This window comes from Chenopodium album, chromosome 10 (assembly GCF_948465745.1).
Source record: "Chenopodium album chromosome 10, dcCheAlbu1.1, whole genome shotgun sequence".
NCBI classification, from domain to species: Eukaryota; Viridiplantae; Streptophyta; class Magnoliopsida; order Caryophyllales; family Amaranthaceae; genus Chenopodium; species Chenopodium album.
Window position 1 is genome coordinate 18,702,587 of NC_137843.1, and position 72,089 is coordinate 18,774,675.

General features: G+C 35.9%; 5 protein-coding genes across 5 annotated transcripts; 3 read left to right on the forward strand and 2 right to left on the reverse strand.

Annotated features, from left to right (window-relative positions):
• Positions 1-21,180: 21,180 nt before the first annotated feature.
• Positions 21,181-37,338, reverse strand: LOC145562324 (valine--tRNA ligase, mitochondrial 1-like). Its single transcript, XM_081622556.1, has 21 exons — positions 37,217-37,338; positions 36,754-36,881; positions 36,077-36,139; positions 35,197-35,366; positions 35,047-35,119; positions 34,242-34,307; positions 34,052-34,135; positions 32,245-32,322; positions 32,064-32,147; positions 31,854-31,933; positions 30,274-30,331; positions 29,897-30,199; positions 29,624-29,794; positions 29,051-29,250; positions 27,509-27,911; positions 26,854-27,105; positions 26,255-26,755; positions 25,955-26,061; positions 25,082-25,181; positions 21,799-21,944; positions 21,181-21,542 (listed from the first exon to the last, which is right to left on the reverse strand). Exons 2-21 carry the CDS (start codon positions 36,856-36,858, stop codon positions 21,362-21,364), a joined length of 3,225 nt encoding a protein of 1,074 aa, XP_081478682.1. The 5' UTR covers positions 36,859-36,881; positions 37,217-37,338; the 3' UTR covers positions 21,181-21,361.
• An 18,120-nt stretch (positions 37,339-55,458) lies between these two features.
• Positions 55,459-56,979, forward strand: LOC145564987 (uncharacterized). Its single transcript, XM_081625121.1, has 2 exons — positions 55,459-56,072; positions 56,148-56,979. The coding sequence occupies exons 1-2, from the start codon at positions 55,459-55,461 to the stop codon at positions 56,977-56,979; spliced, it is 1,446 nt and encodes a 481-aa protein (XP_081481247.1).
• Positions 56,980-58,721: 1,742 nt separating this feature from the next.
• On the forward strand, positions 58,722-59,216 carry LOC145564989 (uncharacterized). Its single transcript, XM_081625122.1, has one exon. The coding sequence runs from the start codon at positions 58,722-58,724 to the stop codon at positions 59,214-59,216; it is 495 nt and encodes a 164-aa protein (XP_081481248.1).
• A 6,807-nt stretch (positions 59,217-66,023) lies between these two features.
• LOC145564990 (protein FAR1-RELATED SEQUENCE 5-like) lies at positions 66,024-67,986 on the forward strand. The gene is made up of 2 exons (XM_081625123.1): positions 66,024-66,650; positions 66,787-67,986. The coding sequence occupies exons 1-2, from the start codon at positions 66,093-66,095 to the stop codon at positions 67,984-67,986; spliced, it is 1,758 nt and encodes a 585-aa protein (XP_081481249.1). The 5' UTR covers positions 66,024-66,092.
• Positions 67,987-69,191: 1,205 nt separating this feature from the next.
• On the reverse strand, positions 69,192-71,701 carry LOC145564991 (uncharacterized). Its single transcript, XM_081625124.1, has 4 exons — positions 70,458-71,701; positions 69,809-69,946; positions 69,498-69,686; positions 69,192-69,410 (listed from the first exon to the last, which is right to left on the reverse strand). Exons 1-4 carry the CDS (start codon positions 70,623-70,625, stop codon positions 69,192-69,194), a joined length of 714 nt encoding a protein of 237 aa, XP_081481250.1. The 5' UTR covers positions 70,626-71,701.
• Positions 71,702-72,089: the final 388 nt, after the last annotated feature.

The window sequence follows — 72,089 nt, forward strand, 5'->3', positions numbered from 1 at the left end:
TATAAAAAGGGGAAACCTGTTTCATACATAACCACAAATCATTACCAAATTTCCTAGGTTTGGGGTTGGGGCGGAGGGGAGGGAAATCAAATTCCATTGTTAAATTACAGACCAGAAATTAAAGTGTCATTGTATGCAAATTACAAAACCCATCTCTACCTGAAATTAGTCTTAATTCCTAATTGCTGAGTTAGTAACAGCATTAGTAGTTTGTACAGAATTAGGTTTCATTGAAAGCTCTAAAAAAAAAGCAAGTCAGCTCCACTTCATCACCTACCATCACATCTGGAGAGGAAAAAAAAAAGGACTCATGGAAGAGGAGTTTGATGAATTTTTCAACATCAACCAACTGCTCATGGAGCAGAACACAGAAATGGAAGAGGCTTCCAACAATTCACAGTCATTGTCAGACACAAATGAAGCAACTAATCAGTAAGATACTGAATCAACAGGCATAGGGGACTCAGAATCAGAGGCAGAAGTGGAAAATCATGAAGCAAACAATGCAAGGCAAAGCAGAGAACTGAACATCCAGGAAAAGAGGCAAATAGTTGATGATATCCTGCTTAATATGGAAGGGGACTCACTTCCAAGAGGTCATCTGTCCTCATTGGCAAGAAAGCATTGTGTACACAGATCTACTACATGCAGATGGTTCAAAGAAATTAAAAAACACATTTAATTGGGAGATGTTGTAGATGTCAGGAGCAAAAAATTAGGCAAGACAGGTCCCAAGCCCAAGGAATACTCTGATGAGTGGCTAAAAGGGGAGACTTAGGGCTGTCATAGCAACCAATCACCCATCATTAAGTGATAATCACAAAGTAGCAAGGCTAAAATGGGTGTTGCAGCATATTAACCCAGTTCCAAGTGAGGGAGACCTAATATTTTTGGATATGTAACATCAAATCCACGTTGATGAGAAGTGCTTCTATCTAAACCCAGAAACAAGGACCTTTTACCTAACACCAAATGAAGAGGTACCATACAGAGCACAACAATCAAAGAAGTTCAAGTTAAAGGCAATGTTTATGGGGATGATAGGCAAGCCTCTGTATGCTGAGGATGGGAATCTGCTTCACTCAGGGAAGTATGGACTTTTCCCTTTTGTGAAGTATGAAAGGACAAAGAAGAAAAGCAAGAACAGAGAGCCAAGAACAATGGAAACCAAAGCCATTCAAAGTGTGAACAGAGAAGCAATCAGAAACATGATTATGAACAAAATCATTCCAACTATACATGTAGAATGGCCACAACGGTTATCAAAGAACATAGTCATACAATGGGACAATGCAAGGCCCCATCAAGTACCTACTGATGATGATTTTTTGGCAGCCACACAAGCTAATGGTTTTAACATTTAGTTTGTACTCCAACCTGCCCAATCCCCATACCTCAATGTGTTGGACCTTGGTTTATTTTAGGTCATACAGTCCATCCAATATCAATCTTTCCCCAAGAATTTTGGATGAACTTGTTGAGAAAGTGGCAGAGGCTTTTGAGATTTTTGATCTCGCACTTAACGGGTATACATGGATCATTCTCCAATCATGCATGATAAAAATTCTGGAAAAAAAAAGGTGGGAATAACTTCAACCCACCACACATGGCAAAGGCAAGACAAGCCAGAGAGGAGACCTTGGAAGACATACTCAAGGTAAACAGGGAATTCATTACTGACACTATGAACTACCTCAACACACTGTTTGTTCCTACTACAGGCCCTCAACCAAAGACACAAGAGTTGGAAGTGGATGCAGACTGATGATAGTGCAATTACTAAAGTTTTTGAAGATGACAATGCAAGCATACAGCCTTTTGAAGATGAAGATGCAAGTAACACCGTTTTGGATATGAAGATTGAATGAAGAAGCTTTAGAAGATCATGGACTGCCACACATAACCATTAACACTAAAACTAGGTTTTTGTTTGTTTTTGTAATGGTTATGTGTATTTTGTTAAATAGCATAGGCATATTAGTTAGGTAGCTGATATGTCTACTTTACATGGTGTTTTACCCCCGTCCCTTGGTCGTAATTGGGCCAAGAATGGAGCCCAATCCAAATCCAGCATATAGCCGGGCCCGATCGGGCAAGCTTTAGCCCGATCGGGCGGATGCCCAGAATAAGAGGGAGAAGAGAAAAGGCGGGCACGATCGGCGGCCCTACGCCCGATTGGGCGCGTGTTTCAGGAGAGGCTTCTTCGACGATTATTTAGTTTCTAATTAGGAGTAATTTCGGGTTATGGTATAAATACAATTTTTAATGCTTTTGCTTAGGACTTTCCTCCATACTGCAGGAGCCATAATTGATGTTAAAAATGGTAAACTAACCATTTCTGTTGGAGATGATAATATCACTTTTAATTTAGGGAAGGTTTTGAAAGGACCTATGCTAGAGGAAAATTGTTGTTTAATTGATGTGATTGATATAATGGATGATATCTGTGAAGAAAGCTTACCACAGGTTCTTGCAAGGGATCCCTTGGAAGAAATACTTTGTGGAGATTTTTCTGCAGGTGATGCGAGTATTTGGAGCAAAGAGGTGGATGCCATTGAGAAAGCTCTTGCCATAGAAGAACTCGATCCTAAAGAGAGTAAGAAGGTAGTAAAATTGGTTCAGGAATCAAAACCTGCAAAGGTGAAGAAACCTGAACTAAAACCTCTCCCTTCTCATTTAAAATATGTTTTTCTTGATGAGCAGGAATTGTACCCTGTGATCATTAGTACTATACTTGATGACCCACAAAATTCCCAACTTCTAGAGGTTCTTAGAACCCATAAAAGGGCAATAGGGTACAGTATTGATGATCTCAAGGGTATTAGCCCTAATTTTTGTATCCATAGGATACATCTAGAGTACAATTATAAACCCTGCATTCAACCCCAGAGGAGGTTGAATCCTAATATGCAGGAAGTAGTTAAGAAAGAGGTGATGAAATTACTTGATGCAGGTATTATCTATCTTATTTCTGACTCTAAGTGGGTAAGTCCTGTACAAGTGGTTCCTAAAAAGGGTGGGATGGCTGTGATTAAAAATGAGAAAAATGAATTAATTCCCACTAGAACTGTTACAGGGTGGCGTATGTGCATTGATTATCGTAGACTAAATATCGCCACTGAAAAGGACCACTTCCCCCTTCCCTTTATTGATCAAATGCTTGAAAGGTTAGCTAATCATAAATTCTTTTGCTATTTGGATGGGTATTCGGGATTGTTCCAAATTCCGATTCACCCCGAAGATCAAGAAAAGACCATATTTACATGCCCTTATGGTACTTTTGCATATCGTAGGATGCCCTTTGGTTTATGTAATGCCCCCGCTACCTTTCAACGATGCATGATGAGCATTTTTTCTGATTTCATAGAGTTTATTATGGAAGTCTTTATGGATGATTTTAGTGTGTATGGTTCTTCATTTGATGCATGCTTAGCAAATCTCGCTAAAATTTTGAAAAGATGTGAAGAATGCAATTTAGTTTTAAATTGGGAGAAATGTCACTTTATGGTGACAGAGGGAGTAGTTCTTGGTCATATTGTATCTGATAAGGGTATACAGGTAGATAAAGCTAAGGTTTATGTGATTGAGCAATTACCTCCTCTATTTAATGTTAAGGGAGTTAGAAGTTTCTTAGGTCATGCGGGGTTTTATCATCGCTTTATCAAAGATTTTTCTAAAATTGCTAAACCACTAACTCAGCTCTTACTCAAGGATGCCCCTTTTGTTTTTACTGACGAGTGTATTGAGGCTTTTAACAGGATAAAGCAGGTTTTGATATCGGCACCCATCATATGTGCACCCGATTGGAATCTTCCTTTCGAGATTATGTGTGATGCAAGTGACTTTGCACTAGGATCCGTGCTCGGACAGAGAAAGAAAAAGGTTTTGCATGCTATTTATTATGCAAGTAAAACTTTGGACGAAGCCCAAGTTAAATATGCCACCACGGAGAAGGAGTTTCTTGCTGTGATTTATGCTTTAGAAAAATTTAGATCATATCTAGTTGGTTCTAAAGTTATTGTTTTTACTGACCATGCAGCTCTGAAGTATCTGATAGCCAAGGCAGAATCAAAGCCTAGGCTACTCCGTTGGGTTCTCTTACTCCAGAACTTTGATGTTGAAATAAAAGACAAAAAAGGTGCAGAGAACGTTGTGGCAGATCACTTGTCACGTATCAGGTATGATGAGGGTAAGAATTCTCTTCCTATAGATGACTCTTTCCCTGATGATCACTTGTATGCAGTTGTAGAGCAGCACTCATGGTATGCCGATTTTGCTAATTATTTAGTGGGTGGTACTCTACCTCCTGACGTATCCTACCAACAGTAAAAGAAATTCCTTTATGATGTTAAACATTATTTTTAGGATGATCCTTTTTTGTTTCGTAAGTGTGCAGATGGATTATTTCGCAGGTGTGTTCCCGAATGGGAAGTCCACGGCATTCTTACTAGCTGCCACACTTCACCTTATGGTGGACATCATGGCCCTACCAAAACGGTGGTCAAGATTAATGAGTCAAATTTCTATTGGCCCACCATGTTCAAGGATGCTAACACTTTTGTGCAGGCTTGTGACTCTTGCCAGAGGACTGGCAACATTTCGCGGCGGCATGAGATGCCTCAAACCGGGATTTTGGAAGTAAAAATTTTTGATGTTTGGGGTGTTGATTACATGGGACCGTTCCCTTCTTCAAATGGGAATCATTATATACTTGTCGCCGTCGACTATGTATCCAAGTGGATTGAGGCCATTGCCACTCCTACCAATGATGCCAAGGTGGTCCATAGACTTTTCAAGAAAACCATCTTTCCACGATTTGGAGTACCTAGAGCTATAATCAGTGATGGAGGATCTCACTTTTATGAGAGGAAGTTAGACACCCTTCTCAAGAAGTATGGTGTATACCATAGGACAGGTCTAGCCTATCATCCCCGAACTAGTGGCCAAGTTGAAGTTTCCAACAGGGAAATCAAGGTCATATTAGAGAAGGTGGTAGCCAAATCAAGGAAAGATTGGAGCAATAAGTTGGATGACACCCTTTGGACATACAGAATTGCATTTAAGACCCCAATAGGTACTACCCCCTATAGACTTGTGTGCGGTAAAGCATGTCATCTTCCGGTGGAATTAGAATACAAGGCATATTGGGCTATTAAGGAGCTCAATTTAGATGCTAAGCTAGCGGGAGAAAAGAGGTTACTTCAACTTAACCAACTCGATGAGTTTAGGTTGATGGCCTATGATAGTGCATGAGTCTACAAGGAGAAAACCAAGAGATGGCACGACAAGAAAATCATTCCAAGAGAGTTCAAAGAGGGTGACAAGGTGTTGTTGTTCAACTCTAGACTTAAACTTTTCACAGGAAAGTTTAAGTCAAGGTGGTCGGGTCCCTTTACTGTAAAAAGGGCTAATAAGTTTGGTTTTGTGGAATTGTTTGATGAGCAAGGTAACGAGTTCAAGGTTAATGGTCAAAGACTCAAGCTATACCGTGAAGGGGCTCCGATTGGTGCGGTTGAATTAGTTCACCTAACCGGTTCTGGTTCACCTTGAGTTACATTGTGGTAAGAGGGTCGTGCGCGACCTAGATAAACCAGCGCTTTGCGGGAGACAATCCGTATTTCTTGCTTTCTAAACTAACTTTTTTCCTTTTTTTAATTTTTTATTTTATTTTGAGAGGTGAGGAGAGTGCAATTTACCTTTTCAAAGTGTCTTTTTGCACAGGTTTTGAACAAGTAAAGAGTATTCAAGAGAAAAAGTTAAAGAAGATTGAGTATCCCGAATCGGGCAGGGGCCCGATCGGGCGGACCTCGCTCGATCGGGCGTGAGAGCAAGGTTCAGATCGAGCCTTATCCTCGCCCGATCTGAACCAGAACCAAAAATCGAGCGAAAAATCGCCCGATCGGGATACCCCTGCCCGATCGGGCGCGCAAGTGAAGGAGAAATCGAGTGAAATTTCGCCCGATCGGGCGGATGCGCCGATCGGGCGCGAAATCGGAGAAATCGAGTGCACAAAAAAGAAATCCCGGGCGAAGCTCGCCCGATCGGGCGAGGAAATCGAGCAAAGTTCGACCCCCCTTCTCGCGCTCGATCGGGCGGAGCTCGCCCGATCAGGCGCGCAAGCTGAGAAAAGGAATGCTGAAGATTCACCCGATCGGGCGCGTCTTTTACCCTGGTTATCAAACCCTCCTTTCCGCTTTTTTCTTTTCACTTTCCTCCTTATTTCTCCTCCTTCAAACACTCTTTCTCTCTCTAAACTCCATTAACAAACACTCCAAACTCATCTTCTCTTCAAAACCTCCTCAAATTCTTCCATCCAAACTCAAATATTTTTACATATTCTTAAACCTCTCACCTTCCTCTACATTCTCCATATACTTTCCACTACTTTCTCTCATAATTTTTGAAAACCCTAAGAGAGAGAAAGCTTCAAAGTTAGTCAATTCACCTTGAATGGCTCTCAAGCGATCAAGAAAACAAAGGGGTGAGAGTTCAAGGCAGCAACAACCACCTATGGTTGACCCGGAACTCCAAATTCCGGGGTAGAGCGAGGTGGTGGTCACTTCCGCCGAACAAAAGGCTAGGATGCTCAACCTTATTACGAGGCAGGTAATTTTTACTTGTTTTGTTCATCATCCCACTCTAGCTAGATTAGGAATTGATAAACCTGTGGAAAAATTGTTTAAGGGCATTGGCATGAGTGGTTTCTTTCAAATGCATTATGATACATATGATTATTTGACCGTGGAATTCATTTCTAGCTTTAATATGATTAAATCTAATGCTATTATTACTCATGTTTAATTCCGATTGCTTAACAATGATGAGAGAATGACTTTGAAGGAATTTGGTAAATTGTTTGAGTTAAAATCGGATAAACCCATTGAACCATCCCAAGACCATATTGTCGTGGTCTATCAAAAACTCACAGGGAAGGGTTTAACTAACCTCCAACATGCCAAGGGAACTTGGATTCAATATCCCGTGCCAAAATTTTGGCAACGGTTTGTTGGCCTCACCATCTTTGGGAGGCATGAACCGGCCAATGTAAGGAGGGATGAGCTAGAGTTGTTGGCCTCCTATGTGATCCCTAGAGGCGAGAAATTGAACATCCCGCATAGGATAGCCCAACACTTTCAACAGGCGGCCAATGCGGCCGAGGGCGGCAGGTGTAGGGCACCTATTTATTTTGGTGGGTTGGTTACCCACATTGCGGTCAAACACCTAGGTTTCACCCCTACCGACCATAGGAAAGTAGAAGACTCTACCCTTATGGACCTTTCTTACCTAGGAGGCCTTAATTGGATCCAACCCATGGATGGCGAGACGTGGTGGATAATCCACCGAGAGTCGGGTAGGAGGGACCAAGCCTTTAAGCTAGCTAACCCCACCTTGACTAAGTTTAAGAAGGGTAAGCCTTCCTATACATTCGAGTTAGATGGTCAAGGGGAGGCTCAAGCGGCTCACCATACACCACCCCACCCACAACCTCCATTCCAACCACCGCCCCAACCCTACACACATGACATCCCTACCTCTTCCGTTGATTATAACATTGATCTTAATGCCCCATATGACTTCTCGGCTTTTAGGAGCCAATTAGATAGGATTGAGAGGGGATAAGGAAGAGTAGAGGGTTTAGTGCGAAACCTTGACACTAGAGTAGGTACTCAAGATAGACGGGTTGGGCATGTGGAGCGAAACCTAGGGAGAGGTTTATACCCCATTGATGATGACTATGCCCGCCGAGGAGCTATTTCCCCCGAGGCTCTTGTTCTCGATTGGTTTCAATACCCCCAAGGAGGATATTCGACCCTTGGTGCCTATGGTAGTTATGTGAACTATTCTTCGGTCCATGGTTATGGGGTCGATGCTCTTTTTGATGGGCTTGGGGGGAATATGGACCCTAACTATTTTGCAGGTGGTTCGGGTTATGGAGGTGTTGGTTCGAGCCATGGAGGTGCCGGCTCTAGCCATGGCGAAGGCTACTCAAGGATGAACGAGGATGAGGATGAGGAGTAGCTACTCCTAGCTACACTCCCAAGTCAATGAGGGCATTGCTTGATTTGGCTTGGGGGAGATGATCTTGTACACATGGTAACTCTCTCTCTCTCCTTTCTCTATTTATTGCTTTCTAGTATAGATTAATTTGCTTTCTAGTGTAGTTTTTATTGCTTTCTTATATGAAAAATACAAAAAAAAATTAGAAAATTAAAAAAAATACAAAAATACATTCTAATGAATTATGAATCATGCTTCCCTGTGCCCCATACTTGAAAAATATTGTTTTGATTCTTGGTATATGATAATGAGCATTGTGTATTTGTTGATCATGATTTGAATTTTGATTGCTTGGATGCCTTAACATGCGTCAATTTTGTCCAACTACTTGTGAATATAGTGCTTGACTAGTTGATTTGGTTAGGAATGTGTGTTAGTTCCTGGTATGTCAATGAATTTGAGTATTGGTTTGCAACTATGAGTAGTGTTTCATGGCTCATTATTATGCACATGAGGAGGACGATGGCATTTGTTCTTTAGGTGGCCTTCAGATGATATTAGTTATATTTGTTCCCTTCTTGCTACCCATGTTGTTGCCTTGACTTTTTGTTGTTTATTAGCCACATTACAAGCCATATTTGCCCCATTGGTTACTAGTCTCAAGCTTGGCTTGGGGGAGCTATTAGTGAGTGAGGTGAGGGAGTTTGTAGTGTGCTTATTATTTGCACAATTTGGGTGGGTTTTGAGAAGTTATTTGTTCTTGATCGTATTTTATTTTTGATGAGTTTGGAAGTTGAATTGTCTTGAAAAAATAAAGTACGATGATATGAAAAAAAAAAAAAGAAGTTCGAAAAAAGAAAAAAAAATGTTTAATGTTCAAGTGTTCTAAGTGAAGGTTGATCAAAAGAAAAGAAAGAAAAAAAAATGAGTTTCAATGAAAAATTCATGTTTGATAGTTTAGACTTTATGATTCACTCGAGTTCTACATTATTATATTTTTATGAGTGAAATTGTAAGAGTTGGGATTGTTTGATATTTTTGGAGTTGTATTTGGTGGATTTTTGTTGGAGTTGGTTACGTTGGAGATGTTGATCATTATTTATTTTGATTATGGGTTTTATTAGGATTTGGCTCCCTTTAAGCATAGATTTTCTTTCACATATTCCCAAATATATCCTAGCCTTACATTACAAGCTTTAAAGACTTTCCGACCTTGTGCATAGAGTTGTGTAGATGTGAAAGTGTTGCTTATCAATGCAAGTTATGATTTGACATATTTCGAGTCGACTAGTAGGTTGAGTGTATGTCTTTTTAAACACACGAGAGTGTGAGTTGGGAGGGCATTGTTCACATTAAAGGGGTTGGGATGGAGAGCGATCGAGTACATCTTTTAATCGCCACATAAATGAGAGTTGAGTGTGTGAGCACTAGTTTTGAATTCTATATGCTCATGTGGTTTGCTCTACTTGACAATTTTTGGGGAGGATGAGTGATTAGATGAATGAGATTGATTGACGTTGAAGCATGTTTATTAGATTTGCCTTGAATTGTTGGTTCTTGATTTTGATTATTTGGGGTGAGACGTGTTTTAAGTATTCATTGATGAGCTCTTTTCTTAGGGACAATCAAAGGTCCGGCTTGGGGGAGTTTGATATGTCTACTTTATATGGTGTTTTACCCTCGTCCCTTGGTCGTAATTAGTAGTGTTTTTGGCTCGTTAGAGCCACTTTTATTACTAATTGGTGTCTTCTAGTGTTTTCGTAGTTTCGGTTGAGTTTTTTAGGGAATTGCATCTTTGGAGCTTTTTCCCGGGATTATTGCGGTACAACTACGAGCATTTGAAGGCATGACCGATTGCTTTTGGACACCGAGTATTCAAGACCCGAAGTGGAGATTCGAATTGGGCCAAGAATGGAGCCCAATCCAATTCCAGCATTTGCCCGATCGGGCGGATGCCCAGAACAATAGGGCGAAGAGAAAAGGCGGGCCCGATCGAACGGCCCTACGCCTGATTGGGCACGTGTTTCTGGGGAGGCTTCTTCGATGATTACTTAGTTTCTAATTAGGAGTAATTTCGGGTTATGGTATAAATACGATTTTTAATGCTTTTGCTTAGGACCTCTTCTCTTAGACTTTCTCTCTCTACTTAGCTTTAGATTAATTTCTCTCTCTACAACATTGTTCTCCATTTTTGTTCTTAATTCAACTCCTTAATTCCGATTACTTTGGTAACGATTTCTTCTACTTTAATCTCATTTATTTTACTTTATTTCTTTCATCATGTTTCCTTTAATTGCTTTGTTTAGTTTATATTCAATTATGTCTGAGTAGTTTTCTTACTAGGGTTTATGGGGATCCATAAATAATATGAAGGGGTAAATTATTATTGTTGGTTATCAATGCTTGATTAATTTCCTATTGATTGATTTAATGCTATGCAATTAGATTAGGCCTGGTTTAATTGTATGAGTTTAGCAATATTGATTCAAGATTCGAGAGATGAGAATTGATGTTTAGGCTTAGTTTCAATAGGCGGACTAATTTATAAATGGTTAAGTCGAGATTCGAGAGATGAGATTTAATACCGGTAAATTAACTCTGTGATTGTAATACGTAGCGAAAGCCCTTTATGATCTGATTAATTGATGCATTGATGATTGATTGTTATGTTTTACCTTGGAATATTGTTTATTGGTGAACCTATGCCCTAGGCTTTTATTTCATTGATTTTTCTCCTACTTTTATTCCTTCCCACTTATACTCTTAGTAGTTTAGTTCCCTTTTATAATAACAAATTGGTTACTTGATATTTAGATTATATTGATTAATTAGGAATAAATTAACTTGTTTCCCTGTGGTTCGACCCTTCTTCCCTATCTGCATAGTTAGTGGATTTAGGTATTATTTTTGATTGGGTGACTACGACTTTAGCCTGTCAGTAGCCATGACAACAAGTGTACATGGAGTAGGACTTATGTAAAGTTCACAATTTTTTGGAAATGAAAAGAAACCATTAACACCAACATGGGTTGTATTCTTATGACAGGTTAAGAGTGACTTAAATCCATCAGATGGACATTTTTTTCACCATATAACCCACCCTAAAAAGGCACCTCAACAACAACTTCATAAAGTTGTTGGAGCATCCTTTATTAAGGGGATACAGTCAGAAGAGTCCCTTCATCACTTGAACAATGGATCATTACTGTGGGGGGGACTCAATGACTGAAGTATACAAGCAACAAGTGGGACTCTTTGCCTCAAGTATACAATCAACAAGTGGAACTCAATGCATCACATACAGAAGCAACAAGTGGGAGTCAATTTATCAGGGCCACAAGAATCAATTAGGACTGAATGCAACATTTACATAGCCAACAATTGGGACTCGATGGCAGCAACACAAACACCACTAACAACAAGAGTATTCTAATGGCTTAAATACCAGAATCATGCTCATCATCCAAACAGTACAACCCCCCCTCCCCCCCCCCCCCCTTAATCTACATTAGTATACAGTCCAATCAACTACAAGCCAACATAAAGAATTAACCTTTCAGAGTACCATTCACAAAAACAGTCATTTGGGACTGACATGTAACACCACACAGAGTGTATTCAACACTTGTCTCAAATCAATCATCATGATAATTGTAGACACCAAATTTTGATCCTACTTTTGTAATTATTACTATTAATTATCTTTTATTATTATAGTTATCGTTTTTTTTTTTGCAAATAATTATTATTATTTTGCTAAATATTTTTATAAACTTAATGACGTCTGTTTTATTATTTAAAACGAAGAAAACGAGTAATAATAATGATTTTTATTTATAATTTCCAAAGTACATGTTACAATTTGTACTTCTAAACTACTAAATTACAAAATATTGAAGTACAGCTAATACTACATGTATTTTTACCCTGCTCCACCGAAGTAATTTTCGGGCTTTTACTTGTGGATTAGCAAGTAAATTAATACAGCCATTAGGAGTACCACTAGCCCCACAATGTACATGAAGTACACCCTTATCATCCTCATGTCTTCCTCAAAGGTGAAGACAGGCTGATCTTCTTGGTTTTCTTAAAACATGGTTGACGAGTTTAATGGTGGTTTTTGTTTGGTTTTTTCGGGTAAGGAGGAAGATGGAAGAAGATAAGAATTAAGTGGTGAGTGGAGATTTTGGATAAGGGTAATTTCTTTTTATAGTAAAAAGTAGGTATTTTAGGTCGTATTTTTATACATATATGTATAATAATCGTATAGTATAAAGTATAATATTTTTTTGTCTCCCCAGGGGAATATGTATTTTTCTTTATAAACAAGCATTATTTACTCCTTTAGAGTATATTAAGTATATTAGTATGTTCACTTAGATTGTTAGAGCATTTGTTTTATTATTTTTTATTTTATCTAGTGATTTTTGCGATTTGTGCAGTACCCTATTATATGACCAGTGTACCTATAAAAGTCCACTACTCTAAAGATTCATGCTTAACCAATGTAGGGAAATGACTGATGAATCACATTTATATAGGATTTATAGGCACGTTTATGCTAAGTTTATAGTTGCTTTTTAGGTCTTTTAGTCGCTTTTTAGGTCGTAAATACATAATTTGTTTGTTTTGTACTCTATTACGCTCCATTTGTGTTTTTGTTAATGTTTCAGGTGATTTGATAGACATTTGGACGCTTTCGTAGTGTTTGGAGTTGATTCGGATGATATTTGGATGGAAGTCGATTAATTGAGTTTATAAATCAAAGATCCCACGTTCGTGGATGTTGATTTTGAGATCTATATGCATGAGGAATGAATATAGCATCCACAAGGGTTGTTATGCACTTTTCGGAATTGAATTTGAGTTAGAAACGAAGTTAAACGATGTTTTACAAAGTGGCAAAACATACCTTTGGTCACTCTTTTGATCATAACTTGAGTTCTACAGATTGTATTGAAGCGATTCAAATTGCGTTGAAAACTAGACTTGAAGAGATTTCCAATGATAGGTCGCACGCCTCAAGAAGCTTCCTAGAACAGAAGTTATAGATGTTTGAATCTAAGAAATGCAGTCAGCCACCCGCGGGATGTTGTTGCGCCCCTGTCCCGCGACCACTCGACACCAGCCGTAGCTACTGCCAGCCCGCGGCCACCAGCCTGCGCCCGCAGGTTCTGGCGAGCCAAAGCAGCCCATGAGGTGCTCGTGTTGTCGACTTTGCTTGCGGTTTTATGCCACGTCATCTTTTATCATCCAATAATAATTCAACCTATGTAATCTTTATTTTCTTAATTATTTTCTTTATTTATTTTTAGATTAGTTTTAGGATAATATAAATACTCAAGGGATATTATTTTTCCCTTATGCCTTTTTATGCTTTTTGTTATTTTACGTTCTTTGGAGCTTTCTCTTGAACCCTAGTTTCTCATGGCATCTCCATGGATTCTTCCATGGATGATTCTTGGGTTTATTATTTCAATTCATTGAGGTATTTTATTTCTATCTCTTATTTTTAATTATGTTTTATTCCTTAGATCTAGTTTTAATTATTTCTTCCATGTTTGAGTAGTTTATTTCTAGGGTTTGGGAATCCATGTTTATATTATGAATCTTGATTGATAATTTTAATATTTTGATTATTGATTTGTCTAATTGATAGTGTTTTATTGTTAATCTTGCAACCTGATCAATTGCTTGATTAATTTTTGTTAATAAGAGTTTGAATCGAAAGATCTTACTTTTAGAGGCTTACCTACAATTAGCAATTCTGATTATGTTAGCGACCGAACTACATATGTTGAATTGAGAGCGTTAAGACCCGACAGTAGGCTTAGCCTCTAGATAATTGATTGATTGAATTTTTATTGATATTTGATAGATTTAGAACTATAAGCATGGTGAACCACAACCCTATGTCTTTTTATCAATTGTTTTATTCCTATTTTAATTTAGACTACTTCCCTATCCCAATTTCGTGACATAGTTTAGTTTCTCCAATTTCTTAGAGGTTAGATTGAATACCATCTCCCTGTGGATTCGACCCTACTTACCCTACTACATTGTTAGTTGGTTTTGTTAGGAATTTATTTTAAACATGTGTACGATAACCTATCAATGACAAACATTCCCATACCTAAATAGGTACTACATGTTGTAGTGCTAAAGGAACCTCCTTTTATATACACTTGTTAAAATGTCATTGTCATTTTATTCCACAGTTAATACTTGTTCCGATAAATACAAGTTCGGACCAAACCCGTCAATATTTATCTAGGTGTTGTATGGACGAGAGTAAAAAGGGGGATACGTATGGATAAAAATGTATTTTTTTTTAATCAAGAATGTATGGTTGTTTCGTATAATTATTATGTTGAATAGTAGGTGAATAGTGTTAGCAGGGTGAGTATCCGGCGTCAAAATAGGATTCATTTTCTCATTTCGATTAAGTATCAATACTGTAGCAGCATGGTTAAGGGTCCCATGGAGTATTATGATGAAAGAAAGCCGTTTTTTTTTCTGCTAAAATCATGTCAAAGAATGTGGATACTGACATTCTTTTGTATTTCGTTCTTTTCTTCTTGTTTGACTTTTTATCTTTTTTTTTCTTATTTACTTTGTATAACTTGTTTATTTCAGACTAGTTTTTGTATCTTGTCTTCAATTTTGATAAACAATCATCAATAGTGAATTAACGTTACCTTTTTTTATCCCCCGCGGTTAATATTGTATCCAATAAATTTCAATTTGGATCAATTGTATCAATATTTATCTGACTCTAATTGGGACAGCTAGATTTCATACGCGTCACATATTACATATCACTATTCAAAACACTATTTGACACTATTCAAACACTATTTGACACTATTCAAATAGTATTTTCCGTTACGTTAATTTGCGTTGCCGACGTGAAGTTGGTCTTCTGTTTTATTTGTTTTCCTGTTGTTTTGATCTAGTTTTGTATCTTTTATTCTTTTTTTTACGACTATGATAAGTATAAATTTGTGTTTTAGTAAAGTGAGGCAAGATAAGAGTTCATCTTTTTTTTAAAGGTCATTCGGTTAAGTGAATATATTTTACTCTTGACTACCTTAAATTTATGTCGTATGACTTAATATTGTATGATTTTACATGGTATATTTTCACTTTGACCATGTCAATCTTATGATTTTATATGATTTACCTTACTTTATAAGGGTTATTATTTGAAATGCCCGTATTTATAAGGTTTTGTCGTATGTTTAGATGTTCTTGGGTAAATTTATATGTATTGTCTAATAAGGGCAAGGATTTTTTTTTTTTTTTTTTTTTAAGCTCTGAAAATATTTTTTCCAACCCTACTAATATTGTTACCTAATGTCTTTGTGTAACTTTCAGAACTGACATCTTAGGGAGATGTTTATTTTATAAGTATTGTTTTAGTACCTTGGTGAGTATAAAAGTCACTAAATAAATTTAAGCACTCTGCCATACGTATACCATGTGAGTATTTTTTGATGGTGACATGACTTGGTTATATATTTTCTTTTTAGTAATACCATGGCATTTTAGAACCTTTTTATTATATGAATATTAGAGTCTGATTTAATTACGTTTTCTTTATTTTATCAGTTTAAGTGTTGCAAAACAGATTAAATAGTTTGTTACATATAAAACGAAAGAATTTAATATCAAGATTCTCATTAATTACCAAAATCTTGATATTTACCTTTATAATCCTTGAATTATATTTTATTTACTTTTTTTTTCCAATTAACCCCTTTATTTTCATATAAATACCCCCCTAATTTTCTAATTTTAAGACACCAAAAATTTCCTACAAATTCTCTCTCTAAAAATTCTCTCTAAAAAATTCTCCTCTAATCTTTTGATTTAGTTAAAAACTCTCTAATTTAGCTTTATTTTTAAGTTATTAGCTTATAAAAAGCATCATATAATTAAGTTGTTATTTTTATTTAAGTATTGTTATTATCTTTAATTCCTAAAAAAAAAAAACACACAAAAATATTTCAAGTTCAAGTATTATTGTTATTTTCATCTTTGTTAAAAATATTAGTTTAATTGCTTAAGTATTCCTAGCCTATATCAAAACCCAAAAAAAAAGGTTAATTTCTCAAGATTTAGTTTTATTTTTCAAGTTTATTTTCTATAATCAAAAATCAAATAAAGTTCATTAGCTTTATTTTGCACTAATTTTTTTTAATATCTCAAAATTCCAAAAAAATATCACTTAGTCTCTTTTATTTCACTTTAATTAAGGAGTTATCATCTTTTAGTCCTTGATAAGCAAGAAGGGTTATCCAAAAAATTGATATATCTAGCTCAAGGTATTATCTTTATTCCTTTCTTAATTTCCTTAATTATTATTATTATTATTATTATTATTATTATTATTATTATTATTATTATTATTATTATTATTAAGCTAACTAATGTGTTTGTTTCCATGTGATGTTATCAATAGGGTAATGACGATATTAGGTGCTAAATTAGCCCTAAATCTTTCATTACTCCACATTAGAAAGCCAAGCCTATTGCTGAGGTGATAGGTTATAAAAGAGGGGGGTTAATTGCATTTTTCATGGTATCTCTTTCTAATGCATTTTGAATAAGGAAGGTTAATACATTCATGTGTTTGTATATGATATATTTTTAAAAATAATTTCCTTCTTAAAGTGAGCTTAAAGACCTAAGGAATTAAAAGTTTGTGTAAAGGATTTTCAAGAGTAAAGAGTTACTACGTCCCAAAAATGGCCGGCTATGAAACAACCCTTACGTCCAGAATCAGTTCCATTTCTTTAGCTCAAGTGATAGAATTTTTCAAGATCTTTCCAACCGTATCTCACAATTTTATTTTTTTTTTAATTTTTCTATGATTTTTAATGATTTTTTTAGTTCAAGCTATCAAAGAGATGAAATAGGCACGTTTTTCTCTTAATTATTTTTTTAGATATTGTATTAATTTATTTTAAGAAACTAATGGTGTCATGGACCTATATTACACTATATTAGGTATTTATATTTATAGAACTTTAATTATTAAGAGTTTTAAGTAACTTTAATTATATCTAGAGATGACTTTAGAAATAACAGTTTTTAACAATCTTTAATTCTAAAAGATGTTTTAAAATCTTTAATCTTATTTTAAAGATGACTTTAGAAATAAGAGTTGTTAACAAACTTTAATTCAAAATGTTGTTGTTTTAAAAAATATTTAATATTATTTAAAAGATGATTTTCGAAATAAGTGATGTCTTAAGGACTTTAATTTTATTTTAAGACGACTTCAGAAATAAAAGTTTTAACAAACTTTAAAATCTTTCATAATTTTGTGAACCTTCTTATTTCAAACCCTTTTTCGACACAAGAATGAATCATAACTTTGCTTGTTTGTTTTAATAATTAATGATAGTTAATATAAGGTTTTGGCCTCGTTTCCAAACATGAGGTTAAGATTAATTATTTAGTTGTATAAGGTTGTAACAATTATCCATCTCCATAAAAATAAGCATATATCCCATTATAATTACCCCATGGATTAATTGACAATCGAATATGATTAAATAGTTAATTGTTCCCTTTTATTTGGAAGTAAGGCCTTGACAGGTGTCGTGTTTTACTTGGTCAATTCCATTAAGCCTAAACACATAACCCTTAAAACCTTACAAAAATTACCCTCGAGCGTTTTTAAACCCAAAGTGAGATTATACAGTGAACCCTTACATTTTCATTCCAAAAAATACCTTGACCCACTAAAAATGTCGTCAATTGGGACGCATTTGTTGAATTGTCTTGTTCAAAAGACATTTTTTGTAATCACTAATCAGGGTGATTTTCCTCAACCAAGGTGGTTCACTTTACTTTTATGAGTGAATCCGTCAAAGATCCCTAAAATCCCACTTACAAAAATGACGTTTATGTCAATTACCCAAATTAAAAACCCAATGGAATTGGTTATTTAAAACATGGCATCTATCCGAACTACAAAGGTTTTGATCCGTGAGTGAATTCAAAATCTCACTATGATCGGTACGTAGTGCAACTTTGGTGCTCAAACCTACCTATATTAATTTTTTTTATGTGGTTAACATGTCTTAAAACTTTTTTTTAACAACGCATTAGTAAGAGCCCGTTCTTTAGAACGGAAGGGAAGACGAGTTCCAGACATTCGATTCTCTTAACCTAAACCCCGAACCATGTGCCTTATTTATTTTATGGAGTTAACAGTTGATTTTTTCTTTAGTTTTATTTCTTAAAATTGACTGTTTTAAAATCCGTCCTTATTCGGATAAAAATAAGGTGGCGACTCTAAGTTTTGTTTATAAGTCTTATCAGACACTTAAGTGGAACCTTTGTAGACTAATCTTTGTCCACTAAAACCCAGGTACCACAATAATCAACAACAACAAATTAACCCACAATATTCATAGTCAAACCAACACAAACACATGCATAAATAAACAATAGGGACTAAGATGTAAGAGCAAACAAGCAATAATTGTAGCCAATAACACAGAAAGTAAAGCAATTAGGGTTTAGTCATACTTATGTTGCTAGGTCAGAGACTAGGGGGGAAGTCATTAGGGTATTTGTCCTTCAAATAGCCAGGTAACAAGGATCCCAGTCGTTGTAGTCATCCTTGAAGACAGATCTAAGGCGTTTCTGCCCCCTAGGAGAGCCTTCGGTGGCTGAAGCCTTCTCCGACGTCTCCTCCTTCTCCAACTCAGTAATTTTAGGGGACTCCTTCAGACCGACATCCCCTTCAATAACTTCTGCAACGGATACCGACAAATCTGACACAAGCGCCGCCTCAACAGCCATCGTCTTGGGTGTATCTACAACAACTTTCTCCTCTTCATCGCTAGAACTGTAGTACAACTTAGCCCCAATTTTACCACCAGAGTACCTCGAAAACGAAGCAGAGCACCTCCGAACAGGTTTCATCACTCCAGGTCCTCGTCTTGCAATGTATATAGTGGACTCATTGTCCTTCTCAGATCGTTTAAGAGACTCTTTTTTGTTTTTTTTTTGGACTCATTTTTCCAGAAATTCAAAGGAATTGAAATTAGGGTTTCACAGAGAAAATGGAAGAGAGAGAACACAGAACGAAGAGGAGAGAGAAAACAGAAAGAAGGAGGAGATCTAGGGTTTATGAAGAGTTTTTGGAGAATTCTCCAGAAGAAGTGAATTCTGGGCAACATCTTCGAGGCCAATTGAATGAAGAACATTCAATTTGGTGGTTGGGGAGATGAATGATTTTTTATTGATTTAAGAAGGAAAGGGGGTAATTTTTGGTGGGAATGGTTAGAGTAGATTAGTATTGAGTAAATTAGATTAAAAGTTAAGTAATGTACTTTACAAATAATTAAAAAACTTAAAAAAATAAAGTAAGGGTAAATTTGTCATTTCACCCTAAAAAACTTATCAAAAAAGGAAAGAAAAATTTTTGTTGCAAGTAATGTATAACGGCTATTTATAGTAATTATTGCGAGTAATTCGTAACGGAGGGAGTATACTAGTGCTATTCAGGGTTTAATGTTGCACCATCTTACATAGAGTTCTCGCTTATTATCATCTGGTGCACCAATACATGACATTTTGATGATGTAAGAATGTAGCCATTTTATACAAATATGGCACTTGAATATGTTGTTAGAAATCTAAACCTTCTTCGTTCTAAGCACATCTATTAAAAAATTAAATATTGTTGTGTTATCGTTATTATCCCCTTAGCTTGTTACCCCCTTCACTTTTCTTCCAAATAGCACACTCCAGATAAAAAAATTGAAGTTCAGTAATTGACATTTTGGCTAAGTGTGAGTTGTATGTCATTCATATAAATTCCAGAAGAGAAGGATAGTCACAGACTCACAGATGGAGTGTGTGGGTGCGAGTGTGAGTAGTGTAGATAAAATAACAAGTAACAGATAAGGAGAACCTGAAGTCCTAAACAAGCGGTGGTGGATCCATCACAATCTGTTTGTTTGCTGCTTCGTAGTCTTGCTGCTTCAAAGCCTCATATTTCTCCCACAAGCATACATCAGATATCACTCATCATCGTTCGTTCCATAATTCAATGCAATTATTATAAACAATAACTTATCTCATGTTGGTTATGACTACATATACATACTGTAAGATATATGTAATACGTACAAAATAATTACATGCAAGTAAAGAACATATGGTGAATCAAGTCCTTAAAATTTAGTCGGACATCAAGATGATGAACATACATTATTCCTCCTGAAAATAAACGTACGTGTCTTGAGATTTTATGCGTCGTACAAAAGGGCAGGGTTTGTATTTGTATTTTGTAATCATGAATTTTTAATATTCATCTAACTGCATTTTTATTAATGATGCAGACATTTTGATTAAATATATATATTTTTACATAAAATTTTATTTCATGATGTTAGCTGATTTTATTTTCATTTAAAACAATAGAATCAACCCAAAAAAAAAAAAAAAAAAAAAAAAAAAAAAAAAAAAAACTCATTAACATTAAACTCATAAACCATATGAGATCAAACTTAGTTCATTAACAATTCATCAGTAATTAATCTCTATATCACTATAACTAAAGATGGCATTGTGCTAGGCCGGCCTGAAGCCCAACACAGCCCAGCACGAAAAAAGCACGAGACGGCACGAGCATGAAAAAAGCACGGCATGACACAGTATTGTGCGTGTGGGCCATGGGTCGAGTCTGGTCCGCCTTTATTTGGGAGAAGCACGATGAGACACGGTACGACAAATCATGCTAAAATCAATGCAATTTCGCTAAGGCACACAAGCCTAACACGGCCCGACACGATGACACGTGGGCCTAAGCCGTGCACGGGCCAATCTTATAAAAACTTCGGTCCGACACAACACGAAACTCATGGGCTTTGCCGTGAGCTGAGCCTAACTAACCCCAAAGCGCATGGGTCTAGCACGAGACACGGCCCAGAGCCATCTTTAACTATAATCACTCTTTTTTTCCTGAGCTCTATTGGCTTCGTGAAATCTGCTTGAAGAGTAAAGAGAGTACCAAAGGCACATTGACAAGTATTGTTCACAAAGTCGAAAACATGTGTATGTATACTTGAAACAAAATTGTAGATTCCAACAATAATGTATAATGTCATCTGATCACACAACGCTTCAAGTCTTAAGCTCATTTATAAAGGAGGGGAAAAACAACTGCCAATCTGCCATCATATAAAATGTTACCAAAATTTGACCTCATGATCACAAAAAGAGTACAATGTTCAACTTCCTGAATCATTGATACATTGCTTCCATGTAAGTAACAATAATTGGAAGAATGCATAATATAAATCTGAAAAAAAAATCAGCTCTGTATTTCCCCCCTCTATTTCTCCATAGCTGCTTGTGCAGCGATATCTTTTTCAAGATGCTCGCTTGCCTTTTCAAGCGACAAGACCTCTTGGACAAGTTTGGTCAATTTTTCCACATTTTCCTCGTGGATTTGAGGTCGTACCTTCTCTTTGTATCCAGAGGCATCCATCATCTTTTCCAGAGCCTCTCTTTGCCTGTACATCATAAACAGTTTACCATCACAAAGGAAACAAAAGCATCACCCACAAACAGGAATCCTCATGATAAGAAAGAATTTTTTATAGCCCCTAAGAGGTGTTGCACTTTAGACTCCCAAACACGGCATGAAACACTACATGAAAAAATGATATAGGATAACTTGGAAAAAAAAAAAAAAAACAAACAGAAGATGAAATAAAACTAAAACTAAAAGAATGGAAACATTCAAAATATTATTGAGCATACACTCACCTCTTTGTTTCCTCCATCTTCTTACTCAGCTTCTCGCGCTCTACTTCTGCATTAATCGTTCCTTTAAGCTCAAGATAAACACTGATGTATGCATTTACAACATCTCGTGAACATCTGGCAAGAGCAGCTTCATTCTCGTTCACAATCTGCAAAATCCAAGTTATAAGATAAATTGTTATAAACAAAAGCAGTAAGATTCAGCCATGGAAAGATAGTACAGAATAGCAAAAAGGAAAGGATTCCAAGGTCTTCTAAGTCTTCTATCAATAAACAAACAAGAGGGAGTCATTTTGCTTAGAAATTAAAAAGTAAAAAACTCTACTACATATACAATGAGTTGATCATCTAACGGGTCTGATTTTGTTAGATACACTCTAAAAGTTTCTAAGCAAAACATAAAAGCACCAATAAGAAAGCATGATTGTTCTAGGATTGCGTGCAGTCCAATCAATTACCAAGACCGGCATTGACATGAGGCCTTTATGTAAAAGTTCTGTAAAAAAGAGAAAAAAACCAAACAATAGGGCTCAGAGTGGAACTAGTTCAGTTTTCTAATATGAAAAACACAGGAGATCCAAAACTAGCCAAGAATTCCATTGCCACAGGAATCAGGAATGCCTACAGACCTACACTGTTAAGGGGGCTAAGGAAAATTTCAGAAAGAAAAAAAACTTTTTTTATCCTGGAAATTAACTGAGCATAACCCCTGCTAGGTGACAGGAGACAAGGGAGTCTCAGTTTTTTCACCAGATAATTTATCAAAATGTATAGAAAGAGTAACAAACCCCTGAGCTTTACAAGGTAGTACTTGAACACCATGAGGCATAAGGTATAGAGACCAGTATTTGCATCTCTTATGATTTAATTGTCCTATGTTGTGTTTCTAAGGAGTACATCAAATTTATCATGTAATATAAATTTCGATCTGCTAGTCCACATCTACCAAAATATGAATTCTTGTAGACACCTATAATGGTCCCATCCCCTAGTCCTTGCTTAGCTCCCTGTGAAGGTATTTGAAAAGCCTATACCAAAGGGCTGAATCGTGCAATCATATCCATCAAGTGGGTACAGGGTCCAATAATAATTTATATTTCTTGAATATTAAAATGCATATCAATATTATTATAAATGTATATCTAATACAAGAGATTGCAACTTTACAAGCATGCAATTCATGTAAGATGCTTTCCCCTTGGCTACAATTTGAGGAACGATTGGGAGGATTCTTGTGAAGTTACAATATAAATGATTAAAGCTTTTATAATAATTGAATTTAAAAACATTAGTTTCATCAAGCATATTGTATACACCACTATTACACCTCAATGGACATGTTCTATGCTTAAGGCTAGATCTCCAAGAGCCCTAAACTTAGAAGTCTCATTTAAAAGTCTTAAACCATCTTAGCCAATGAGTGTTGAGCCTTAGGATTGTCTCCCATAACGGCATTTTTTATCTTGTCGTAATCAACCAGATCCAAGATATCTAAGAGCCCTAGCCTTACCTCTAATGTAAACGCCTGTCTCCCATAGGGTTCATGCAATTTGGATCAAAATTTTGCAAGTCTTAGTCAGAGTTCTAGAAGGGACTACAAGGCCAATAACCCATGGATCAATAGCCCCAACATTTTTCTAACTAGTTTTGTCCTAAAATAGTTTGCAAGCCAAAAGTTATGGCAGCACAACATATATAATCTAAACTTCCGTTAGGCATCTTTTTGGTTAATTGTTTTGGCTTCTTTTGTGTCAAATTTGTCTAGATCCAAGTCATGATCAATCTTCTGCCTCTCATAGGATTCTAATCGATGGTAACTTGTATAAGATAGGGTCTTAATATATCTATGCTACAAAAATCACCTAATCTTAGGAATCCCAGTCTATCCCATCTTTCTTTCAACTTTTATTCTCTTAGTTATCTTACTCAATCCTTATCATTTGGTTTCTTTGTCAATTTTCCTATTTAATCTAATCTTCCTTGAGTCATGTTTAACTTATCCAATTGAAAATTTGTTATTGTCCCCATTCACAAATTCAAGCATTTTATTTTCTTGACTGTAAGGTCTGTAACCCATTCTTGAAAAACCATCGATATACTCTCCTACTTTGTTAAAAAGTTCAACAGTGACGCTTTGACTCCTCAAAACAATTCATTTCTTTGTGTTTTTCAAGCATCCAACTTGAGCATTCCATATGTTGGAGGCTTGCTTCATCCGAATAATATCTACAGGTTCACTAAGACCCTCAATCAAACTCAATACAGGTCACAAATCCAAGTTGGCGCTTTAACACCCCCCCCCCCCCCCCAAACAATGGCTTTCCAAGATAAATTTAAAAACTTGGAGACTCACTAATCACGATGCCTGTAGTGTCCCTTCTATTTTCTAGATATTATTAAGATGACTATTAGAATTATTTAGAATACATAGGTCTCCATGCCACAATTGGGTTGTATAGGTGAGGGTAATTTGTGCAGCAGAGATTAAAATTCGGTACAAAAGTTCAAAGACAATTCAGTACAAAACCTCAACGACAGATGAAAATGATGGAGGGCTAGATAGACTGGAATCATTAATCAGGAACTTTGCAGGTGACAAACTATAATTGAATCTCAATGAGGGGAGAGGAAGAAATAAAAGGTGAGGGTGATTTGTGCAGCAAAACCTCAAAAACAGATGAAAATAATGGAGGGCTATATAGATTGTTATCATTAATCAGGAAGGTAATCTGAAGGTGAAAACTTACAATTGAATCTCAAAGAGGGGAGAAGAAAAAAATAGCAGGATTCGTCCTGTTTGAAAATATCACCAACAAAAGAAGAGGTGGAAGATCAAAAAGAATGCTGAGCAGAAAAGGTACTTGGGCTTATAAAATTTAAGCAAGTGAGTGATTGAAGCTTTGCAAGAAGAGTTCCAAGACTTTGATCCAGAGTTGCTTCACATTCAAGGATCTAAAAAAACTACTACAATCTCCAACAGTGACCCTGCTTTTCTAGAAAGACAATCCTTGTGAGTGATAGCATGTGTGAAGGTTCCATGAGTATAATTTTAATGGTGTCACAAAAAAATTGCATTTCTATACTGCTAAAAGAATTTGAATAAAGAAGAAAAAAAAAAAAGAAAGAGATGGAATCCTTAACAACACATACCAATCCTCACCAAAAAAGAATAAAAGCAATCGATTGATCAAGAAACACAACAAACCACATGCAGAAAACTTGAACCAACATCTGATTAGGAAAATCATAAAAGTATTTAATCATAAATTTACAATAGATTGCACACCTTTAAAGATGACAGACCAGCAAGTGTTAAAATTTCCAACTCATGACTCCGAACATTGTCTGCAACTTCTTCATTCAGGCAAATTGCAAAAGCTTGTCTCCTGAAGAACACATAAATGTACGCTTGCATTAACAAATAATAAAGATGATGAAAATTATAATAACTGAGGAATTGCAATCTAAGTACACCCCCTCAAGTCCTATATCCCAAAATGTTGCTAAATATGCTTTATACAAAGTTTGAAAAACAAAAATAATAAGGTAGAGAGAAGAAAGTGGCGGATAGATATGGGACCAACTTTAGAGGGGATGAAATAGTATATCTATGTAGCAACTAAATTGGAACGTCTCAAAAAGGAATACATAGACAGTGATTTGGTTTAAAAATAGTGTATGCCACGACATTGTAACTATGCTAGCACTGGTATACAAAAATCATGGTGTTATTAAACAAACCTTTGATCAACAAAGATGCTACAGCTTTTAAAGAAACATGATAATGGAACAGTGCTGGTGCTGGTAAATAGAATCAGAATTTGGGTAGAGAGACAGGTTTGTTCCAGCAGTGGTGGCAGCGGCCATTCCAGATTATGACTTTGGGGAACAAAGGACCCATCAAGCACATGATTGGTTACATATGATTTTCAAAATAAATGGTCAACATATAAGACAGCCTTAGGCACATAGTTCCACAGACTTTCCTTACATATGTATGACTCACCACAAAAAAAAAAAAAAAAATAAATAAATAAATTAATTAATTACAAAAAAAAATTAAAAAAAAATTAAAAAGAAGTTATAGACAGCTTGTATGAACACTAATTTATTAACAAAAGAAGGAAAATGAAGCAGATAATTTGCTTAAAACACTTACTTTTCATGTCTTTCTTTAGCAGGTAATAATGACTTAAGACTCCTCAGAGATTTTACAACAGACTCGGTCAGCTCCATCTCCTGCTCGACACTCTCATTGGTCCAAGACTGCAATATTGTAGTGCAAACAAAAGCAGCTCATCATAAAACCAGTCACAGGATTTCAATGAAAATAATACTACATACAGGAAAGACAAAATAAAACTAATTATTAGAACATTACAGGAACGAAAGAATGCAATTGTTTATGAGTAAGGACCAAACTAGGAAGCCAGAAATACATCAGATTATCAGAATTTACCTGTATAACAGAAGGATACTCGCTTATCACAATAGATTCTTTCCTTATAGAATCTCTTGGTTGAGGAAGCCTCTGCCATAATTCTTCTGTCACAAATGGCATAAATGGATGTAACAGTCGAAGCCCACTGTCAAGGCAAACCCATAATGCATCACGAGCATAACCTCTTGCAGCTGCAAATGACTCCTCATTGCCGGCAAAATAGGGTTTGATTACTTCTATATAAACATCACAGAGCTGGAATTGCCACCATGAATACACAGTAGTAGCAGCATCAGAGAACTCATATGCCTCAAGAGATGATACAGTTCTAGCAACAGCCTTGTTCAGGACAGAGAGTATCCACTGGCAACTGAATGGCATGACATTGGGATCTATACTGGTTGGAGGAGAGTAATCATCCCCAAGTTTGCTCATAGCAAACCTGATAGCGTTCCACAGTTTATTGCACCATTGACGGTACCCAACAACCCGTTGAATATCTAGATTTATTTTATCAGACTAAAGTAGGAAATATCACATCAGTAACAATATAAAAATAATTCCCGTTCAAACAAAAATTTCAATCTTTCAGATAGATTATGGCATTTTGCACAAACCTGAGCAGTATATGAAACAAGAGCAAAGCGAAGAGCATCAGCACCACATTCTGGAATGCCATTTGGGAAGTCTCTCTTCTGTACATCTTTGGCTCTGGAAAGCTCACTGGGATCCAAGTTTCCTTCCTCCAGTCTCTTCTGAAGATCTTCTAGAGAGATCCCATTTATAACCTCAAGAGGGTCCACAACATTCCCTAATGATTTTGACATCTTACGCCCATGTGCATCACGGATCATGGGATGAAGATAAACCTACAAAGTTCAAATCATTATCTTTACAGGGCAACACTATATATAAACACACCAATCAAGTTAACAATAGGTGAATTAGTAATAGGCCAATCTTCAATAGGTCAATACAAAACATGTCAGTCATGTGTGAAAAGCACATGTCAAGATCCCCTATCATGACGAACTAGCACAGCACTGATATTTGAGCTCTTCTATTAGTACAAAAAAGGATAACATCCTATAATCAATACATCAAAGAAAATACTGTCCTTCCCTTGCAGGATGAAAATGCAAAGCAGCAAATACATATACTGATATACTAACTTCATACAATCTAACACATAAAACAAAGAGAACCTTCATGTCAACATGCAGCCATTAATATATAGCATCATTGCCCAATAGACCAAGAAATCAGGTTTACCTTTCTAAAAGGTACATCCCCTCCAAGTTTCATCCCCAACATTACCATCCGAGCGACCCAAAAAAAAAGAATGTCATGTCCAGTTTCAAGAACTGAAGTTGGATAAAAATTCTTCAAATCATCAGTCTCATCTGGCCAGCCCAAAACAGACAACGGGAAGAGACCAGAGGAGAACCAAGTATCCAGAACATCAGGATCTTGAGTAATCTGAAACTTCTGCCCAGCAAATTTTCTGGTAGCCGCAGCTTGTGCCTCTTCCTCACTTCGACAGACTACCCAATGATCATTATAAGCACCCAGTTCCTTCAGTTCATCTTTCTCCAATGTAACATACCAAGCAGGTATGCGGTGGCCCCACCAAAGTTGCCTAGAGATGCACCAGTCTCGAATATTTTCAAGCCATCTGCAAAAAATATGACTCTTATCAATAATGAAATATAAACACAAAAACAAAACAAAAATTAATGAAAGTGAAAGGATTTGGAAAGGTAGCTACATAGCCAATAACAATTATTATGATAATAATAACACAAAAACAATACAGTTATCATAAACAAGCTTCACCTTCACCATGATACGAAACCAATATATTAAAAAAGAGTGCATTTATTTTCCCTTCAATTATTGATTTTGGAAAGGATACAAAGGAGAGCATTTAGAGCAATGCTTCCCTTCTCTGTTTCTTGAAAAGTGAATTCGGAAATTTACACTCCCAGTTAAGTATATAATCCCTCTTTATTATTTTCCTGCTTTAACTTTTTCCCAATTTTTGTTAACACCACATCCATCTTCCACTTTCTCTCTTCTACTCTATCCGCCTTTGATTTATTACCCATGAACCAGCCACCTTATCTTAAATATTTTAATTGGCCTGCATACCTCCAGCAAGTGGGTAGAAGAAAAATAAATGGGGTACGTATATATGGGTATACAAATAGCTATGTACTTCCTCCGTTCTCTATCACTCAGTTGCAACTTTTGTAAATTTGCACAATTCATGTTTGTCCATTTGACCATCTTTATTGATTAATATGCTGGGATGTATAGTCATGTTAATCTTGTTAGATTTGTATCAAATCATATTTTCATAATATAAAATTTTCCATAAATTTAATTAAGTATAATTAGAAATAAAAAAGGGTTAAATTTATGCATTGACAAGCGTGAAACTCAAAACTTTGAAACTAAAAGAGAATGGAGGGAGTAGAAGTCTTGCAGAACAGATAGATTAGAAATTAATGTATTGTCTAACTCTGCAATTGGAAAAACTACTGATTACTTCTTCAATTGTCAAATAATTAGAATGTTGCAACAAGTCACTACAATGCGATTATAGTACTACTGCCAACTTCCAGGGAAACAACAACAACAACAAAAAATAAAATAAAATAAAGTAAAAAAAAATATCTAAAAAAAAACACTGCACCATTACAATGCGATCATTATACTACTATCACCTTCCAAGGGGAAAAACTCTATCAATATCAATAATCTTGACATAATGACAAGCAACATATCAGAGAAGATAGAGATTTGACATACCTTTTCCAATCAGCTTCATAGGTTTTTGGGATGATCTCAATCTTTCTGTTATCATTATCAAGAACAGCATCAAGGGCATCCTTAGCCATAGAGCTGCAGTTGACATACCACTGAGGCTTTATCAATGGTTCCACAACATCATTACTTCTTGAACAAATTCCAAGACGCATCTCATTATCCTTAGCACCTCTATATAATCCCTGATATACATAGAATTCTAAGATAAGAAAATTTGAATATGTATGCAAAAAAAATAGTTTAGCACAATACATGCCAGAACAGTCGACACTGAACAGGAGTTATGAAAAATGAACGTGCTGAGCACACTAAAAGGAACGAATAAGGATAAGATTTTGCAAAATGACAAATGAACAATGAAAACAAGTACACAAATTTTCAAAACATGTTAAACTGACTAGCCATAGGGCCTAGCTCCTCCGAAACAGGCTTCCTGACTATGCTAAATTGCTAACTAGGCATCAAGATACAACAAACTTCCCCTATATCTATCACAGACATTACACTCAACAGACACAGCCACAATAAGCAGGGAGGAGATCAGAACAACCATACCTTCTCTTCCAGTGCTTTAGTTATTGCTACACGAGCTTTAAATCGTGGCAACCCTGCAAATTCTGGCCCCCCATTGCTGTTTATGTTCCCATCATCAGTGAAGATGTTAATGAACTCTAGTTGGTGACGTTTCCCAACCTCAAAATCATTAGGATCATGGGCAGGCGTGATCTACAAAAGCATGAAATAAAGCATTTAAAATTCACAGAAATCAGAGGGAAGGGGGCAGAGAAGATCAAGGTAGAAAACATAAGATGCAAAGGGAATTCATACCTTGACAGCACCAGTCCCAAATGCTGGATCAACAAGTATTGCATCACAAACAATTGGGATTCTTCTTCCATTAAAAGGATGTATGGCCACTTTGCCATGCAAATGCTTGTACCTGCTATCATCAGGATGTACAGCAATTGCTGTATCACCCAACATTGTTTCCACTCTAGTAGTGGCAACAACAATCTCACCAAGATTATCTTCTAATGGATATGCAAATGATGTCAAGACACCAAATTCTACAAGATCTTCGTATCCAGGAACTTTTCTCACGTCCCTTCCTTTCAGATCAACGTAGTCCACCTAGAAATACCACATGTCTTTTAGAAAATGGCAGAGAATATCCAATAAGCACATCATGGAAAGAAAGAACAAACCTCAATATCAGATATTGCAGTTCTCAACACACAATCCCAGTTTACCAATCGTAGATCCCTAAAGCCAACCACAACAAGAAACAATAAATTAAAAATAAATAAAAATTCACATCAAGATTCATTCTGGTACATTTCCAACTAAATGAAATATCCTAAAAGTACATTTTAAGCTGAGCTTGTAGGAGGCTGGAGCTTAAATTCATTTGAAGTTAAGCCATTCAGATATCATCAACATTTAGCAGAAGAAAGAATAATTTGGTCAAAACACTGAGTTCCATATATATTATTACATGTTAGGACATCTTCAAAAGCCAAGCAACCGAGTTTACTTTTCATTAAATTGACTGCAAGATGCAGGATCTTCAGGATATAAAAAAATGAGTTGAATTTTAAGTATATTGCTATAAAAGAAAATTTGCTAAATGTCGTGACAAAATGTCAAATGATACAGTCAACCAATATTTTATTAATCAGTTTTGGCAACTTTATTTTAACTGACTCTAGGAAAATCAAATTTCATAAAAAAACAAAAAATTTAATTTACTGTTTTCGTTTTAACAATACAAAAAGTGATAAGAGAATAAGGAAATGTATGTAGTACAAAACATTGAAAGCTTCTCTGAATGGTCAAATGTACCAAGAATAGGATACCAATATATCAAAAGAATTGCAAGAAGTTGTAAAGGGAAATATTTAAACAAACTATGACGATGAAGCCATTAGTGTCCAATATTGATAGAATCATGATTAAAATAAGGACTGCACTTACTGAACCACAGATAAGGTAGCATGGGCCATTCAGATCTTTCATTACATCAGTATCTAATATTACCTCCATTTTTTTTTTTTAGTTGACACGTATTCCTTTTTAGGAAGTTTATTTTTAGTTAACATGTTTCCTTTTTGGATAAATTTTATACTTTGCATTTACTAGTCTACCCCACTTGCTTTGTCATTCTTTCTCATCTCCTTCATATGTGTGCCTAAATTGAAAGTGTCAACTAAATAGAAATGGAGGAAGTAATATGTAAACACAACCTATTTCCACATAACCTGTGTTCAGGAGATGTAAATTTAGGATCTGTACAATTATAAACTCAAAATACTCTCAATCTCCACTCTCCAAGGATTTAGCATTCATCTATTCTAAAAAGGATATAAGTATCACATATGCCATGAACAATAAACAATTCAGGTTTTGGTGGTTAGTTATTCTGAGGATGAGGTGTTATTGCTTACAGTAACTTTGTTACTATTCTTGATTATAAATGAAATTTATTTGTTGCCAAATAAATTTAAATATTCAGGTAGATTTAATCTCCAGTAATTAGCCTGAGATGTCCATTAAAAATTCAATATTCAAATGTACAGTTGTAGTGTTGTACACTCAGTAGACAATAATTGCTTCAAACTCCAAATTGATATAATTTCCCTACTTTCAGCTCATTTAGAGGAAAAAGAAACACATTGCTTCCCACATCAAGGCTAGTGTTCCAGCTAGAAGCAGCCTCCACTTATCAGTTAAAAAAGGAGCCAGAAATGCACCACAGACGCCAAGCAAATCATCTAGTCGAACATACCTATAGATCAGACCCTCATTGTACAGCCTCACAAATGCTTCTGTCACTGCCTTTGATCGTTTCTCATCCATTGTGAAACACTGCAGACAATAGAAAGGAAGAAAAGAAAACATAGATGAACAGCCAATATACATATACATCAATTGCTCTAAACAATTAAATCAGAAAAAATAAAACGAAAACGAAAAAAAACAGAGAAAAAAAAAACACCTCTCTGGACCAATCCATGGAAGCACCAAGGCGACGCTGCTGCTTCAAGATTTTGCCACCATACTCATTTTTCCAATTCCAAACCTTGTGTTACAAAAGAATAAAGAAAAAACAAGAATTTCACCTTAGCTCATATTTGACAATAATAATATTAAAATGGAAAGAAAGGACAAGAACTCACTTCTGAAACAAACTCTTCTCGGCCAAGATCATGCCTGGTAAGCTTTCTTTCACGCATTATCTTTTTTTCGACAACTACCTGCAAAATTTAACAAATCAATATAGTCCAGCTTTCTAGATAACATGAAGATCATGCGGGCGCAGATTGGCAGATATTTAAACTATAAAGCTGTGAGCCAATCATGAACAGTGCTCTTCATAAATGTTGTGATGTAAATTTGAAACAAAAAGAAATTAAGAAAACCAGCAGAAGAATTGAGCTTGTGAAACAGCAGAGCAAAAGGCGCCAGATAATATAAAGACAGGTTTAGAGCCAAGAGATCAATCAATCAAAGCCTTAATCCCATAAGTGGGGTCGGCTACATGAACCAAAATTGATTATAATAAAGCCTTGATTTTTTCTCCACTCTCTTGTGAGGGGCATAAAGGCTTTGGTCCATTTCAACCCCTTTCAAGCTTCAAGTTTTAAATTTAAGGGAGCTGATTTAAGGCAATGTTTTCAGCGTCTTAATAAATAAATAAATTAACTGTACGAAAAGAATATCAACAGCAAAGAGATACAATTAGAATTTACACGATCTTCAAAATAATCAGAGACTAGCTTAAACAGTCAATTTGGGAAGCTGAAGTTAACAAGGAAAACTACATGTAAGTGTAGAAATAACTGAATTTCCCAATAGTGAAATTTTGTTGATTCAGGGAGTAAATCCAAAAACATTATGAAAATCTTGTTGTATTGGTTTATTAGTCAATAACTAATTTAATATACCAAGTTAATCAAACAAGTATCTTTATAATTAAAAAATTGGTTTTAGAGAAAGCTTTCACATGTTGGTGCTGAACATTAAGACGTGAGGACTTTGCCCTTTACATTACCAACTACTTTGTGTAATACGATACACCAGTGACCGAAGTTGGAATATAAGGGTATATTCTAACCCTAGCAACTATTTTTTGTAATAGTTTAAATAGTAGCTATGGCTAGAATATACCCAAGATAATCTCTAAACTTTGCATAAATAAGAAATCAAAGGTCGTAGTTAAAGTGAGAGCATTTGTGTAAGCTAGATCTTTAAGAAAGCTTTGTGCAGACAATATGTTCCAAAAGGTCTTGCTCACATGCCTTCCTTGATTTGAGAAAGACTTTGCAATCTACAGAATTGCAGCTGGAGATTATATTTTGCAGAATTAGTGCAGGGAAAGAAAAGTTACTTTGGAAGCCTGCAATAACGAGACAGTGTTGGAGGAAATGGCTGCATATTTTATGGTGCTGCCACGTGATCTATTGCTGGATTAAGCAACTTTCTTAGCTTCTTTATCGGCCATAGCAGCCAGAACTTTCCTAAATTACTGTATTGGAGACATAAGGAGGACATGGGCTAACTTGTAGTTTTGACTTTCAGTCTCATTCCAAGGACACCTAGTCCACCTGATGTGTTCTTATTATTGTTTGGGCAAATATTAACAGCCTTCAATATTTTATCTTCTAAATAAATATCAAAAAGGAAAGGAGGGACCAAAGGTAGTAATTATTAACTGGTGAGAAAATTATTTTTTGAACATAATAAGAACTTGTTTTTTTAAAAAAATGGATGGGGTAGCATAGTTTTTATGAATTTTAAAATAAAATACTCTTGAGGATTGCATTAATATTCAAATTTTGAATAAGATACAAAAACAGACCTAAGGGAGCCACAGATAAATTAGGATAGCTTTCTTATCACAGTACTGAACAAACTGGTAGGGCAACCTTTTCCGTGGCTCAGCAATAAAAAAATCAAACAAAAAGACAGTATCTTAAATTTAACCTGTGTTGCTATCCCGGCATGATCCATTCCAGGAACCCACAATGTATTGTAGCCAGACATTCTCCGCCAGCGAATAATTGTGTCCTGCATAAGATTAGGTTAGTGTCTCATCTAACAAACCACTGTCATAAGAAGCTTCGCATACAAAACACAAAACGACAGAGAGATATTAAAGGTATAAAAGCCAAACCTCAATTGCACCAGTAAGAGCATGACCAATATGAAGCGCCCCCGTCACATTTGGCGGTGGAAGAACCTGCAAGACTCAAAACAAATCGATGTTGTTATAAGATTAAATCCCAAATAATTTCAAGGTAGGTTAGCCACCTAAAGGGCGATAATAAAACACTAACAAAGCGAGTTCAATGTTTCAGTTGCACACACAGATGAACAGGTCACACAAGCACAGGATTGCCAAAGGCTACTATTAATTACTTTATTTCTAGCAAATCCAATGGCAGCATGATTAAAGAAAATTGAACTAGCCGCAGAAAAAAAATCACACACAAATGACTGAAACAGCCAATACTGTTAAGGCAAGACCCCTGACTCCATCACCTTGCTAGAGCTCCTCTATAAACATCAACGTAAAGTTGGATTATTTGTTATGTTTGTATGCTTAAATTTCATTTTGAATCCTTCTTCAGGGGAAAATCTATACTAGATGCACGTACAAACACACACATTAGGTTGGCCCCAAAATGACAATTTAACACTTTCTAATTTTTTTGTATGGCTCAATCAAGCAATGGCAAATGAGGAACTGTTTCCCCGAAAACCGTTTACGCCCAACCAAACAGTCAAATTTTATAAAATAAAGTAAAAATATATGAACAGCTGCTTCCATACCAGAAATTTCACTTTGACTTCCATTAGGACAAAGGATAAACAAGTATATAGTGCACAGCATGGAATTCCCTAAGTATATAGTTATAGCACCCCAAATCTACAAGACTCTAGCAAACAGTTCAATAAGCCAAATAATGAGCACTCACAATCACAAAAGGTGGTTTTGAGCTATTAGACTCTGCCACAAAGAAGCCAGAGTTTTCCCACCAATCATACCATCTGCACCAACAATTTGCAAAAGAGATCAGCACACAACAAAAATTATTCAACTGGAGGCTTCAAATAACATTACTCACGATTTCTCCACTACAGCAGGAGAATACTGCTTTGCCATTAAACTCGAAAGCTGCTTCTTCTCACCAAGTGACGTCTCTGGATCTAAAAAACTCACAGGATCCTCTTCCTTTGCATCCTTCTTTAAGTTTTTCTTTTCGGCCTTCTTAGAGGTGTTACTTGCTTGTTGTGTCTAACACAATTGTATCACATGATTAGGCTTAGCCAGATTTATTTACCAGCCACATGTAAAAACTTATACATAGTCCCTTAGGAATTATCAATGATTTTTTTAACTTTCTCCGTTCTCTTTAGTTGCAAAGTTTTGACTTTCACATTAGCCAATGCAATTTCAGCCCTTTATATCTCTGATTATAAATAAGTAATAAAAAAATGCTCGTACTTCTTTAATTCTATTTTAATCGCAACATTCGGAATTTTACACAATTCAAAGTATTCGCACACACTCTCCTTCGACTGTATTTTGTGATTTATACATTAGAAAATATATTCATGAGTGATTTTTTTTAGAATTATCTCAAAATGTACTTTCAAAATATTAACTTTTATTAATTTTTATTAAAGTGCAACTTAAGATATTAAAGTTATAAAATGAGTATTGGCAAACGTAAAATCCCCAATGTTGGATTAAAAAAGAATGGAGGAAGTATAATGCTTTGATTTTGTGCAAATATAAATTGAGATGAATCTAATAAGATCCCACATGAGTATATTTTGCCTAAATGCCCAACATATAGATCAACAAATATGGTTAAAAGAGATAACATGAATAATGCAAATTTCCAAATGTTGCAACTAAAAGAGAACGGAGGAAGTATGTCGAATTGTACAGCAATTTGGCTTCTTTCATATATACATACAAATTAAGATAGAAGCGTATACCTGCAGTTTGGCAGCTTGTGCTTTAAGAGCTGCCTTCTGTTTTTTTAATTCTTTTTCTTTTGCCTTTGACAAGAAAAGGTATCATTGCAATTTAGTGTCATGCCACAATGAAGGATCACAGCTATAACTAATTGTTTATCAGAGGAAGAACGGAAAAGCAGAGAGATTCAAACAAATCAACACTCAGCAGCAGATATACAAACTCAAATGCCAGAGAAATGAGTACGGAAAAAAATGACAAGCAGAAGAAAAAATAATGACAGGAATAGTTAAATCTCAACCTGAAATGCCACTCTAAAAAGGATGGAAACATTGAACGACATACACTCAATGATGCATACCCAATTACTTTATACATCCAATTGCGATTGTGCCAATATAAGGGTCTACGCCTAACAGAAGCAAACTTTAAAGTTTTGTCTAAACTACAATAGAATTGTTTCGACAACTCCACTCTTTCATTCTGAATCAAATTCCCTCCCTCCCCGCTCACCAACAAACCAAAATAGTAACAATACTTTGCTTTAGCATAAACCATTTTCAATACCACAGTTTTAATCATGCAAAATAATGATGTAGCAAATTATCTTATTTCAATACTCTTAAACACCTAAACCTTAATTCCTCATTACCGAATTCATCAATCAAGGCAATTAACATTCACACACACTACTGACCTTCTCTTCCTTTTTCTTTTTCCTTTCGAGCTCTTCGGCCGAAAGGACCGGGCCCGTCCCTGAACCAGGGCAAGAACTTTCATTTTCAAGGTTCCGTCCCGACATTAGGAGATCGTATAAACAAAAACCTGCTACACATTGGCAACCAAATGTAGCTTAATTATCAAAGTAAACCAATATCATAGTTCAATGACTTCAACCCTAACATTAAAACTAAAGGATTCTGCAACACTTTAGCAACTAAATTTGATAGCTATTAATCCACAAATTTAATAGAAAAAAAAAAATACATTTGATTCAATTATCAATTAGGCTCGTAATTTTCTCTCTCGTTAGTAATTAGAAACAATAAATTCAAGTATTCGAACTTTGAATTTACCAACCGACAATTAAATTAAATTAGATGAACAATAAACCCTAGATTGTGAAATTGATATGATGATTACAAAAAGAAACAAGTTACCTGAGAAGCTGCTTCAGCGGAGGAATGAATATGAAGGCGCCTCAATGGAGTGGAAGAAACTGAGAGAGAAGGAAGTAGGGCTTCAAAGGGATAATTTCTACGGAGTATTTTCTTTTTCTTTTTTTTTTTTTTTTTTTTTTAACCGTTTGAGATTAGTTAACTGTAAATCCCTATTCACTCCACTTTATTTCAGATTTTCAGTTGGCTAAAAATAAGTTCAGTGAAAAAAAAAAAAATTAAGGAATCAGTAATGATAATTTTAGTTCAATCCAAATAAATCAAGTTGAGTAAATATAATTTCAGCTCAATATAATTAAAGTGATGTGAATGATCGAGGCCTAACTCCTAATACTCAATTCCTTTCGATAAGATTCCTTAAAATAAATAAGGAAAAAAAAAATACAATACTACCTCAGTATCTCATTACCTTGGGTTAAAATTAATAGCATGTTTGTTTGTAGGGATTATTGGTGGGATAAGGATTTATACCCTCATGTCCCATTATCCCTTGTTTGTTTGAGGGGATACAAGTTATTCCATATAAAAGGGATGGAGACTAAATTGGGGCTTATCCCTCTATTTCTATAACAAGGGGGGCAAGTATAAGGTTTGAAGATAAAAATTAAAAGGTAAAGACAAATTTGCCCTTAATGAAAGGGAAGGAAGAGGAGAGAGGAGAAAAATTAGTAAGGATAGTTAAGTAAATTTGCTACTTATCCTAATTTAATTCCCAACTCATTCCAAACAATAGATATCATAATTTTATCCTTATCCCACCTAATAATTCCTTACCTTTATCCTACTTTCTTATCCTCATCATCCCTATTCCTATTGTCAAACACCCCGTAAGGGTGTGTTCTATTCACCTGATTTTCACTGAACTAAACTTATTACACCTGAAATAAGTGAAAATAAGGTGAAAAGAACATACCTTAAATAATGATGTTGATATACTAGTATTTTGTACGTGCTAGAATTTTGTATAGATGTTAAGGCCAGATTCAATCACTTTGGCTGTATTTGGTAACTAGTTTATTTGAGTAAAATTAGCTTATTTGACCAACATTAGCTTATTGACTATTAAATAAGCTAGTTCAAGGTATTTGGTGGAAAGCTTATTTAAAGAACTTATTCCACTAAATAAGCTTTTTTTCAAAAAGGAGCTTTTTCAATTAGCTTATTCAATTCTTATGGTGAAATGACACTTATACCCCCATTTAATTAAAAATCCTATATGAATTACCTACCCCACAATTAACTTATTGGTATTTCACATAATCAAACAGCTTTAAAAAATCAGCCTTTTACCAAACACTTTTCTACAATAAGCTAATAAAATGTGTTAGTCAAATCAGTTAATACAATCAACTAGTTAAAATCAGCTAACAAAAACAGGTTCAGCTTTCAGGTTTCAGCTTTTCCCCAAACACGACCTTTATTTTTGCTAAATTTAAATTATTTTTACCAAATAATTATTTTGTTGGAGTTAAATTATTTTTACTAAATTGAAATTATTTTTACTAAATAAATTATTTTTTGCTAGACTTAAATTATTTTTACTAAATTGAATTTATTTTTGTTAAACTGATTTTTTTTTACTAAATTGAAATTATTTTTGTTGAATTGAAATTACATAAACTTATTCTCTATTATATTTTTTTTCTTTGAATTGAAATTATTTTTACTGATTCTCTATTATATTTTTTTTTCTTTAAGGTTATTGATTTTTACTGAATTGAAATTATTTTTAAAACTTATTTTTACTAAACTAAAATTATTTATATAGATCCTGAAGAAAAAAAAAATTCTGTTTTTTTTTTAGAATACTTCATGTGTATATATGTTTATTTTAACCGAAATTCAAAATTATATGTGTATCTTATTGTTGGCTTAACTCCATTTAATGGTTTTTTTACATTCAACAATGATTACTTAGCGGAGGGTTAATTTACAGTTATTTGGCCGGATTTCTATAAAAAGTGGGGAAAAAAAAAAAAACTTAAGTACTTAAACAATAAAAAAAAAAAGTCCACAACTTAGTACCTATGTATGTTATTAACTTCCTATACACCATATAATGTTATTTCACGTACATAGTATTCTAAATTATTGCAATACTAGTCTTATTCATTTATTTCTTATTGCAGGATTAGCTTCTTGATGTGATAAATTATTGTATGGATATTTGAAAGTAAAAATCCATTAGAAGTCAAGGAATTGATTTAGAAAAAAAAAAAGTTTTATTTAATGAGATTTCTATAGGTTTGAATAAAGGTAGGTATTTTAGATACTCTTTATTATTATAATTAGAGTGTATAGAAAATTATATTGTACTAGTTTTGTGCCCGTGCGATATCCGGATTTTTTTTATTAAATTTTAAGATAAACTTTTATCCATATGCCAAATGTTAAAATATATAATTGATAAACAAAATTAGATACAAATTGATGTGTTTTTTGTGACAATTTAAATAATGTAGTAGGTACGTTATGACTAATAATAATATTAGTGAAAATGTTCGAGTAAAAAAATTATTAAAAAAATAGCAAAGTAAACTTGAAATATTAGAAATTTTTAAAAGTGAGCCAAAAATTAACCAACTAATAAAATGTTCTAAGCTCGTTGGGTTGATCCGAAGTAACATGTCTCGTAATGACCCGTGACCCGACCCGATTGATAGGTCTACATATAGAAATAAAATTAATATTAGTTATAATCTTATATGTTTTTTAAATAAAATTATAATTTAATTTGTACATATATTGATATTTTATTGAAAATAAAACTCTAAACTAACATTTTATCCTAAGATTTTATCCAAATTTTATTGAAAATAAAATTTTAAATTACCTTTTTTTATCCTACAAAATCTATCCAATTTTTTATTAAACAAATAAATCATATATTTCAAAATAATAATCTTTATACATCGCCAATGTGGCGCGAAAATTGGTGAAAAGTTGGGACGTCAAGTGTTATTGTCTCATGGTCTGACTAAAAATAATTTTATATATAAAGCTAAACTTTTAGCCAGACCACGAAACAGCGACACTTGGCATTTCAATTTTTCGCCAAGTGTCGCGCCACGTAGGCAATAATTAATATGCCATGTAGGATTGATTTGAATAATTTTTTTGTAGAATAGGATAAAAATTATCTTAGAGTTTTATTTTCAATAAAATTTGAATAGATTAGAATTTTATTTTCAATAACATACCAATATTTTTATACAAAATGGTGGATCTAGAAAGGTACAAAAGAAAAAAAAATCAAAGAGACCTGTTATTATATATAACCGTTCTCTGAAGTCTTAACATACAACTAGCCTTTCCCTAGATGTTCAGAGAAATTGAAAAGAGATCTATCATAGCTTCAGACATCCGTTCTTTTTAGTTGTACATTTCTACTTCTAATTTTTTTTAGATTGTTACGTGATTATTAATTTATAAAATACCCATAGACGAGCAAGTATGATTGTCAATTGATTATTAATCTATTATGAGTAGAACATTCTAATATTATATATATTTTAGATAAAAGCTTTATTTTAAAGTTCAATAAATAACCCGGGCATCGCACGGAACACAAAACTAGTCTATATATATATATTAAAACTCATGAGCCCGCCACGTGTCATCATGACTAGGCAGATGACGTGGTGCCATGTCATTTATTGAGTAATTATTATAACCCCCAATTTAAGAGGAAGTTTAAGGTGATTAATCACCGTCATTATTCTCTTCATAAGTAACTCTCATAACCCCCTATTTAAGAGGATGTTTAAGGTGATTATTCATCTCCCTTGATGTTTGGGATTCTTCTGCTATGTTTTTTCATGTTTCTCTATAAATAGAAGAAGCCTTTTTTATTTTTTATTTTATTTTATTTTTTTCTAGATTTTTTTACACTTGAAAAATACATCAAGCACAATAGTCTAAACACATTCTCTATTTAATACAAGTTACTCGACTCAAAGCTTCCACCCAAAAGTATCTTTGAGTGGAAGTGGTATGTTAAAATTAGGGTTCGTGCCGACGAATACAATTGAGCACCTTGGTTGCGTTGGAAATTCGTTTTCAAGTCAGTGATTTGCATTACAACGCACCGATATTGTTCCATTATTTGTGAAGTTATCTTTTTTATCTTATTTAAATATTTTAATATTGTTTGTATTAGACTACTCCTTTATTTACAACAAATGTAACTAATTTAATTTATATTTGTATTTTATCACATAATTTTTTAATTATAAAACCTCATTTATAATTTACATATAATGACCTGGGGCATTGCTAGACCAAAAAGGGTAAAAACTAGTTTAGCTTTATATATTAGTTATGAAAGTGCAATGGTGAAGTTTTTTTTTGTAAGATGGAGTACTAGAATTTGAGAATTAGACTTGTGGAGCCATGTCATTAAAAGCAAATCCTAAATTTGTGTACAGATTATTATTATTATTATTATTATTATTATTATTATTATTATTATTATTATAAAATTTCAAAAAACCTACAAAGTCGATCAATTTACAAGAAATTGGAGGGGAGCCGAGATACAATCTGGGCCCCCACCCCTCTAGCTATTGCGAACCCGATCCTGCTGAAGATGTGAGCAGCTGCACGAGCACCAATATCCGGAGTCTTAGCAAACGCCTGAACCCGCTTCAGCAATGCAATAGCATCCTTCTCTAATTCCCCCAACGAAGAAAAGGAGAAAGGAAGAAAACCATAGCCAATAGCCCTGCAACGCGCCCCATACTTGTCCCGCTTCCGCTGAGCCGCCGCCGACACAACACGACCAGGAACGAAGTCAGACAATCCCGATTGCGTTAAAGGTGAAGACCCCGTCAAGTCAACACATACATCAAGGCCTCTATCCCAAGAATAAAGCAACACATCTGCTGGTCGAAGAGCCCCGTCGTTCCCTCCAGTCAACCCAACGTTAACCTCCTTTTGAGCAGAAATCCCAGACCGAAAACAAATAACAACAAGGGTGTCACGAACAACGTTGTGCCGATGTTTTATACCCACCATCCCAACACAAGACACTGCATGATCCCCATAAATATCCCCGTCAAAAACCCTTGAGCAAGCTGAACACGGTGTTGAAACGGAGAACAAAGGAACACCCAACCGGTAGAAAAGAACACTACGGTAAGTCTTACCATTCATAGTCTGACCCAAACCCGATATCGGGACCGTCCGCAACCAGGCCGAAAAGTGATCCCCCTGCTGGGACTTCCATAAGGCTACCTGACGCGGAGTTAAGGAGAAAGTGGAATCCGCAGATGTAGTGACCTTCGTGAAATATATATCTGCTAACTTTTTCATGAGTCTGGGGGCAGCGATCTCACTAGGATTACTCAAAAGGTCAGTCTCCACAGCTCTGTTAAAAAGTCTAAGAGCACCATCGAAGGCCGGTCCTAGACCAACAATACCAGAATTGCGAAGAAGCGTAGCCTGAAGACCAGAAGACTGCAGACGCGATGCAAGGAAAGCATAATGTCGAACATCACCCACCGAATAGACACCCAAACCACCATAAGAAAAAGGTAAGGTGGCAAGTCGCCATTGCTAATCACCAAAACCAGGCCCCGAAGCTGTTACAATGCGCTCCAAAGAAGCCCGAAGGGCCATGTCAAAAGAAACCTGTGCTGTTTCAAAAAGACTTAGAGGACAAGTGCGCATAGCAAAGTAGAGTTTTGAAACCCCAGTACACGCACGAAGAAGCAACAACTCGCATTGGGGATCATCGAGCTTAGCAACAGCATCCATTAGCACAACGGTCTTCGACACTCTCTGTGAAACAAGCTCACCACAGAAAGAGGAATCAGCATTGACAGGACCACCCAGTAACTTAACACCATGCACCGGACGACCAATATCCGGAGGAAAGACACCGACGAGACGGCTACGAGGGTCTTCCGAGGGCCAAAATACTTACATTTTCTCTACGTTGACATGGAGTCCGAGGCGAGGTCCCTCCGCCAAAATCAACTCCAAAACCTTTTCTACCACTAAGGTGTCACCAATAATAGTACCGTCATCTAAATACCAAGCTTGCAAACATAAGTCAAAAGAATCCTTGACTTGGCATACTAACGGATGAAGAACCAAAGCAAAAAGCAAAGGGCCTAGAGGATCACCCTGTTGCACTCCCTGACATGACCATAAGGTATGTTCCCCGTAAAACAGCCTGGCTGGAGTAGAGTAACATAATCCAACCCATCGCGAGAGAGCTGGACAACGGAGACGAACCTCACGCAACATAGTCAAACGGTCTACCAAATTAAAAGCATCCTTAAAATCCACCAACAACATAGAGAGACCAACATCACCACCATGTGCCTCAACCAAACGATTAACAGCATGAAGAATAGCCTCACCACCCGCCGTACCCCAACACCAAACTGAAGACCTCTTAGATAGCTTCCTAGACGCGGACCAATTAAAGCAGCCCCAACCTTTGAAACTAGACGCCTCCAAACTGTACCTACAGCAATAGGCCGAATACCACCTCCAGGCTTAACAAGCGGCGTGAGAGGAGCACTAGCAATATACACTCCCAACTCAGCAGGACATTTCCCAGCGAGAAAAAGATTAACCACCTACGTAATAGAGTCTACCAACTCGTCTGAAATAGCAACTACAGCACCACTCAAACAATCCATAAGGTGTTGAGCATGCAGACCATCTCTACCGCATGACGTACCTCGCGGAAAACCCCTAATCTGATCCAAACAACAGCAGGAGTAGCAATAAGGTGCTGATCAACGGGAATATCCGGTAAGATAGGAGGCGGAAAGGAAGGGTGCTTAGCTTGCAAATCTGCAAGAGTAGCATCAGTGTAAGGGGCAAGACTAGAAGACGAAAGAACCTTAACCGCAACAGTGAAATGCCCGTCAGAAATCTTTCTCTTACACTGCTTAATATTACGCTCGGACAAGTCATGGTCCTCATCAGCGTCCAACAAAGGTGGAGACACATCAGCCAACATGTCTCGCACAAGCTGCATAGAACCACCAGGCTCACGCCAAGAACGAATAGCAGCGGTGATGCTCTCTTCCTGCCGCAGTCGCCTGACACCCGAAGAACACTCTCGACTACTCCTCGGAGAAAAGGTTTTAAGGACACATAGAGGCAACACAAGCAATTGAACCCAACAAGAGATGCATTCAGGCTTGCCAATCACCTTATCAAGGGCACCTTTGAGAACCCGAGAAAAACCCAGGCGACACTTAGGAGGGATAGATTTTACTGAACGAAACCGCTTAGAAAGCAAACTATCAAGAAGAGCAACATCAAAAGCAAAATGAGGCTCACTAGGCACCCTAGGAACAGGATCAGATACAGCAGGACCCTGCGGTTTAGGAAAACCGTAAAGAACAAACCGAACAACACCATCCCCAGAATCAGGAGGGGCCACGAAGTCATCAGTACCATGCCGACACTTCGTACGAAGAGAATGTGTTTTGAAACACTCCCCACAAAGCCAAATGCCATACGACAAAAAGTTGAATCCGCCTCTAAGAAAATTGCCAAATCAGAAGTAAGAGAGTTTCGGGTCAAATCCCGCGCATTTGCACAACAATGGCGGTCACGGAGATGAGTGATCAAAGAAGTTTTAGTGAGCCCATTGCCCCTACCATCTTGACACCCATTAAGACCCACGAACGGGCAATGAAAGAGAACACTAGGAGGCATAACATCCACCACAACTTACCACAAGAGAACCGCAATACACCACACGCAAACTGTGAAGGATTTATGTCTTCGTCGTGTGCAGTTACTAGATATATAAATGGATCAAATTATGGAGATAATTAAGTTCGGACATTTGGGTCGTCGTTTTATCATAGCTAGAGGTACTCACGATATTTGGGCTAGTAAAATAGCCCAAAGCCCAATTGGACGAATCCTATAAGGTCACACAAAGGGTCTAGATCGGGCACGAGAGGATAAGGCCCATGATGGGCCTCATCCTCTAGTATGGCCGGCCACATGGAGTGGATTGAAGGGTTTTGGGCTTCCTAACCCTAATCTAATTATAATGGGATTATAAATAGACTAGGTGCCTAGGGTTTGCAAGTAGTATGAAATTATCTGATCAGTGTGATCAAACTCTAATTAGCAAACACAAGACCAACCCCACTCATACTCCTCTCTATCTCACGGCTCTCTCCTCCTCCCTTGGCGCCAGTGTGGTGGTGGTAGATCGTGGTGGTCGGTTAGTCCAATAAAGGTGGTAATCGCGGTTTTCCTCAATCACTCGACCAATCTAGTATTGGTGGACGGCTCGTTCGAAGCTCGTGGACTAAGTAGAGGAGCAACGCTTGGGGCTCTATTCTCTCCCTGATTTGTCAATCAAATTGCTACGCGGAATTCACGCTTCAAAGATATGATTATGTGTCTTGTGTGTTATGCATGTGATCTTGGGATTAGATACTTTTATGAATATGATTCATGATTTTCCGCTGCATAGTACCTATAAACTCCTACAGTGGTATCAGTTAGCCTCTTGCATGAACGCGCTTGATCATATTAATACGATTAATTTGAAGTCCATGTTAATTTTATAATCAATTAAGAGGGATAAATTAATTTAATTATGGTTCAATTATTATATTGAATGTGATTAAACTTTTGAAATTGATTAAATGTGATTTAATTATGCTCAAAATAGCCATGAAGAGGACCGAATTAAGCCCTAGATCATTCAAAATTTTCGAACCCTAGAACCCTAATTTTCGAATTTTTCGAAAATTCATAGCCCTAAAATATGATTTTTGTGCTTGATTTTTGATTTAATTCGATTTGTTTTATGATTCATAATTTTAATCGGATTGATTTATGCGTAAAAATGTTTTGTGTATGATCATTGATTTAATTTTAAGAGTTAGAATTAAATTGGGATTAATTTTATGATGAACCCTAATTTTAATATTGAATGATGATTTAATTTTAATTTTTGGACTGATTTGATTTAATTTGATAAATGTTATTTTAATTAAATTAAAAACCTAAAAAAATAGTTTTAAGGCCGGCAGCCGCGGCTGCCGACCTGGTGGTTAGTCCAGAGGGAGGGCAGGAGGTCTGTGGTGGCTGTGGGCAGCAGTGTGCAAGCGTGTTGCACGCTGCTGCCCTTGCGGCAGTGGCTGCTGTTGGCAGCCAGCCACCGTGGCTAGCTTTGGCTAGCCAACCACGGTGGCCGGCATGGTGGTGCTTGGTTTTCAAAAAAAAAAATTAATTTTGAAAATTATTTCAAGATAAATATGATTTATTTTGGGATAATATAAAATATTTTGAAAAATATGATCTTTTATTTGGATAAAATCTTTTATTTTAGGAAAAAAAAATATATTCAAAAGTTGTTATATTTGACATTATCCATATTTAAAGTTGTTAAATTGGTTATTATTCTAATTAAAGTGGTTAATTATGGATAAGATTGATTAGGATATTATGAGCATATTTCAAAAGGATAATAATTGATTTAAATAATGTGATTATCCCATAATTAGATTAGGATATAATTGATTTTAAAATTATTTGATTGGCTAGTAATTAGGATAGAATCTCCTAAATTTGTTAGGATAATCATGGAAGATTAAATATGATTTATCTTTTTAGATTAAAATATGATTTGATTCTATCTCATGTCTAAATTAAATATATGATATTTTATAAACGGTCCTGAATAATATATGATATTATCTAATTATGATTAAAATATAAGATATTTTAGGAAATGTGTTGACTTTATTATGAATATTCGATGTTGTAGTTTAGACAAGCATGTTGAGTGATTTATTATATAACACTTTTATATAATATATGATATTTTGTTGCTGTATATAGACTAGTATGACCCATAGATTCTAAAATACGATCTGTGCATCATGATGTATTTTTGTAATATAAATACGGTCTGCGTACCGTTAAGTATTTTTGTAACTTTTATTTAAAGTAAATAGATTAGTTATTTTAATAGTGTTAGTCCAAATAAGCCCATGAAGTAAAGGCCCAAAGGAGCAAGGTGGATGGAGATCCATGATGATTCAAGTGGGAGCTTTTCATTTCTAGTTTTCTTAGGACTAAGGGGCCATACTATGTCATGTTTTATTGCATTAGTAGATTATGCATGTTAGATTTTATTTATGTTGATTGATGATGCGCTAGAGTTCACTATATAATCACAACATAAATGAATCTAGGTCCCATAAATATTGAGATTGCTTTTCCAATTAAAAACCCAATTAAACCTTCGATTTTTATGATGGGTCATGCCAAAGCTGGGTGTCATATTATATCTTTGGGAAGTTGGGGTAAATTAAATTTTACAATTTTAATTGGTTATGCTCAACAAGGTTACCTAAAGAGTTTAGAACCTTGAAGCAAAGGGAAATAATTAAACATGTGATGATTAATTATTCAACCAAGAGTTACAAGAGTTGTAATCAGTAAATAGTTTGCTCACCTTGAAAATGTAATGGTTGATGGTAGGACCAAAGTCCGGTCAATTATTGCACGAATAAAGGGTCTTGGAATCACTTATATTCAATTAGGATCAATTAATTATTGAATAAAGTGTTTTAAAGTTACCTAATGAATGCGTTTATGGAACTTTAATTTTAATTAAACATAATTATTAAACTTTGCCTTATTTTGACATAGATGGGTAGCCGTAATCACAATGACAACAACATTTACAATCTTCGACCATTCCTTGAGAAGGATAGGTTGACAGGAGAAAACTTTTCCACCTGGGAAAGAATGCTAAGGCTCGTTCTGAAATCTGAAGGTAGAGAGGATGTCATTGACACCCCATTGCTAGGACCTCTACCAGAAAATGCAACTACGGCAGAAGTCAAGACGCACAAGGAAGCTCATGATAGAGTTGTGCCTATCACTTGCTTGATGATTGCTACCATGGAACCTAGTCTTCAAAAACGTTTTGAAGATCAGGATGCATACACAATCATGCAAGAACTCAAAGCTTTGTTTAAGAAACAAGCAAGAATTGAAAGGTACGAGCTTCATCGTGAGATTTTGGATTGTAGGATGGAGAAGGGTGCCACAGTTCATGATCATGTTTTCAAAATGATCGGCCTTATTCAAAGTATGGAGAAGCTGGGGCACCCATACAGTGATGAGATAGCAACAAACATCATTCTCCACTCACTTCCAGAAAGTTTTAACCAGTTTATCATGAATTTTAACATGACTGCGACTGCAAAGACTATGAATCAATTGCACGCAATGCTGGTTAGTGATGAAAAGCAAATCCCTAAGGAACCTAAGAAGGAAGTTCTTATGATTCAAAAGGGAAAAGGGTTCAAAAAGAAGGGGCAAAAGGCTAGTGCTAAGAGCAAGGGCAAGCAAGTTGCCAAGGCTCCTGAGAAGCCTAAGGCAAATCCAAAACCCAAAGCTGCAAGTGAAAGTGAATGCTTTTACTGCAAGAAGAAGGGGCATTGGAAACGCAATTGCCAGAAATACCTTGACTTCCTCAAGAAGAATGGAGCATCAACCTCAGGTATTATGTTATAAACATTTTAACTTTCACTGAGGTATATGATACCAAGTTGCAGTGCTTAACATTATTAATGTTGTGCAGAAGCTGCAAAGAAGTAAGACTAGCATGGAAATGGAGCTTGAAGGTGCACTAGAAGTGTTTGAGTGGCCAGAGATAGCTTCATAGTTTTAATTTCTGAATCTTTATGATGATTCTAGAACAATTTTCAGTTTTTTGATGAGACAATTTTCAGTGTTAGTTCGAATACTGATTTGTTTTTACTTGGCTTGGACAAATGTTGATCCATGACCAAGGTAATAAATTGTTTTCATTTTGCTAGATATGAGTTAAATTTGTTTTATGACATTGATATAAGTAGATCACAAAAGCAAAATTAGATGATTTAAAGTAGACTTACTTATAACAAAGTAAGATTAGGTCACATAAACCATTTTGCACATCCAAAGTTATATTGGGTGGACTCTTATTCTTATACGGTTATGAATCACTTGAGAATTGGAAGCCATGCTTGATAAGGTAAGATGACCAAGTTGCCTTTTAGCTGAAAGGGTAAAAGAGCTAATGACCTTTTGGAACACAAACATATGATGTGTGTGGACCATAAGTTCAAGAATTAGCAAAGAGATTTAACCATTTTATTGCTTTTACTAATGATTTAAGTAAATATATCGATAATTACTTAATGAAGTAAAGCTTGGAATCATTGAAATGTTCAAAATTCCAAAATGAAATGTAAAATTAGTTTGAGATAAGCAATTTAACACCACAATATGATTGTTGAATTAATTCACAATCCAAAAACATTACAATTAAAATGTATGTTTATAAAGAAGGAATCAAACTTTTCTTGTCATGGTTTGATCCTAGTTTAGCTTTAATGATTTACAAATATCGTTTTGAGGATATACATTTACAACAACAATTGCGAATATACTAAATAGAAAACTTAACCAAAGCAGTAGAAAAGATGTCATAAGAGTTATGATTTGGAATGAAAAAAAAATCTTGTAGAGACAAGAAGTTTAGTGGGAGCAATTAGTCTTCTTGGTCATGTATGTAGATGACATACAATTCATATGAAATGACATATCAATACTTGAATAAGTCAAGCAGTGGTTAGAGAGTTGTTTCTATATGAAAGACTAAGAGATGTTGAGTACATATTGGGAATTAAGATCCATGAAGTGAATCTTGAAGAATGATTGGACAACATCGAGAGACTTATGTTGATAAGGATCTTGACAAGTTCATGAAGCAAGACTCTAAGAGAGGATGTTTTCCCATGTTTCATGGTAGTACGCTCAGTAAAACTCAGTGCTTTCAAAAGCTAATAGAGTTGAGTTGTATGGATAATGTACCTTATGCTTTTGCAAAAGGGTCCATTATATGTGCCATGATATGTACAAAGCAAAATGTTACATATGACTAGTGCACGTATAGCAAGTTTAAAGTAAATTCAGAACAAGCATACTAAAAGTTGCAAAGAGCAAATCCTTGAGTACTTGAGAAGAACTAAAGGAATTTTTCTAGCTAATGATGTTAAAAGTGAATAAGTTGTCAAAAGGTTATACGGATGCAAGTTTACCAAACAGGCAAGATGACTCTAGATGTTGATTCGGATGCACATTCATGTCTGTATGAAGAAGGACAGTAAGCTTGAAAGAGTTCAAAGCAGAATACTGTTGCATACTCATTGTCAGAATATGTGTTTTAGCTACGGTAAGAGTAGTTAAGGAGGAACTTTGGATCAAATTGTCTTGTGACTAAAAGGACACCTTTGCCAAAACAAAGGAGTCAGGGTCACATCACAAATCCAAACAGATAGATATGAGATATCACCTCATTTATGAGATCAATGACAAGCGGAATGTTGTGATCTGCAAAGTTTTATTATGAGTGAGAAATCACTAAACCCCTTCCATAGACTAAGATATGAGAGTCATATTAAAGACTTGGATTGAAGCAAGTTATGTAATTCAAGTTGTATATGTTTTGAGAAAACATATTACATAAGGAATGCATATACTTGCAGAATTATGTTTAAAATAGAAATTTCATTTCTCTTATTTAATTATGGTTTTGGAAATTAAATAAAATGTCCAAAATAATTATGGATTGATGGGCTCATCAGGTTGATTATTTAATGACCTGGTGATTGAAACCCCACAGGTGAACAAAATCCATATATTATTCCAGTTCCTAGTTCGAAATCATTAAAGTGGACATAAATGATTTAAATAAATGGACTAGCATGTAAGATTGATTGGATAGCTCAGTTTCATGGGCTATAGGGGCATAGAGATGCTCGGTCAATCACTTGGATATGCATGAATGATGCATGATCGAACTATTGACCTACTTTTAAGTTCAAGTATAGAGCTTCCGGATATATTAGTGGATTCTTTGACATGAGTGGAACATTGATTTCATTCAATGATTGATTTAACTGTGGTACACTCAAACGTCTGCCCGTAACTGGAGATTATAAAGTGTGTTTCCCGGTTATTTCAAAAGTTGAGTGGGAGCCTTGTTGCCACAAGATTGGATTGAGTCTACCTATTAAATTAGGGAATGTGTCATGGCCGCTTGAAGAGGGAGAATTCAGAAAATACGTGGCCGCGTTCAAATGCATTACTTAGTAATCATTTGGTTTTGTAATTCTAACTCAGATTTCAAGAAACGATTTGTAGATTAATATGATCTCGACATGTGATGCAATCATATTATCAAATCGACACATATTGACTTAAGGAATTTGAATATTGCACACTTGTCTCAGACAAGTGGGAGATTGAAGGATTTATGTCTTCGTCGTGTGCAATTACTAGATATATAAATGGATCAAATTATGAAGATAATTAAGTTCGGACATTTAGGTCGTCGTTTTATCATATCTAGAGGTACTAACGATCTTTGGGCTAGTAAAATAGCCCAAAGCCCAATTGGACGGATCCTATAAGGTCACACAAAGGGTCTAGATCGGGCACGAGAGGACAAGGCCCATGATGGGCCTCATCCTTTAGTATGGCCGGCCACATGGAGTGGATTGAAGGGTTTTGGGCTTCCTAACCCTAGTCTAATTATAATGGGATTATAAATAGACTAGGTGCCTAGGGTTTGCAAGTAGTATGCAATTATCTGATCAGTGTGATCAAACCCTAATTAGAAAACACGAGACCAACCCCTCTCATACTCCTCTCTATCTCACGGCTCTCTCCTCCTCCCTTGGCGCCAGTGTGGTGGTTCGTGGTGGTGGTAGATCGTGGTGGTCGGTTAATCCAATAAAGGTGGTGATCGCGGTTTTCCTCAATCACTCGACCAATCTAGTATTGGCGGACGCCTCGTTCGAAGCTCGTGGACTAAGTAGAGGAGCAACGCTTGGGCCTCTATTCTTTCCCTGATTTGTCAATCAAATTGTTACGTGGAATTCACGCTTCAAAGGTATGATTATGGGTCTTGTGTGTTATGCATGTGGTCTTAGGATTAAGTACTTTTATGAATATGATTCATGATTTTCCGTTGCATAGTACCTATAAACTCCTACAAATTGCACAAAAAAAGTCCCCAAAACGCAGCAAAGCAGCACCCAAAGTGACTAGAAACTTGCACCCAAAACAGCACCCAAACTGAGCGGAAAAGCACACCAAAAACGTACCAGAAACAGCAGGAAATAAACGATATAATTGCCAGAAATTTCAACAGAAACACGCTTGAAAACTTACCTTAAACACGCCAGAAAATGCACTAGAAACAGACAAAAAACTGCACCCAAGAGCTGCCGAAGCTGCACCAGAAACTTTCGCAAAACATAACCAAAAACACACACAGAAACAACCTAAAATTCGCCTCAAAATTGACCAGAATTTAGCCTGAAAACCAACCTGAAAACAGCCCACAAATAGCCCCAAAAACCTGCCTAAAAAATGCCCGGAAACAACCCCGGAAACGCTAACTAGAAACGAGCCTAAAATGCTAGCAAATTACTGCCTGAAACACGACTAGAAAAACGCCCAGAAACTGCCAGAAAACAACCTAAAACACGACCAGAAACACGCCCAGAAACTGCTAGAAACACGACCAGAAACATTCCTTAAAACCGACTGCCAACTACACCGAAACAACCCCTAATACCGCCTTTAAAACCAACCTTATAGCCACTTTATTTCCGCCTGAAAGTCCCCTTGAAAACCACCTTAGAACCGCACCCAAAAGCCGCCAGAAACAACCTGAATAGTCGTCAAAAAAAAATGCTCAAAACTTCACCGAAATAAGCCCAGAAACAACCAACGAAACTCATTGTAACTTCGCCGGAAAATGCTTGCTAGACGCCCAGAAATTGACGATCACAAAACCTGACACCTCGCCGGTGATCTTGCCGGAAAAATGACGTGGAAGAACGAAAAATATTATTATTATTATTATTACTTTATATAAATTTTGAAATAGATATATATATATATATATATATATATATATATATATATATATATATATATATATATATATATATATATATATATATATATTTTAACGGACATTTTCATAGTGTTAATTAATTAACTTTTTTTTTCTTAAAGAAATTGATGATGGTCAAAAGTTGGTGGGATAAGTGTAGTGTATTGGTTGTAAGATTAAAGGCATAGTAAATGTAATCCCCCACAATGACACAATCACAATAATCACAATAAGGGCATGTTCTCATTGACTGAACTGAACTGAACTTATTAGAGCTGAACTGAAATGAACTTATTAGAGCTGAATTGAACTGAAATGAATATTTTATAAGAGAAGGAAATTAGGAGGTGAAATGAATTAAACCGAACTTATTAGAGCTGAACTGAACTGATCTGAACTTATTAAAGCCGAAATGAACTGAACTGAAAATAATCGTATGAGAACAGGCCCTAAGTATGGAATACTTGTAACACTTTATTACTTTTCGTTTTAAAATGTTAACAATAATGATATACGGGTAATTTCTCACTTTGTTATACATTGGCTACCTCAAATCAAGAATTTTCAACCATTTTAATAATTGTTCTAAATTTTGAATACGACCTACTTAAACAACCCCATCCAAAAGTTGTATTTTGTATACCTTATGTCCTTAGTCAATGGGTGTACCTGCGGTAGGAAAGCACAAGTGGCATGGCTGGAATCCCATTTTAATATTACAATTTACAAATAAAGTTAAATAATTAATAAAATTTGCATCAAAAAAATAATTAATAAATATAATTAAAAATGCATTATAATCGGCATAATCATGAACAACAATTGACAAGAGCATGTCATTGCGCATTACAAGTACCAACTACTCCGTCCTATAATTACTTTATAAGCAACAAAAAGGTACTCTCATAGTCTCATTCCTTTCTTTTGAATTTTGATATTTCAACATGGTGTGAAATATTTTATTTTATTTTTTTTTTTTTTTTTTTGGGAAAGTGAAATTATGTTTTTAAGAACATAGTTTATTAATTTTTTAAAATAATTATTGTTGGGCCCGTATTGTAATACGACCATTACATTTAGGGCATCAATCCAAGATTAGTAATTTAGCAAGAATAGGCAAAACGGCTTGATTGGAACAAACAAAGAAAGCAGCATCAAGGATATCAATCAAGAAGATACTTGCCAAAGATACACCTACAGAACAGGGAAGAAGACAAAACAAGAAGATCTTCCTCATTTTGAATATATTCTGAAGATATTTGTAAACCCTAGAGATCCCTAGGTATAAATAAGTGTAATTAGACATTTTCAGCATTCATGTACGCACATATACTCTAAATATAATAGAATTACTCTGCATTTACCTACGGAGCTTCATCCCTACTGAAGAAGGAGGCTTGTCCTTACTCAGTATTGTATCTCTAAACTTATTCTCTTTTCACAATCGAATTCATTCTGTTTATTTATTGCTTATCTATTGCTTTGTTATTGCTTTATTATTAATTTGTATGATTTTGGTAGTATGATTGTTATTACCCCTCAAACCTAGCAGATTCTCATATGTCCTTGTTGAGATTTGCCTAAACAATTTGGCGCCTACCGTGGGGCTGATAATCAATTAACCTACCAATTCGCCAAAAAACCAATACAAACACCATGTCTGGGCACCAAGTACCCTTTACCATGGCCGAAATCAATGAGGGAATGAACGCATTCCGTCAAACCTTAGACCAACAAAAGAGCCAGATTGAAACACTGTTGGCCCAAAAGGTTCAAACCGAAGCCAAACTAACCAGTCTCACCAAACAAAATGAAGCCCTCCGTAGCCAAATACAATCAGTCGCTTCTAAAACCATTAATACCAGAAAGAACACTGATAGCCATGCAGCTTGATATGTCAGGTACTTTTCATACCCCTAACGGGGAAAAAGGATCTAACACTAGGGAAACAACCCTAGATCTAGACTCTTTGAATGCAGGAACCCCTAAGCAGAATAACCAAGAAGGATCTGAGGAAGGAAAGATAGAGAAGGTAGTCAAAGAGTACCTCAAAGCAATCGAAGCCAAGATCGCCAAGATCCCTGGAATGCCTAAGCCCATGGAGGAAGAGGCGTCAGATGGCTATATAGAGTCTCCTTTCTCAGAAGAGATCGCCATGGTAGAAGTGCCAAAGAGGTTCAGCACACCCAACATGGCCATGTACGATGGAACAACAGACCCAGATGAGCACGTGTCCCTCTACAAACAGAAGATGATGACAAGCTCAATCCCTAGAGACATCAGAGAGGCTATCATGTGCAAAGACTTTGGAGCCACATTATCAGGTCCAGCTTTAACTTGGTTTATTAATTTAGATAATGGGACAATTCGATCTTTTGCAGGAATGGTAAACCTATTCAAGGTCCAGTTCGCCAGCAGCAGGAAAATAGAGAAGCAATCATCGGATTTATACCGTGTTGTGCAGAGACATGGTGAATCCTTGAGGGATTATCTTAACAGGTTCAACAGGGAAAAGATTGGAATACACAAGTGTGACGCTCCTACAACCATTGAAGCGTTCAGAAGAGGATTGCTAGATCACAGCGAGTTCTACAAGGAATTAACCAAATACCCCTGTACAACCTTTGAAGATGTACAAGCTAAAGCAATGGCCCAAGTCAGATTTGAAGAAGATGCATATGCAAGAAAGACTCCAGAGCTCAGAAAGGATGAAGATCGTCCGTCAAGAAGGAATAACAACTTCCCCAGGAGAGATCATCGATTCAAGCCGTATCAGCGTTCACGCTTTAATGAAGGATCAGTCAATGCTGTCGAAGAAGAGTTTTCTGATTGGAGGGAAGATCCTGAGCTTCCACCCAAGTTGCATGAGTATTGCTTCAATGTCAACCCTGCAGGAGTAATAAGGACCTTAAACAAAATGGGAGATAATGTTCAATGACCCAGAAGGAGTGATAGGCCTAGGGAAAAGAAAGATCCATCCAGATGGTGTGATTTCCACTCAGATATCGGTCACACTACTGATGAATGTGTCGCGCTCAGAAAGGAAGTTGCATACCTGCTAAAGAAGGGCTACCTCAAAGAACTCTTGTCAGATAGATCTAAAGCTTCAGGGAAGGATAGAGAGTCCAAGAAAGGAGGTCCTCCACCCCCACCTCCAATTGTAAAAACCATCTGTTTCATATCAGGAGGGTTAGAAGTATGCGGTCTAACATATTCAGCAGCGAAGCGACATGCAAAAGAAAGCAACAAAGAGCAACCAGATAAGAGGGAAAAATCCAAGATAGACATCCCTATCATGTTTGAAGAGAGCGATGCAGTAGAAGGTCATCATGACGGTCTAGTGATCTCACTCCCGGTTGGAAATTGCATGATCAAGCGAATCCTAGTTGACAATGGAAGCTCTGCAAATATCATCATGCTAGACACCCTGAAGCATATGAACATAGATGAGAAAAATATCGTCAACAAATCAACAATGCTAGTAGGATTCAGCGGGGAAACCAAAAAGACAAGTGGGGAGATTACATTGGCAACGTACGCAAAAGGGATCAACCTACAAGTCAAGTTCTTAGTAATCGACACTCTGTCTTCATACAACATGATTTTGGGAAGACCCTGGATACATGAGATGAAAGCCATCCCTTCTACATACCATCAAGTCATTAAGTTTCCTACTAGGTGGGGAATTCAAGAAATCAGAGGAGATCCTAAAGAAGCCAAAGAATGTTATAAGATAGCACTGAAGGCAACATCTGCAGAAAAGAGTTCAGCATAGCAATCAGAGGGTCAGCTGGGCCAAGAGAAATTGAGCATATCAGAGGAGCAAGAAGCTACAGAAGTCCAGCTGAACCCCATACATCCAGATCAGAAAGTCAGAATAGGATCAGAGCTGAAAGCGGAACTCAGACAACAAATTTACGATTTCCTAGAAGAAGAGAAAGATGTGTTTGCTTGGACCCATGAAGACATGAAAGGCATTTCCCCAGAAGTTATCACCCACAAGTTAAACGTAGATCCAATGCATACACCAGTAAAACAAAAAAGAGGGAAATTCGCGCCAGAAAGGAACAAGATCATCAATGAAGAAATTCAAAACCTACTGAAAACGGGGAAGATCAGAGAGGTAAAGTACCCAGAATGGCTCGCCAACGTGGTGGTAGTAAGAAAGAAGAATGGGAAATGGCGAATCTGCATAGACTTTACAGACATCAACAAAGCTTGCCCAAAAGACCCATTTCCTTTACCGCATATCGATGCCATAGTAGATGCCACAGCAGGACACAAGTTGCTATCCTTTATGGACGCCTACAGTGGTTACAACCAGATCCTCATGCACAAGGATGATCAAGAGAAAACAGCCTTCATTACCAGTCAAGGAATATACTGCTACAAGGTGATGCCTTTTGGTTGAAGAATGCAGGAGCAACGTACCAAAGGTTAGTAAACAAGATGTTTGAAGAACAAATTGGAAACACAATGGAAGTTTACATAGACGATATGGTAGTTAAATCCAAGAAGGCAGAAGACCACGTTAGAGACCTTAGAGAAGCATTCGCCATCCTGAAACAATACGGCATGAAGCTAAATCCCACAAAGTGTACATTTGGAGTACAATAAGGAAAGTTCCTGGGATACATGGTTACACAAAGAGGAATAGAAGCCAGTCCGGAACAAGTCAAAGCCATCCTAGATCTAGAGCAACCAAAATCCAAGAAGGATGTACAGAGCTTAACAGGAAAAATCGCGGCACTGAACAGGTTCATCTCAAAGTCTTCAGAAAAGAACAGAGCTTTCTACGAGGTACTGAAAAAGAACAAGGAGTTCAAGTGGGAACAGGAACACGATGAAGCATTCCAGAAGCTGAAAGAATACCTAGCCAACCCGTTGATTCTCTCCAAGCCCAAAGAAGGAGAGCCACTTCAGCTATACCTTGCAGTATCTGAAGGGACGGTCAGTGCAGTTCTCACAAGAGAGGAAGAAAAGGAACAACTTCCAATTTACTACGTAAGCAAGACCCTGCTCAGTGCGGAAACAAGGTATGCATCACTAGAGAAAATCATTTTAGCTTTGTTCACTGCTTCAGTAAAGTTACGTCCATACTTCGAGAGCCATTCCATACAAGTACGAACCAACTACCCCATCAGAGCTATCATGAGGAAGCCAGAAATGTCAGGAAGGATGGAGAAATGGGCCCTACATCTGAGCAGATACGACATACAGTATGAACCCAGGACGGTAGTCAAGTCTCAAGCCTTGGCAGACTTCGTGGCAGACTTCAGCCCTACCCTTGAAGAAGAAGCGCAGAAGGAAGTACTGGCACTACAGGAACCAAAAGCTGCGTAGAAATGGACACTCCATACAGATGGTGCAGCAAACATACGCGGAGTAGGCTTAGGAGTGGTACTGACATCACCCCAAGGAGACAAGATAGCACAGGCAATAAGGTGTAACTTCAAGGCTACCAATAATGAAGTTGAATACGAAGCACTAATCACAAGGCTAACCGTTGCAAGGGACATGAAGATACAACACCTGGGAGTAATTTCTGATTCTTTACTCATGGTAAACCAAGTCAACGGGCAGTATGCAGCAAAAGACACTAGGATGATTGCTTACCTAGAAGTCACAAAGAAGCTCATCAAAGAGTTCAAGGAGTTCAAGATAGAACAAGTACCCCGAAACCTGAACACCGAAGCAGACGCACTGGCAAATTTGGGGTCAACCATCAATCTAGAAGAATTTGGAGCAATCCCACTAGTACACGTACTTTCACCAGCCATAGAGAAAGAGTCAACCATGAGCGTCTACGAAATTCAAGCAAGCCCTACAAAAGAAGAAGACAATAGTTGGACAACGCCTTTGAAAGAATACCTCTTGGGCAACACGAAACCAACAGGGAAAGTAACACCTCAAGCATTCGCTCAGAAAGCCTCCAAGTATTGCCTGATCAGCAACGTACTCCTCAAGAAATCTGCAGCAGGACCTTTCTTAAGATGCCTGGAAGGAAAATAAGCTCAGCAAGTCTTACAATCCCTGCACAGGGGAGAATGCGGAAATCACTCCGGAGGAAGGAATCTAGCCAACAGAGCACTTAGAATGGGATACTACTGGCCCAGCATGAGGAAGGACGCAGCAGAGTTCGCCAAGAAATGCCTAGCATGCCAAAAACATGCGCCCTTGACACACAAGCCATCAGAAGAATTACACCCAACGTTGACACCTTGGCCATTCATGAAGTGGGGAATGGATATAGTAAAGCTGCCCCCGTCATCAGGACAGAGAGTGTACTTCTTAGCAATGACAGACTACTTCTCCAAATGGATTGAAGCAGAAGCATACAAGGAAATCAAGGATAAGCACGCCATCTCATTTATAAAGAGGAACATTCTAAGCAGGTTCGGGGTACCAGTAGAGATCATTACAGACAATAGGTCCCAATTCATCAGCAACAAAACCACCAAGTTCTGTAAGGAATGGAACATCTCCCTTATCACATCTACACCAAGGTACCCACAGGCAAACGGACAGGCAGAATCAAGCAACAAAGTTCTTATAGGCAACATGAAGAAAAGGCTGGAAGGAGCCAAAGGAAAATGGGCAGATGAGCTACCCAACATACTGTGTTAGACAGAACAACTCCTAAAGGCGCTACAGGTCATACCCCTTTCTCACTGGTGTACGGATGTGAAGCAGTAATCCCAACAGAGGTAGAAGTACCTACAGCAAGGTACGGGCTAATGACAGAAGAAAGAAACCAAGCAGAACTAATTCACAACTTAGACACAGTGGAGGAACTCAGAGAAGACGCACAAATGAGAATGGCAGCATATCAGCAGGAAGTGGCAAGATCCTTCAACAAGAATGTCAGAATCAAAGTCTTCAAGCTAGGAGATTGGGTTCTCGGGAAGGTATACGAAAACACCAGGGAAGTCAATGCAGGAAAGCTAGCACCCAACTGGGAAGGACCCTATGAAATCACTAAGGTAGTAGGTAATGGAGCATACAGACTCAGGAATGCAGAAGGAAAAGACGTGCAGCGAAGCTGGAACGCAGCACATTTAAAACTATATCATTTCCGAAGAAAGGTACGTAGTTATTATTTCAATTTTGTCTTTTAATTTACAAAAAGAAAAACAAAAAAATAGGAAAACAAGCAAAAATACAAAAAAAAAGAAGAAAACAGAAAAACACAAAAAATCTCCAACAGCCAAAATCAGCACGAAAGGTACTCATCTCTCCCTATTCTTTGTCAATTTGATTTATGATCATTACGAGTAGTGACTTTGGCATCGGAGGGCCGTTGGGGAAACCCACGGCCACCCCTCACCTTCTTCTGTTTTGCAAGGAGCACGACTGACATTACTGAGCAAGAATGAAACAAGTCCCTTCACCACAGAACGATGACCAGTCATTCTTGAACAGAACAGACCTACTATCCTTACAAGGCATACAAACACATGTAAGTAGCATCACAACTGTAATACAACTGTAATACAATCGTGATACAACTACAATACAATCACAACACACTATACAGAAACAATATCCACACAGCAAGAAGGACAGAAATACTTAGTTGCATTGCAACAAAATTAAACAAGTTATCCAGCTACAGAAGTGTAGCACAAAAAACAAATTATCCAAACTGCACTGAGGCAGTAAACATAAACACCATTCAAAAGCTTTACATTTTTTTTAAAGGTGACGTAGCACCAGTTAAACTAATTCTCCCCCATGTTGTCAGCAGGGACCACTTCTTCAGCAACAGACTTCATAACTTCTGGAGCATCCTTGACTTCTTCATTATGAGGGGAGTTCACTTCCTCATCAGCAAAGCTTAGCAGCAGTGAGCCAGGAGCAGCAGTCCCTTCAGGAAACGCCTTCTCGAAAGAAGCCTTATCACCATCATAATCCCAAGCCTCATGCTTTCCTTGCTGAAACTCCTCCATCATCTCAAGACGTGCCTTCCCGTAGTAGTACGTAGCAGCATCAATGGCCTCGTTAGCAGCTTCCTTCAGGGTACCCTTCAGCCCATCCCGCTCAGAAATGCAGTCCCGATGCTTAGTCCGTTCAGCCTTCAAAGCCTCAGTAGCAGCCTTGTACTTGTCAGATAGAGCATCACGCTCCTTCTTCATAGCCTCATACACCCGAGTAAATTCTGACACCTTTCCTAAAACACCAAGGCAAGATTGAAGGCTCTGCAAAGCAAAGATGAAGTGTAAGAAGCATAGTTCAATAATGTTGATTTTATTAAAAAAAATTCGGAGTATACTATACCTGGAAAGACTGGACGGCCGCCTCTTGTGAAAGGTCAGCAAAAGTCATCGAGGATTGACGATCCTTGAAAGAAGGAAACAGCAGGGTATCCACATGCGGAGCCAGAGAGTCAAAAGAAAACTCAGCAGCGTCAACATCAATAGGCATCTCCAACTTCCTCTTGAGACTAGCACGAGGCGGAGGTGGAGGAGGGACACCCTTGGGAGCAACCATCTTGATAGGAACAGTTTCAGAAGTCTGGGGGGACGAGCGAGACTTGAGACGACCCAAGATGGAAGACGAACTAAGAAGATCATGAGACCTTAGTGACCTCGATGTATATACAAGGAACATAGAGGAATTCAAAGGTAGCACAACAAGGAACGCAACAAATAATGTATACTGCAAGGATGCTAATTGAATCAAATAGATTAACAATTGTATACAAGTATATTCAGCAAGGATACAACTGATTCAAAAAAAATTAAAAACCCACAAACTAAGTCAATCAAAAGCGAAACAAACTGGCATCAACCACACATCCACAAAATTACTAGTATAGCAAAACATCAAAACGCATAAGAAAGAAAGAAAACAAACCTTGAGACATAGTTGGGGCAACTTTCTGTTCAGAATCAGATTCGTCCAAAGACTTAATTTGAATAACTGCTTCAGGCTGTGTCAACTTGATGAAAGATCTCTCGTCTGCACTCAACTCATACAACTTGTCTATCAAGGATGGAGACTGAGAGCGCTGCTTCAGTTTACTCACTGCAACCAACAAGAAAATAAGCCCAAATCAACAAAGAAGGAGAGAAGGACATAAAAGAATAAGAAAACAAAATACCTTCAGCCTCAACAGTGTCAATCAAAAAATCACAATCATCACCCAACGAGTCAATCCTCACAAAAAAGAACTTGTGATACCACTTCTTGTCAAACGCCTTCTCCAAGTCAATCACCAAAGGACCAACACCATCCTTCAGGCGAAGACCAACTCAACCCTTACCACTGGTCCTAATATTATAAGGGTAACACAAATCCCTCACATCAAGTTCTATACCTAATTTTGCACTCAGCAAATCCAAAATTCTCAACACCCTCCAAGTTTGGGGCAATAATTGACAAGGTGAAACCCTTACTCTAGAAAGAAATTGGCGAACAAGAGCTGAAAAAGGAAAAGTATGCCCAATTACAAAGGGGTACTCAAAGAAACACACCCAACTAGGGGCAGTCCAGTCAGCCCTTTCCCTAGAAGATGGAATTTTCACCACAACCCCATCAGGAAACCGCGCAATAGTAGCGATGTTCTGAACCTCATCCTTCGTAATGGTGGAAGGATAGACATCTTTGGCAGGAAAGACGTTCTGCGCCACCAAGTTTGGCCTTTTCACACCCTCATCCACCCCAGCAAACATCACTCTCACATGATTATCCATCGCAAAAACAAGAGAAAAATACAAAGTGAAAAACAGAGCAAATAGAGAGGAGAGAGAAAGTACCTGATGAAATTGAAATTGGGGCAAAGCAATTGAAGTGATTAGACAAGAGCCTGCACACCCAATAAATACCAAAGACGGAAATAAACCGCCCTTCACAGTTATCGAGGAAGTTGCCTTAAAACCGCCACCACTTTCTATTTTGCTAACCGTTGGAACAATTTCTGAAATTCAAAATATTTTCTAAAGCTTTTCTTTAGGTAATTTTCACTTCCAATACTTGGAAATAAAAATTAGGGGCAATTGTTGGGCCCGTATTGTAACGACCCATTACATTTAGGGCATCAATCCAAGATCAGTAATTTAGCAAGAATAGGCAAAACGGCTTGATTGGAACAAACAAGGAAAGCAGCATCAAGGATATCAATCAAGAAGATACTTGCCAAAGATACACCTACAGAACAGGGAAGAAGATAAAACAAGAAGATCTTCCTCATTTTGAATATATTCTGAAGATATTTGTAAACCCTAGAGATCCCTAGGTATAAATAAGTGTAATTAGACATTTTCAGCATTCATGTACGCACATATACTCTAAATATAATAGAATTACTCTACATTTACCTACGGAGCTTCATCCCTACTGAAGAAGGAGGCTTGTCCTTACTCAGTATTGTATCTCTAAACTTATTCTCTTTTCACAATCGAATTCATTCTGTTTATTTATTGCTTATCTATTGCTTTGTTATTGCTTTATTATTAATTTGTATGCTTTTGGTAGTATGATTGTTATTACCCCTCAAACCTAGCAGATTCTCATATGTCCTTGTTGAGATTTGCCTAAACAATTATATAACGATAAATATCTTAAAATAAAAAAGGTTTCTATTATCACAAAGTCTTATATGTAGCTGGCCACACCGTGTGGCGGGAGTTACTTCGTTAGTGTAATAGGGGATACTTTGGCTGGTGTTAAAGGGGTTACTTCGTCAGTGCTATAGGGTTACTCGATTAGTGTTATAAGGGATACTCAGTTAGTATTATAGGAGCTACTTGCTCAGTTTTATATGAGTTACTTTGTTTTTTTATAAGTGGCCACACACAAGACGGGTTGTTCTATTATTAATTTTTAAATAATTATATAACGATAAATATCTCAAAATAATAAAAAAAAAAATATTATTTGCAATTTTTTTTTTAAATTGCCATTTCTTTCATCTCTCCTCTCTATCTTTTTTCTTTTCTTTTAACACTTACAAACAAATTAGCTCATAGCTATAATTTCTGAGCTTTTATGTTTGATCTATGATGATATTTGTCGATTAGCTCATAGCTTTAATTTCTTTTAAATTTCTTATATGTAAAGCGTGTAGGGATCTTGTATGTCTGGATGTTTTCCTCAAAGCATTATTACTTTGGCGAATAGTGATTTAATAAAAATACCCTAACGCTTTCCTTCAAAAAAAAAAAATAACACACACACACACTCACACACAAATTTTGCATAAGAGTCTAAGCAACCCTCTAAAATAAGAATAAAAAAATAATATATACATATAAATATATATTTTTTTCTTATTATACATTGTACATGTGATTAATGGGAATTATCAATGGAGCAAACATTTTTGACCAAAACCAAAACCAAAACCAAAACAAAGCAAACACTACAATAATGAAAAGTATATGTTTCATAGTTCATACGTACTCCATTATTTAATAGCATGAAGCATAATTTAAATAGTAGTATAAATTTACAAGTAATATACTAGTAGTATATTTTTTTGGACGAGAACAAGTAGTATTAATAATAATAGAACTATTCTTTTAAAAAAAAAATAATAAAATAAAATAAATAAATACTCCGTAATAGACAAAAATTCTTGGGTGGACCTGGTCCACAATAAATTTATTGTGGACCTTATGGTCTCACGTGCCAATTGCCACAAAACCCAGCCCAGCCCTCTGACTTGTTTCCCAAGCTTACTAATATCTCTTCTGCCACAGCCTACTAACTTATTTCCCAAGCCTTATTTTCGACGCCATTAACAACTTTCCCAGAGCTTCAATTTTCATTTCTCTCCTTCTACTTCTACTCAATTCTAGGGTTTATTTTCAGACTAATCAATCAATTTCTTCAAAATTTATGGAGAATTCTTCTATAAAATCAATTGAAATGGATCTAAATCAAAGTATACAGGACACTATAGAAAACTTTGATATCAATGTCATCGATTTCGATCTGAACGAAGCTGTTGAAGATGAAGAGCAAACTATTATTGAAGCTGAGGATGAGAATGAAGTTCATGAGGAAAATCAACCTCTAATGCAATCTCAAGGTATTATACGATATATTTATATGCAATTAATTTTAGAATGTGATAATTTGAATTGCGATTATGCAATTGTTTGTTTGGAAAATTAAATTAGGCGTTTAGGTATTTTATTAATTTGATAATGTGAATTAAGCGATTATGCAATGCGATTATGCAACTGTGAATTATGCGATTAATCAACTGTGAATTATGCGATTATGCGTAATTTATGTTGATTGAAAATTACAGGTTTATAGACATGCAAACTCACTTTTAAGTAACATAGTTGCCTTTAATGATAGTATAGTCATCTATTTTTTTAAAACAAATACATGGTAATTATATGATGCTTGTTAAAGCTTTTCTGACATGCAAAGCCACTTTTAAGTAGCATAGTTGCCTTTAGTGATAGTATAGTGATCTATTTTTTTAAAAAATACCAGGTGCAAGTAATAACGATGAGATTAGTGGTTGGTTAGTAGGAGAAACTCGAGCAACACTTGCGGAAATACATGAATTGTATTGTCAACATGCTGCTGCTGTTGGTTTTAGTGTTAGAAAAGCAAAACAAACAAGCAAAGTTGGAACTAAAGATATCATCACCAAAAAGTTCTTTGTATGTTCTGCAGCCGGACTAAGAAATTCTGGTAAAAAGAAGGAAAAAATTCCAGAAGAACTCTTGACAGAAGAGAGTTCTTCAGTTAAAAAAAAAAACAAGACAAAGTAGGAGAGTTCCAATAACAAGGACAAACTGTAATGCTTTGATAATAGCAAAATTGAATGAGGAGGGGCAATTTGAGATAGTTCAGCATGTGTTGGTGCACAATCATCCACTCACTAGACCACAATGGAATCATTTCCACCGTTCAGAGCGTGCAATGACTGGAATTAAAGGGCAAGCAATTGAGGCCATGCAAGAATCTGGACTAAGACCTATGGAATCCTTTAATTACATGTTAAATGAAGCTGGAGGAGAAGATGCTATTGGTCATACAGTGAAAGACCACATGAATTATTGTTATAAACTGAAAATAAAGGCTATTGAAGGAGGAGATTCTCAAGTAGTTTGTGATAAATTACAAGAAGCTTATTCTGAGGACCCTAACTTCTTTTTCAGAGTAAGGTTGGATACAGAAGGAAGGGTTTGTAACTTGTTTTGGAGGGATTCCATGATGCTTGAAGATTACAAAATATATGGGGATGTCACTGTATTTGACACCACTTATAGGACGAATCGTTACAACCTCATTTGCGCACCCTTTGTAGGAATAAATAACCACTGGAAGAACACTATGTTTGCTTGTTCTTTTATTGGTGATGAGACCACGGATTCATTTGTGTGGCTATTTGAGACCTTCAAAAAGGCAATGGGTGGTAAATGTCCTGTCTCACTGTTTACGGACCAAGATGCAGCCATGGCAAAAGCAATACCAAAGGTAATTTCTATTTTTGAAGGAACTTTTTGAATACCACTACATATAAATATGTTTGTACTGAAATTATATTTAGTTACCTCTATTTTAAATGCAGTAACCATTTTTAAAACTCTAGTAACTGTATAAAAATGTGCAGGTATTTCCAAATACTAGACATAGATTATGTCTATGGCACTTGATTCAAAATGCTGTAACAAGATTTGGAGTTTTGAAGAGTGATGATACATTCAAAGCTGCTTTCATGAAATGTTTGAGTGGTTGTATTAATGAAGCTCAGTTTGAAGTATGTTGGGATTCAATGATGACAAAGTACAAACTGAAAAACAATAGTTGGTTCAAAAGGTTATACTCACTGAAGCACAAGTGGTCAACAGCTCTAAGTAAGGACTTTTTCTCCGCGGGAATCTTGTCATCACAGAGAAGTGAGAGCACAAATCATGCAGTGGGATTCAAAGCAAACAAGAAAACAAGTTTGACAGAATTCTACAACATATTTCAGAACACAGTGAAGACTTGGAGAAGGAATGAGGATTTTTATGAGTTCAATAGCATAAAATCAATTCCTACTTCAAGCTATCCAATGTCTGCCTTACTAAAACATGCTGCTGAGGTTTATACACATACATTATTCAGGGACTTTGAAGAAGAATTCAACCTAGCCATTGGATCACAAACTAAACTGCTATTCATTAATGGAGACAAAATGGTTTACCAAGTGTACCTTGAAGGCAGAGATGGCACAACTCAAGCAGTAACTTATGATCCTGTTAACCAAACAATTCAATGTCCATGCAAGAATTTTGAAGAGTCAGGTTGGTTATGCTTCCATAGCCTTAGAATCTTACACATGCATTCTGTTGAAAAAATCCCAGAGCAATACATATCTATCAGGTGGACTAAAGTGGCTAAGGATAAAGTTTGGGAGAGTATTGAGGCAGAGCAAAGGAAGAAGGGGACATTAAACAACTTCACACCCTGGCGGCTACACATGGTGAGGAAGTATTATAGTTTAATCCTTCAGAGCCACAAGTTTGAAAAAGCAAGGAAAGTGTTAGAAGAAAGCTATGCAAAAGATTCAAGTGCAATTGATGAGATTATTTCTGCTATGAAGTCAACTGACAACCATTCTGAGAACACTACAGGTGTAGAAGAAAATTCAGAAGCAACTTCGTCTAATGTGGTTCAAGTACTAGACCCAGATCGTGCAAAAACTAAAGGAGGCCAATCAAATAAAAGGATTCCAGGAAGCTATGACTACATGAAAAAGGGGAAGAGGAGGAAACATAGAGAATTTGGTGCCAAAACACCAAATTTTAATAATAAGTATATGCTTTGATAGTTTTAAGACACCAAATATTAATATTTTTTATCATAGTAACCTGAATTATTACATGGTTACCTTTTATTTGTAATTTCATTCTTGGAAACTTTATATCTTTTAAATACTTATATAGTTTCTTTTTTTTAAGATATAGTGTCTTTTTTTATGATATAGTGTCTTTTATGATTGACATAGTGTCCTTTGTTATAGTATTATGTCTTTTGATTTGATCTTAATTGTAATTATTGCTTTTCAAAGAAACAAGGAATAAAGCACATGAGTACTGTAATACCTTATACACAAACCTTTTTTCTCTAAACTTGTTGTTAATTGGTAGTTTGTGGTCCTACACAGAAGGCTCCTTTTAGTTGTTAAAGCTGTTTCAATGTTTCCTGTGATCAACATATAACAAATCAAGAAATTGAAATGCTTAAATCTTAAATACTGATTATTATGATATAGTATCTTTTATGATTAACATAGTAACCTTTAATTTTGAGGTATATACTTCTTGGAATAGTAATCTTTTTTTACAATATAGTGATCTTTATTTTAATATAGTAATCTTTATATAATACCCTTATATATATTGTTAGTTTATTACCATTAGTTAACATAGTCCATAATTTTGACTTAGTTACCTTTATATTTAGAATAGTAACCTTATTAATAAAATAGTGACTTTATTTTAACATATAGTGACCTATGATAATTACCATTAATTTAAAACATAGTCCTTATACCTTTGACACTATAAAATATTGAAAAGGAAGTAGCCTTTTATTACCAAACAAAGACCTTGTAAATAATATAGTGGTTTTATTTTAACATATAGTGACCTATGGTAATGAAGTGACATATTAAACCAACTAAAGACCTTATAAATGATATAGTGACTTTATTTTAACATATAGTGATCTATGGTAAATGTGACCTTTTTGAACCAAACAATGACCTTATAAATAATATAGTGACTTTATTTTAACATATAGTGACATAAAATAACAGAGATCTTTAATAATTGAATTAAACAAACAATATACCATTTTCATAATATATTGGCAAAAGCTTGTTTACACAAAATGAATATTTTTCCATTCTTCATTCAATAACCTACACAAAAGTTGAATGAATACTAATTAGCTATACATTCTTCAAAGTACTTTGCTTAGTTTAAAAAATTATGATAACAACTAAGTTTAAAAATCAGTTTCACAATGTTAAGCCTTTCCTTTCTGCTTCTTGTCTACAGTCTGCTTCTTCTTATTCTTCCTCTGCTCAATCTCTTTCTTCCTTCTTTCTTCAACCTCTTTTGAAAGATGCTGCCTATCAGGTTTGAATTCAGCCACCTTACCAATTACATTTGATCTAGCTTCATTCATATCAGATAACAGTAAAGATGCAGCAATTTGAACCCGGAGAATCTTCCTATTTGAAGCCTAAAAAAAATATATAATCGATATAAGATATTGTGATATTAATTAAAAGAAATAAAAGAAATAAGTTAAAAGGAATAGAATCATAACTGTTTTTAAAATTTCACATTTAAACTCATCAGCTCCATTGAATAAAAGCATACTCATCATAGTATAAACACCAGAATCTGAATTATCTTTGCTAGATCTCCAATTCAAAGTAGGAAACTCCAAAGCATAGTCAACCATAGCTCCAGATTGAGTAAGTCTTTGATCAAAGAAGGTACTGATCATATCACACTACCAAAAAATCATATAATCAGATCACAGTCACATTTGTCCAAATCCTAATTACTAAAACTCACTGTAAAAACCTTTAGACAAGAATATAGTAAAAATATGGAAGAGTGAGAAAGTAATACCAAGAGACTAGATAACTTTTTGAAGAAGTTACGACCATTCTCATCATAATTCAGATTATCAATAAACTGAATTTTTCCTTGAGTCAAATTCACCACAAATAAGCAATAATGATTGCCACTTAGACAAGGTAAAAATATCTGCAACAAAGATATCATAATTAGCAAAATTATTTTTCTTCCCTCAAATTCTCTTATTTGAAATTATTTTTCTGTACACAGGTTCTTTGAGTAGTTAAGTGTTACATATAGGAGTTAATACATACCAAAACACACATAATTAAGGTCACAAACCAAGCTTGCAACTGTTTACAAGATCAGCCAAAATCAAATCAATAGCTAAAGGGCGAAGAGTTGGATAAGTGCATTTCTAAAATCGTCCCCTTCTATTCATAGAGAATATATCTGAAAGTCATAAAGTATGCCAGTGATGGCACCCACTGATACTCTTCAATTCAAAACCATTCATTCATTCTGAAAATGTCAAACTAAAAATGGCACCCTTTATCAACTGATAATTAAGGTCACAAAAAATTTATAATGTAGACTTTCTAAGAGTATTTTACAATATGCACTCTCATTTAAATAAAGGTAACTACAACATAAAAAAAAGGAACTATATTATCATAGCATCAAAAAAAGAAAGTATTACCAGCTCCACTTCTGACAAATCAAAATCATGAGCTATTTTCATCCACTCCTCCAATTCTTGATATACATTGTCCACTAGTTGTGAATTGTCATCACTGCAGGCAGCTTCTACTATTGTAACCTTCATAACATTTAAACAAATACAAAAATAAGTGAAAAGTAAACACATGTATAAACATTGAAATAATCAAAAAACTCACACTAATTGAAGAACCAAAGTACAATTTTCGAGGTCCATCCTTAACAAATTTCTGATTTTCATTGAGAAGCAACGCCCAGCAATCCAAAATACTACTGCTCATGATTTCAGAAGGCTCTCCTAATGTGTAAAACTCTTGCCTTTGAATCAAATGATTTTCATGAAAGCATACCAATAGTTCACTGTGTCAAAGAATATAAAATAAGAATTAAAAAAGTGTTTCATAAATAAATAAAAAAATAAAAGAAAAACAATGTAATCAAGTAAAAGCTTACTTACTTAGGAGGCAAACAAGAATCATTGATAATGCAATAGTCAACAATCTCTAAGACTAATGGATCCAATAGCTTCATTTCCTTGTTATTTGACTTCAAAAAGTGTGAAATAACAATAAGCCTTTCATCAGATTTCCAATTTAAAGAAATCGAACACCTGGACCCTCCATTTGTAATAATATTTTCAAAGCCAATCACAGGTAAAGTTCCCCTATTTTCCTCCCTAATTTCCTCCCTCCCTTCATTTGTCTTGTTTTGCTCAAATGCAGAAACTTGATCCAACACCTCGGGCATTTTTGTCACCCAAATAGCAAGTTCAGAGATCTCATCAATCACAGATTGAACTTGAGGATCCAAAAAAAAACGATCATCCTGAGAATCATTAACACCGGTAGCATTTTGAATCTCATTGTGGCGTGAAAGAAGAATCTCCTTTATCTTGTCATTGTAAAAACAAGATATCACATTCATATCTCTTTTCATGAACAAAAATTGTTCATGAACAGGCTGCAAAGAGATTAAAAAAATCATGTATAAATATTGAAATCAAATCCAATAATTCAAAAAAAAAAAAAGGAATAAAAGTCAGAAATTCCTTACATCAATAGCAGATGAATGAATCTCCTGATCTGACATAGAACCTGGTGGGAGATTAAACTGTATTGTACCATCATTACCCTCCCTAACATGTTCAACATTTCCCACACTTCCTGCTGTAGTACATACGGGAGCATCCTGTAAATTCAGCTTACGACTAACAAGATACACATCACAGAGCAAAATCCCTGAACCAAAACTTTTCGACAACTTTTCCTTCTTAATTCTGTCCCTAATCAACTCATCATTCCAATGTTGAATTAAGGGTAAAGAAGTACTTAATTCAACATTCCTAAATCTCAACCTATGAAAGTAAATAATCTCCAACATCAAAATACAACCACAACAGTTTTGAATTTCTCCTTTTTGGTAACTTTTAACACCTTCACACAGTTTTTCAAGAACATATTTACACCAATTCAAATTTTTAATTTGTTCAACATCATCAATTGCCTTAGCAATCCTAAGATCATCAGTTCGGTTAGAAGTAGGAGCCAGAAAAGAGGATACTGCATGCATAACAAAGAGTTGCTTAAACTCATCACCACCTTGATCTAAAGTA

Excerpts from the sequence above, each read along its gene's own strand:
- LOC145562324 (XM_081622556.1), bottom strand. The coding sequence starts at position 36,858 with ATGTCGGGACGGAACCTTGAAAATGAAAGTTCTTGCCCTGGTTCAGGG. Across the intron at positions 27,912-29,050 it reads TATGAAGCTGATTGGAAAAG|ATGGCTTGAAAATATTCGAG; the intron begins GTATGTCAAATC and ends TATTTTTTGCAG. Across the intron at positions 25,182-25,954 it reads GCTAAAGAAAGACATGAAAA|GAGACAAGCTTTTGCAATTT; the intron begins GTAAGTGTTTTA and ends TGTGTTCTTCAG.
- LOC145564987 (XM_081625121.1), top strand. The coding sequence starts at position 55,459 with ATGACAAGCTCAATCCCTAGAGACATCAGAGAGGCTATCATGTGCAAA. Across the intron at positions 56,073-56,147 it reads CTTCCACCCAAGTTGCATGA|AAGGAGTGATAGGCCTAGGG; the intron begins GTATTGCTTCAA and ends TCAATGACCCAG.
- LOC145564989 (XM_081625122.1), top strand. The coding sequence starts at position 58,722 with ATGAAGATACAACACCTGGGAGTAATTTCTGATTCTTTACTCATGGTA.
- LOC145564990 (XM_081625123.1), top strand. The coding sequence starts at position 66,093 with ATGACTGGAATTAAAGGGCAAGCAATTGAGGCCATGCAAGAATCTGGA. Across the intron at positions 66,651-66,786 it reads TGGCAAAAGCAATACCAAAG|GTATTTCCAAATACTAGACA; the intron begins GTAATTTCTATT and ends AAAAATGTGCAG.
- LOC145564991 (XM_081625124.1), bottom strand. The coding sequence starts at position 70,625 with ATGTGTTTACTTTTCACTTATTTTTGTATTTGTTTAAATGTTATGAAG. Across the intron at positions 69,687-69,808 it reads AAAAGTTATCTAGTCTCTTG|TGTGATATGATCAGTACCTT; the intron begins GTATTACTTTCT and ends ATTTTTTGGTAG. Across the intron at positions 69,411-69,497 it reads AATGTGAAATTTTAAAAACA|GCTTCAAATAGGAAGATTCT; the intron begins GTTATGATTCTA and ends TATTTTTTTTAG.